The 72089-nt window shown below is 40.3% G+C and overlaps 1 protein-coding gene across 2 annotated transcripts; it reads right to left on the bottom strand.

The window, feature by feature from the left end:
• Positions 1-40995: 40995 nt before the first annotated feature.
• SHCBP1 (SHC binding and spindle associated 1) lies at positions 40996-70508 on the bottom strand. 2 transcript variants are annotated; one of them, XM_059152971.1, is made up of 13 exons: positions 70309-70508; positions 66926-67093; positions 66633-66748; positions 64745-64953; positions 59637-59729; positions 56431-56664; positions 56172-56340; positions 55752-55872; positions 52512-52643; positions 51754-51872; positions 44354-44440; positions 43827-43968; positions 40996-42212 (listed from the first exon to the last, which is right to left on the bottom strand). In XM_059152971.1, the coding sequence occupies exons 1-13, from the start codon at positions 70415-70417 to the stop codon at positions 41887-41889; spliced, it is 2025 nt and encodes a 674-aa protein (XP_059008954.1). In that variant the 5' UTR covers positions 70418-70508; the 3' UTR covers positions 40996-41886. The 2 variants fall into 2 exon arrangements, with proteins under 2 accessions (XP_059008954.1, XP_059008953.1); XM_059152970.1 differs by having other exon boundaries at positions 70249-70506.
• Between the last annotated feature and the right edge of the window lie 1581 nt (positions 70509-72089).

Genomic DNA, 72089 nt, shown 5'->3' with positions numbered 1-72089 from the left:
AAATATCTGACCTTTTTCATATTAGAGGCTTTCCTCAGATGTCTGCTGATCCCTAGCTCACAGCTCTATTTAAGGTCAGGACTTGAATGTCCTGATTGGAAGCTCAATCACGTGGTGAGACCTAGCAGCTGTGGGGCTTACTTGAGGAAGACAATACAATCATTTCACTAATGAACTTTTAATGTCAGTATCTCTGGAGAAGTGACTAAGAAAAAACCCTAAAGAATAGCCCTTAAAAGCCCTGCCCATAACATTACAGGCCCACAATCAGCATCCCGGAAGCTGAGTGGAAAAGCTAGTATAGAAACACTCAAAATTACCCCATTTTCACTACAGCACACCTGTGTTTATAGTGGCTGTATCCCCCAGGCCAGAGACCTTCTGTTTTATCTTATCCGAGAAAAAAATCTACCTCCCACCGAGGGTGGGAAGGCCAATCACCACCAGTATGAAGTAAAGGATTTCCCATTCTAACTGCTTCTAAAATAGATTGTCTGCTTATTCAAGCCTTGTCTTTACCTCCACCTCCACCAGTACCTAAAAGCAACAATTGCTGAACCTGTTTGTGGCTCTTCAGTGTAATTCAGGCTGCTTCTGCCCAGAGAAAGATGATTACTAAGCCAGCAGTCAAGAAAGCCAAATCAGTTACCACTTTGTGTGCTTTTCAAAATGTGTATGTTTTTGTTTCATTTCCCTTTTGTTTTTCTGAGTTTATATCTTTTTTTCCAAATCTTGTTACTTTTTGTTTACTCTCAAAACTTCACTAACATGCCAATTAATGCATATGTTCAATCAACCACCTCTACCTACAAACTAATTAACTTTCAACCACCTAAGAATTCTCAGCCCTGAGCTAACAGGGAGACTCATGAGACCAACAAAATATCCTCCCCATGGAACTGTGAATGGGATGAAAGGTCCTACAGTGTCCTGGTCTCTGCTGTGATGATCATGTTAGCTATTGTTGGGACTGGGCAGCCCCATTCCTTTTCTGCAGTTGCAGGGCAACCCAGGCCTCACCAGTCATAATGTCTCATTACCCAGGGCAGTGATTGGCCCAGAAGTGGACATGGGATTCAATCCAGACCCATCATAGTCCCTTCCTGAGTACAGTGTCAGGGAGAACAAGTGCAGCAGAATGAGAACCTCTAGGATGGAAGAATGCTCCCTTGGAGAAGCCAGGGGTGACTTTTTCCACCACATAGAAAACACCTATCTGTAGTGAGGGGAAAAAATCAAGCCTAGTTGATATGTGCGTGAGAGACAGAGAATCAGAGAATGAGCACAAGAGGGAAACAGTGACTGATGATAAAATTAAAAAAAAAAAACAGGAAGAGGAAGCAAAGAATTTCTGGAATAAGATAGAAGGAATGTTGTGACATAGACATGCAAACTAGAAACTGAGGTTTATAGGTGGGAAGCAGGGGGAGAAGTGTCAAATAAACTGAAGATACTAGAGCCCCAAGAACTGGCTCACAGGAGTGTCAGCAGCAATGAGGGAAGGAGAAATGAGAGGCCCAAGAAGGTGGAGTTCACAGAAGAGCCATAGAGCCAAAACAGAAAAAAGAAAAGCAAAATATGAGCCCACTGTAGGTGTCTTTACCCCAACATCGTTATCTCTATTACCAAATTTTTTTTTAAAAATCTGTCATGTGTCCATTGTAAGCCTAATTCGTCTTTCTCAGGACAAGATATGACCAAGAGATAGAAGATACCCTATGCTGGGCTCAGCTTTTCCAATCTGTCTCACCTCCTGACTTTCTAACAATGAAGTATATAAATAAACTATATCTGCCACGCAACAAAACCCTGCACACACACAGTGCACATGAATACACGTGTGTGCACACCCATACACGGAAATGAAACTTCCCAGCATGAAATAATACCCTGATATTCAAAATCACCAACTTTGCCTGTTGCCACAGTAACCGGCAGCATTAAGTCCCGCTGCTAAAATTTCAAGAGCAGATGACATGAAGTATTTATGTGTAATTGCACTGTATAAGGAGAAAGAGCTTTTCTTTCATATAAAATATGAGTGTAGCTCAGATGAGATGGGTGTTTATATCACATTGCTGTCAGGAAAATATAACCAAGTCTCTTCTGCCACCTTCACTCTCCACCCCAGTGCATGTTACTTCCACCAGAAAGTGGGTAGCAAGATAGCAAACAGGGATCAGTGTCCACAGGAAATCCCTGACCTGATTTGGGCTACAGTCATTCCAAAACCCTCAGGAGTTCAAGTCTCTCTATTTCCCTAATTATGGGGGGTTGGGGGGAAGAAATACTCTTTATCTCAACTCTTAGAAGCTTGTGTTCCTGCTGACCCCCGTGATTGGCTGGTTCCTGAACCACATCGTCATCATGGGTTGTCAGCATGAAAGGACCCATGAATGAGGTCAGAACCCTTCATTTTGCAGGTGGAGATTGACAGGGGTCATAACTGTATGTTTTTGGACAAGAAGAGTATATATAGTCAGTGGAGGTCCTCCCTTGCTGCTCCCAACCCAAGAGGGCCAGAGCTAGGTCACAATTGGGCTATATTGATTTTCCCCTCATCCAGGGGCTTTCTGTAGATATTCTCATGTCATTTTCAGACCATCTTCCTTCTGGAGACAAGGCTGTGCAGGTCCATATCTGACAATGGCCCCAGCCATCAAACACTGAGCATTGCTTCTGAGCCCGACAGCACAGGGCACCAAGTGAACTCTAAAAGAAGCCTCGGTCATTTGGCATTCAAATCTCACATTCAGGACCAGGTGAAAGAACCTCAGTCAATAAATAAGTTTCATGATTATTTCTTTAATCACATCTTTAATACGTTTTCTGAGAAAGGTAGAGGTTTTAAATGAGAATGTACTCATCCAAATAATTCTCATCTCCTTGAGGGAAGAAATAAATTCAGAAGGGTAGGTAATGTTTTATTCAAGGGGCTGTTCCCATATTGGACACAGAGCCCCCACAGATGCAGCCTTCCTACAGTGCCTATCGGATGGGGAGAAGATGGAATTGGTTGGATGAAAATCCTCTACCAGTAAAATAACAAATAGCATGGAGGACATGGGGAGTTAGAGAGGAGAAGGGAGTTGGGGGAAATTGGAAGGGGAGGTGAACTATGAGAGACTATGGACTCTGAAAAACAATCTGAGGGTTTTGAAGGGGCAGGGGGTGAGAGGTTGGGGTACCAGGTGGTGGGTATTATAGAGGGCACGGATTGCATGGAGCACTGGGTGTGGTGCAAAAATAATGAATAGTGTTATGCTGAAAATAAAAAATAAATTTAAAAAAATACACAATGAATGAGTGAATGAACGAATGAATGAATGAACAAATGAATGGCTTTAGAAAGGAGAGAAGGACTGAGGGATAGTCAGAGCCAGAAGATACTGAAGGAAACAGGCAGGCTGTGGTGGAGAGGTTTCCAGATCCAGGGAAAGCCCTAGAGAGAGCTAGCCTGCAATTTGCCCCCTGCCTCTGCCTTAGCACATTCTGTAGGAAACCCCTTCTGGGCCACACCACACAGCACCATCTCTACCTCCCTCAGCAGCTGAACCTTGATTCAGTGTGTCCCCTGTTACAATATCAGAAGGAAAAAAGAGAAAACAAATGAGAAATAAAATTATGATCATTTCTGCTGCCTTAATGAGACAGTCACATTCATTTTCTGTGTGCCTAAGAAGGTTATGGTTCACAGCTCAGTGACAAAGTCCTTTACTGTGTACCTGCAGGCCATCTTGCTGGGCCTGCATCTGTGTAGGTAAGAACTCCACAGTAAATGGAGGGCTCCCTTGTGGCACAGACCCCACCACTTCCAGTCCCTGACCCACGCCAGGCACTGCTGTCTTTGTCATAATAGCATCTCGTGTTTTGGATGGCATCTAGCCTCAAAATGTTCCCAGGCTCCGTTTCCCTTCCCAGGTGCACCAGCGTCTTCATGCACTGCTGGGTTTCTCTGAAGCTCCTTTCCATCCTTGTGGCCAGATCGTTTCTTATTTCTGCTGATAAACAAGGCAACAGGGCTTAATTAAAGAGTTCCCCCTTTGGAGGGCAGAGCGGCTGCCTTCACTTGATTAAAAGGTTTGCCAGCTGTTTCCTGTTCTGGACTCAGGCTGGCTTGAACGTTCAGGAAAGTCTGAAACTTGACTCACTGGGTAATTATTTCTCCTTATTAAAAATCTCCTTTCCGGGACCCCTGGGTGGCTCAGTTGGTTGGACGACTGCCTTCGGCTCAGGTCATGATCCCGGAGTCCCGGGATGGAGTCCCACATCGGGCTCTCAGCTCCATGGTGAGTCTGCTTCTCCCTCTGACTTTCTCTTCTCTCATGTTCTCTCTCACTGTCTCTCTCTCAAATAAATAAATAAAATCTTTAAAAAAAAAAAAAATCTCCTTTCCTCCTTGTGATCAATGTGCAATTCCCCATCACGGTGTTGAGCCATTCCTGACTCTTCCATTCATCTCCACTTCCATTTTGGCTTTATGATCTGATTCCGCCAGTTGAGCTGGAGCAATGAGCCCCCACCTTTGGAGTATGAGCCCTCCAGAGAGGCCTCTGAGCCTCTCTGTGATCTGGGAAAAGCCACTCGGTATGTTTTCCAGGGCTGTCCCTCCCCACCTACTCACAGCACCTCCAAGTTACCAACACTTGAAGGACATCCTCGCAACAGCAGCATCTGGAGCCAGTCCAACTCAGAAATGATGTAGTCAGGACAGTATGGTGTTTCTTTTCTCACTGTATCCTCCTCAGGTGTCTCCAGAGCACTGTCCTGACTGCACATTCCCTGACTTCATGCCCTCCCCACTTCTGCCCCTTCTGCACGGGTTTTCTGACATGTTGGGTTTGAGGGAAGACAAAGTGAGAAGACATCAGGAAGTTGTACCCCGAAGGCAGAGCCGAGACAGAAAGTGTTCAAAAAGGCAAGAAAAATATCCATAACCTTAGAAATGTCTAGGCCAGATAGTTTTCACATCTGTTTTGGAGAAAGCCAAGTCTACCCTGTCTCTGCTGGCATTCCTCAGCCCACTCCCTGCCCCTATTTTACTTTAGGACATAGCAGGCCAACAAAGAACAAAGCTGCATTTGAAGGAATGGGGTTTTAGTCACTCTCAACAATTTAGTGGATGATTACTCTGTATTAGATAAGGTTGTAGTGTTGAGACTAGAACGTCTGTCTGATACGAGTTTACGGTTTCAGTGGAGGATGCTCTAGGTGACTGAAGCAGAGGTCAGGTGGCTCGGGCATGTAGTCTGGCTTCAGGCAAAGCTCTCTGAGGAGGCTCCTCTTACCTGCCTGCTCCAACAGCCTCTACCCCCATCCTCCTGTGGAAATAACAATTTCAAGCTCAGGAAAGCTAGTTGTAACCCTTGAGGTCATTGCCAAAATCTAAGTAAAACCTCTAGTAAAGATTTTAATACTCAATAAACCAGATCTTCATCCCTAGCAGGCAAAAGGAAAAATTGGCTAGGTTAAAGACACAATTTCAACTTGTTCTTATTGCTACTGTTGTGTCTTGTTTCTGCTCTGCCAGATAAAGGAGAGGGAAGCTGCAATCTCTTGAAAAACATACAAGCAATAGTTTCCTGCAAGACAAAACCCCCAGGCATCTTCTGAGGTCATCAGTCACATTCTGACTCACATATATCTGCTGGGGTAGGAGCTTGCCAAAAAGATGTCCAGGTAATTTGGTGACATGTATCCAAAGCCTTAAAAAAACATACCTTTTCTTTGCTTCGTTCCTTAATTTCTTGCTTTAAATGTTCCTAGAAATGGAATTCAGCTTGCAGCAAGGTTCATTGCAGCACTATTTGTAAAAGTAAGAAGGTAACCACAACCTATACTGCCCAGCAGCAGGGAATTCTGACACACAATTCTGACACACACGTCTCCCTGTACACCATCCCACAAGGAGGCTGCATGACTGACAAGAAACCCAGAATGTGCTGTCAGGGGGAACAGCAGGAAACAAGTCTGCTCTGCTGTAATTGATTTTTATCTGGTCTTAGAAATCAAATAAGTCCAGTCAGTTAAACCCAAAAATGTTCAGAATGATTATCCCTAGAGGAGTCAGACTATAAGAGATTTTCATTTTCTCTGCAGTGTTTTCTAATTTTTTAAATACCACATGTTATTTGAGTGATTTTCTTAAGATTAATTTTAGAAAGATGACAAAATCGTTGCCCAGAGTAACCCTCTCTTCTAAGTGTACTTCCCACTCCAAAGTGGGCAGTAATTGGCTTGCCTGGTACCCAGTAGGTGGCCCACACAGTTGTGTCCAGTTTGCTGCCATTTATTCAGGGTGAGAGGTTACCAGGGGGTTAACTTGAGTCTATAACCACAGTGAAGTCCTTGGGAAGGAGCAGGGAAGCCTCTCAGAGTACAGGCAAATGTGACCATGAAGTTGCCCACCACTGCTGGACACTGCTGGCCAGAAGAACCGGCCATTCTATTCTGCTCCCCCCTCCATCAGGGCCCAACCCCAACACCCCAGGTGTCCAAGGATCTTACCCTCAGTCTATTTATCCAGAGCCCCCTGACCCATCAGACAGTGGACCGTCCTTGGTCCATGAGTGGGAAAAGGACTCTCTTGGGGTCTGCTGGGCCTGCTCCCTTCCACAGCCCTGTCATTGGCTGCTTCCTTCCCCCTCCCACTCCCAGCCCCTCCTTCCACCTCTCTTCTGTGAATTTCCCCTCCACCCCTTCCTGAGACTAGGCCTGGGAAAGGAGAAGGCAATTATTTTTGTTCAAGACTAGGCTTTCCCCCTTCTGCCACTGGTATACTTCCAAACCGAAAAATAAGCTTTACAAGATTCAATACTTACCTGCATATTTGCCATGTGCTTCCCTTTCCCCCTGCCCCGTCTCACTGGCCCTTGAGCCTACCTCCAGCACCCCCCCCACACTCACTGCATAGCTTTCATCAGAGACTCAGCCTCCCTGCAAACAGGCGCATAAACACATAATTGCATGGATCAGGTAACATCTTAAAAGGGTCCATAACACAGAAAGGTTGAGGCTCCCTCGCTTAGGTCATGCTTAATAGGAAGGACAAAAGGATCTGAACTCATCAGGCTTAAGAACGAAAAACCTGAAGGTAAAGAAACTTTGACTAAGTTCAACGTCCATCTTTGGAATCAAGGACAACCATGATTCACTTGTGAATGACAAGGTCACCCATAGGTGTGTTGTTGGGTCCAGAAAAGACAGATGCCCACACTTGCCCTGAATACATAGATGGGGACTGGGCTCTGTCCCAGTGGGTTAAATCTTAAACTTCCATGAAGCCTATCCCTATCAGCAAATGTATTTTTATTTAAGCTCCAATCTTATATTGTATATGCCCCTTTTCCCTGGCTCTGAGCTCCTTGAGAAGCATGGCCTGTGGTTTTTTCGTCTCTATCCTCAGGGCCCGATTCCAAAAGGTGGGCATTCCCTCTGTCTATTTAGGCACCTGGGCCCTCAGCATCCCTGACGCACCACCCTGCACCAGCCTCAGCAGCCCAGGTCCCCCACAACACTCGCATCTGCCATGGCATCTTGCAGCCCGGGGCCCTGCACTCAGCAGGCTAGCTTATGTGGCCCCATCTGTGCCTGACTCGCTCCCCGAGGGTGGCTCTGAAACCACCCCAGCCCTTCTTCCCAGCACAGATCTGGGGGCACTGGGTTGCCTATTTCCCTGATAGCCACGTGCCTTTCATCCTTCCTTGCAGTTATGCGCTCATTTTTTCTGCTGCCTCTGCACTTCTCATGCCAATCCTGAGACGTGGGCCATGCTCCTATCACTCCACCAATGTGGGCACCAGAACCACGGTGTTCCATGGCTTCGGGCATGACATCCGCAGTGCACAGCTGCATCTCTGTAAAACAAGACTTCCCTGCCCAAAGGATGTGGGGGCCCTTTCTATAATTCTCTTTCATCTCCCATTCTTTCAGAAGTTTCATTCTTGCCCATGAGGACTTTCCTCTCATCTATGGACATCAAAAGCTGGTTAGAAAGTTCTACTCAGTGCTGCCTGCATGTTAATGCTTCTAAAAGGTCTCATTCTGATTCCTCTTGTTGTGAAAGAAATGCCCGGGTGTCCTCCTTGCTCACATTAACGGTTGCAATCTGCCTGGCCATGCCTCGACCTCCCCAGACACCAAGTGTCTGTCCTACACCATAATTAAAATTTATTGCATTCTCAGCTTTGTCATCTGGACCTTTCCATGGGATAAGAAGCACAAAATTCTCAATTGTTTTTCTTCTAAATCGCTGTAAAATGGTGAATTATGGCAATTACAGTCAAACTTCAATTATTCGGATGCACTGGGGGAACATGACAATTTTGAATAAATGAAGAGACTTTATAAAAACGCAAGTTATGCATAAGGAGAGCGGTTAGATTTCAGAGCACCTCATTTCTGTCACAGGACACTCAACCTCATGCTGCAATAGAGAATCCAAGTAGCCCACCTTGTAGGAAGTCAGAAAGCACCCAGCATATCAGCCCTTTCATGGAGCGAGGTGAAAACATTCTGCAGGGAGATGGCCTCCATCTCTACCATGAGCAAACCCCATAGTTATGCCCAGATGAGCCACTGAATGGAAATCCTATCCATCAGAGCAGTCATTTTCCAGGAAGCAAATTTAAATGCATACTATTATTTCTCTCATGGGATATTCAAAGTGAAGGTTAACTTTCATTTACCAAAACCTTGGCATGTCTTGCCCAGAGCATCACACATTTTCTGCCTACACCTCATCTTCACTTGCGCGGATGCTTTTAAAGGCTTTTCTACTGGTGCCAAGAAGTACTAATAGGCTTTGCAAGCCAACAGAAGCCCAAGAAACTATATACTTTCAAATGTCTGTTTTCAAAATGTTTACTCTAAGGGAAATGGTAAGCTAAGTTCTCTAATTAGAACAAGTGTCTGCATGGCAAGTAAGATGGGTTGTGGGAGTAGAGGCACCACCAAGCAGAGAGGAAACCAAAGGCAAGAGGACATGTGACAGGCTCTAGGTGAACAAGGGGCAAGCCAACCCACATCTCTTTTAGTTCTTTAGGCATTTAATCAACTGTAAAAGCTGCTGCCTGCTGCCTCTACTCCCAGTGGTCTCTCTATTATCACTGAAATAATAATGACAAATTGGGAAAGGCATAGAGGACAGGCAAATGTGAAGCCAAGTGTTGCACATGGCAACAGGAGGTGACAGCCAACAGCCCTCAGACACCAGGAGAGCCAGAATGGTCTTAGGGGTGTCCTCTCCAGGGAAGCAAAATCAGCTGCCTGCACTTAACCCAGCAGGAAAGGGGGCTGAGCCAAGGAAGCAACAGGATAGTGACCAAAAAAGTCCAACCCCAAGGTGAATCAGCCATAGAAACAGACTTGTCTTGTTTCTGGTTGAGAAAGAACAAAGGCAAAGTCCTGGAATAATAGGGAAGGAATTTCAGGTTGGACAGGAACAGAGGCTTCCACCCTGGGGCTTCACTGGGACAATTAAGGGAAGCTGCCCAGTGCAGTCTGCTTTACCAGGATCACTTGTAGTTACTGCCACGGGATTGAGGATCCAGGCCTCAGCCCTCTGAAGCCGGCCACCAGGTCCCTGGCTTTGCGCTTGCAGATTCTTTCTAGCACCCAAATCCCAGAATTCTCTTTTGTCTCATGAGCTTATAGGTTATCCTGCAGAAAATGATGTCAGAAAAAGGCCCACCAAACTCTGGAACTCCCTGGGGCTCCAGCTTCTTAGGTCCTGAATATTTCACGTGTGCTTTTGTGATTTCATGCATTTCCATTGTTCCTAGAATTCCCCTCCCAGAACCTCTTCAGCGGGATCACTAACTCCTGCTCATCCTTCACTTCACAGACCACCTACACCTCACCTCCTCTTCCATCACATGAGAAGCATTGTGCGCTCTCTTTTATCTTCATGACATTTTTTCCTTCTATCTTTCAACCAATATTTATTGATCATCTACCAGTAAGACACAGAGATGGCTACTGGGGATTCAGCCATGATCAAGAAAAAAATAGTGCATCTAGAGGAGGAGGTCATTGATATTGACTAACGTGTATATTATTACAGCATTTGATATTTACATGTTAGGAAGGAAAAATACATTGAGCTATGAGGAAACTGGTATCCAAAGAACCGGAGGTGAGGCAGTTGGAATTAAAACACTACAAAATAATTACAGGAAAGCTTTTGCTCCGCGGCCCCAGCACCTCCTGACACTACGCAGCCGGGGGAGGAGTCAAGGCCCCCAGCCCCGCCCCAGTCGGAGCTCTCATCCTGGTGCCGCAGAAGAAGGCGTGGGCCTGGCCTTCTCCCGGCCATCCTCAGCTGAGGAGGGGCCCCTGAACCTTGGCTTTCTCTGCCCTTCCTCCCCAACGGTTCCACAATTCGTTTCTCATAATTAATTTGACAAGTGAGAAAACTGTTTTCGAAGTAAACAAAATAAATCAAAATGGTGCTAACTTCTCTCAGTAATGTCCTCCATCAATCACGGATGACTCAAGCTTTTTAAACAAAAAGAACAGAGCTTTAAACTAAACTGCTCTCCCAAGTCTGTACCATCAAGGTGTTGGAATTGATGTGTCATTAAAAAGAGGCTACAAGTACTCTGTATACCTAGAAGGAGGAGGGGAAAATGTCAATATTAAACACCATAATTGGGAGAGGGGCAAGACAGTAGAAGGGGGTAAATTCCTTACTGAATCAGGAAAAAAAAAAATTCTTTTAAATAAAAAAGTTAAACATTTTCATTTAATGCATTCATGCTATATAAGTCAGGTACCAACACAGGACAGGAATGCACAGGGGAAGCATTAATTCATCCCACCCCGGGGGAATGTGAGCAGAGCCCCCCTGCAACTGGATTCTCACTGGGCTCCAAACACCAGAGCTGAATTATTTGATGCAGAATGAAAACTCACAAAGATGAAGTGGGAAATGGACAATAGCAAGTGAAGTCCCCCAAGGGGACAAAACAATGCATCCAGAACCTTCCAAATCAGGAGTCGGGTGCTTGCCTCCAGCACCATGAGCAAAGTTTTGCAAAGCAAATTAAAAGTAAAGGTGGGCTCCCTAAACTGGCTATAATAATAAAAAATATGGACAGTAGCAGATGTTGGCAAGGATGTGGAGAAATTGGAACCCTCACACAATGCTGCTGGGAATGTAAAATGGTGGAACTGTTTTGGAAAACAGTTTGGCAGTTCCTTATCTCTGAACACAGAGATAAGGTATATATCTAAGAGAATTTAAAATAAAGGTTTATGTAAATGTTTATATAAAAACTTAAACATGATGGTGGCTCGGTTGGTTAAGCATAGACTCTTGATCTCAAGTCAAGTCTTGATCCCAGGGTCATGAGTTCAAGCCCTACTCTGAGCATGGATCCCTACTTCAAAAAGAAAAGAAAAACTTACACAAGAATGTTCATACCAACATTAATCCTCATAGCCAAATAGTGGAAACAAATCAAGTGTCCATCAACCAACAAACAGACAAATTAAATGTGGCATATCCATGCAATGGGATATTACTCAGCCATTAAAAAAAAAATACTGAAGGACCAATACTGCTACAATGTGGGTGAACCTTGAAAACATTATGCTCAGTGAAAGGAAGCAGATGCAAAAGACTACACATTGTATGGTTCCATTTATAGGAAAAGTCCAGAACAGGCAAATCCAGGATGCAGAAAGCATATTAATTATTAGCAGGGCTGGGGAAGGTGGGGTGGAGAGTGACTGCTCTCAGGTGGAGGGGTACCAAGGGTAACTTATTAATGGGTACAGGTTTTGTTTGGGGATGATGAACATCTTGGGATTAAATAGTCATGATGGATACACAACTTTGAGAATATACTAAAACCACTGAAATGTACACTTTGAGAGAGTGAATTTTATGATAGGTGAATTATATCTCAATAAAAAGAAAAAAGGATACACGCGGTAGGAGTGGGTAACCTACTTGGTGAATCTATTTTCTCATCAAATTAAATATAAACAATGCAGCAAACACAAATAAGAGATCTAGCTAATAAAGCAAGCCCAATTTAGCAACACTTTGAGGTAGTTTAAGGTTAACTAAGTGGTTTGAAAATGATAAACATGTATTACTTTTGAAGATGTTGTAGTATCAACATTTTATAAGTTCTATATGGTTTCCAGTAAGTTCCCACATTAGGAAGAGTATGGGCTGAATTGTATCTTCCAAAATTCTTCCATTGAAGTCCTAACCCCCATACCTGAGAATGTGACTGTACTTGAAAATAGAGTCTCTAAAATGAGATAATTAAAGTAAAATGAGGTCATATAGGAAGGCCTAATCCAATATGAGTAGTGTCCTTATGAGAAGTGATTAGGGCACAGACAGGCACAGAGGAAAGACCATGTGAAGAGAGAAGAGACAATCATCTGCAAGACAAAGAGAGAGATCTCAGAAGAAATCAATCTTGGCTATATTTGTATCTTGGACTTCCAGCCTCCAGAGATGTGAAAAAATAAATATTTGCTATTTAAGCCACCTGTTCTATGGCACTTTGTTATGGCAGTCCTAGTAAACCAACAGGAAGTATTCATGTATTAAATTCAGTATCTGACTCTCTTTAAATTATAATTATCATATGCTGAACCATATGATAGTGAACTGGCAAAGTGTGAAGTAAACACTACAAGGGTTTTTATCCTGCTTCCTTAAATCCTTAGTGTAACACTTAACTCTAAGAAAGGGGTTTTTTTCTCCAGACACATAAAACTGAAATTCTTTCTTAAAAAAATAAAATATTTTTTTCAAGCAGCTTGCAAATGCCACTGATGTATGGAAGGTAAACATTGGAAGATGGCTGTCCAGAATTCTACAAATGTGATGTCCACAGGCTATTCTGCCTGGCAACTCCGAGGAAATTAATTCTGTGAAATCACTGTAATAATTCATGGGACACTCCTCTGCCTCGTGACAGATGCTTAAAGCCAAGAGGTACGTAAGCAATAGCTCAATAACAAATCAAACTCAGAATTTTTGTCCTCCATGCAGCCCCAGAGAAGAAACTCCTTGGGGGCGGGGGCAGAGGCAGAGGAGGGGTAAAGCAATAAACAACTCTATACTTCTTTTGAAAATCCCACCATCCAGCACTTCACACAAGACTAGACAAAAAGGACCCAGTACATACTTTCACATTCACTGAAAGATGACAAACATCAAAATGGCTGCCATTGTCCACATCAAGGAATCTGAATATCCTTGAACATATTTACTGGCCACTTATAACAAAGACCTCTAAAATATCTCAATATTGCTTTTAACCTCTGTCAATCTGAGAGGTTGAAATTTTTAAATTTATGGACCTCATAGCAGGATAATTCATAATTGCCAAAAAATGGAAACAAACCAAATGGCCATCAACGGATGAATGGATAAACAAATTATGATGCACACATACAATAGAATATTATCCAGCCACAAAAAGAAATAAATTACTGATACATGCTACAACTTGGAAGAAGCTCAAAAATACTACGCAAAGTAAAAGAAGCCAAACACAAAAGATGACATGTTGCAGGATTCCAAAATAGGCAAATCCACAGAGACAGAAAGGAAAGGAAAGCAGAGAGTGATTATTTTATGGGTAAGTATTTTTCTCAGGGTAATGAAAAAGTTTGAAACTAGAAAGAACTGGTAGTTACACAGCATTGTGAAAGCACTAAATCTCGTAGAACTGTACACTTTAAAATGGTAATTGTATGTTACATGAACTTCACCTCAATTTGGAAAAAATTATACTCCCTCCAGTGTAGGAGGATACTTGCTCCCCTACACTGTCATCAATACCAGCATATAATCTCCCACAGCCTTTAATTTGGAGCACATAAGCAAAATCTTGGAGTTGTGCATCCCCTTTGATACACAATTTCTAGTTATTTGAATTTATTCTAAGGCTGTGGCTCTCAACTGAAGGCAATTTTTCCTCCTAGGGAACATTTGGCAATGTCTAGAGACATTTTTGGTTGTCACAACTGGAGAGATGCTACTAGCTGGCATCAAAGTGGGAAGAGACCAGGAATCTCGCTAAACATCCTACCATGCATAGGACACTCCCCTCAAGAGACTGTCCAAGCCAAAGTGGCAAGAGTGCCAAGGTTGAGAAATAAGTACACACTTGTGTATGCTGTCAAAAAGACGTCTATGCTGACCATTAATGTTTGGATAACTTGGGAGGTGGGGAGCTCATTATCTGCAAAGCACTCTGCTCCATTGTTGGATGCCTCAAGTTAAAAAGTAGGAATGGCCTCTTTGTGACAGATGTCCTGGGTCTTTATACCATCTTGTTCAGGGAATGGAACTGCCTCCTGTGTGTTGTGTATAACTATCATATCAGATTCTCCAGTTAGAAGGGAGGTTTGCGTTTGCTCCTTAGTGCCCTGGAAGCTTCTCCTGGATGGTGAGGGAGTCTAGAGATACTCTCCATGCACTTGACACAGGAAGCTTTGCAGTGGGAAGGAACTCAGGGGAGAGAAGGGGCCTCCTCAGGCTGACTGGTGAGCATTTGAGGGAGGGACAACAGAGTCTCTTTGGGACAACAGCCAGGATCTGTAGGGGCTCTTAGACCAGCACATTATTCCTCTGTGCCAGGCTCAGAGGGGAAGTCATTGATTTCCTGCTCTGCCAGCCTAGTTTCAGATCTATGCTGGCTGTCCCATCTTTGTTGGAATCTGAGGTAATGTGAGGTAAAGGAATCCACATCATGATAATCTACTAATAGTTTTCTAAGTACCTCTTCTAGGAAGAGGGCCTGGAATTCTATTATTCAGTTAACTAGAGGGGAAAATTGTTTTCAGGGGTGTAATTAATATGACTTTCAAGAACAGGAGTGATCCAGCTAAGATAATGAGTTGGTCTTAAGAACCCACCCCCTACACACACCTCCTACCCCCCAGTGTGTTAAGAGATTCGGGATATAAGAATAAAAATGAATTCAAGTCCAAAGGGTGCTAGGATAGCAATTTGTCCCTCTGTTCAGGTGACTTACTAGGAGTAGAAAGGCCTAAAGTCAACATCAAACTTAAGGTAAGACATTTCAGAGATTGAAAACTGATGGCCCACAAATGTATTTTTTTGTCTATAGAGTATCTTAAAATGTCTAATTAACAATCAAGAGAAAAAAAAATAGATCTTACATAAGAATCAAAATTTCCACTGTGCTCTAAAAACCTGGAAGATACAGCACCTAGGCCCCAAGTCTGGTGTGCTTGAAGTTGAGAGGATGTAGGTCCCTCCATCTGGCACCAGCTCCCCCGCCTCCCACTGTCTCTGAAACAGAAGAGGAGCTAGCCCTTGTGGGAACTGGAACTGAGTCCCACCAGGCAGATTTTACTTCAGCCAGGTTTACACTTTGATAGACATTGCTTTTTTATTTCTTCAAAGAAGAAGAATGGAGCACAGAAGTGATGCAGAGAAACTGAAACAAAACAAAAGAAACTGTTGTGTCAAATGAAAAATTGTTCCTGGGTTTCCTCTTTTGTTCCCAAGCTGAGAGTCAAAGAAAATTATGTTTGTTGTTATTGTTTTTAAGAGCCTTTAAGAGAGAAGTAGCTTCCTAGTAGTTTGGAAACAGCAAGCTAGTGGATTGCTTTTCCATTAACCTTTTGGTCATTGACAGACTGGGTTGTTTCTTCCCCCTAATGACACACACTCAGGGGCTTTAGCCAGTCAGTGCCAGCAGTGGGAGAATTACTGGGTAGACATAAAGAGTCTGTTGTTTATTTTACTCCAATGCAGAGAAACCCTCAATGATTGGGTCAGCAGTGGCCCACTAACGCTCCTGGCTGTGCTTGAACGTTACTGTTTGAGTTTCCCAAGTAGGTTTGGAGATGTCAAGATAAGCCCTTTCAGCCAGAGAGCTAGTGGATTTAGACCTTCAGAACAACCAGCAGTTCAGTGAAAGCATCCAACACATCCAATGAGCAGTCTTCAGAACTGAACTGTAAGCAATTATGAAAAATTGTTAGAAATGGAAGTAGTTTCATTATATTAAACTTCCTCTTAAAAACTTGAAATTTGGGGCGCCTGGGTGGCTCAGTGGTTTAAGCCAGTGGGATAAAGCCCCACATGGGGCTCTCTGCTCAGCGGGGAGCCTGCTTCCCCCTCTCTCTCTCTCTGCCTGCCTCCATGTCTACTTGTGATCTCTCTCTATCAAAATAAATAAATAAATAAAATCTTTTAAAAAAATTTTTTTAAATAAAAAATAAATAAAATTTTTTAAAAACTTGAAATTTAAGAGATGTTCACAGATATTCATCTATCCAAGATTTATTGAGTACATACTATGTGTCAGACCTGCTCTGGGAGCTGCAGGTTCATGAACACAGCTGAGACAGAAAGCAGGTCAACTTTACCCACAACTGACAGGTGACACAAAGGACTAAATGTGTAGTGTCATTTTGACTGGCCAACAATTATATTTCTTTTTTTTTTTAAGATTTTATTTATTTATTTGACAGAGAGAGACCAAGCAGGCAGAGAGAGAGAGGAAGAAGCAGGCTCCCTGCTAAGCAGAGAGCTCGATGCGGGACTCGATCCCAGGACCCTGAGATCATGACCTGAACCGAAGGCAGAGGCTTTAACCCACTGAGCCACCCAGGCGCCCCCAACAATTATATTTCTTAACAGCATACAGGAGCCTAATGTGTTCCTAAGTTAAAGTTATTTATGCAGTGTTCTACATCTTTTTGTTTGTTTGTTTGTTTGTTTGTTTTTAATGTAGACTTTATGCCCAGCATGGAGCCCAGCACAGGGCTTGAACTCACAACCCTGAGATCAAGACCTGAGCTGAGATCAAGAGCTGGATGCTTAAGGGATTGAGCCACTCATTTGCCCCTATATCATTGTTCTTATTTGTTGCTTAATATTCCAATATATAGATAAGTCATAGTTTATTTAGCTACTTTTGATAGACATTGAAGCTATTAACAAATTTTCCAAATTTTAACTATTATATAAAAATGTGATAGTGAACATGCTAAAGTGAACACCACACCTGTGCTCCTTCCAGATCCTAGCTGTTGTCCCAAAGAGACTCTGTTGTCCCTCCCTCAAATGCTTACCAGTCAGCCTGAAGAGGCCCCTTCTCTCCCCTGAGTTCCTCCCCATTGCAAAGCTTCCTGTGTCAAGTGCATGGAGACTATCTCCAGACTCCCTCACCATCCAGGAGAAGTTTCCAGGGCACTAAGGAGCAAACACAAACCTCCCTTCTAACTGGAGAATCTGATATGATAGTTATACACAACACACAGGAGGCAGTTCCATTCCCTGAACAAGATGGTATAAAGACCCATGACATCTGTCACAAAGAGGCCATTCCTATTTTTTAACTTGAGGCATCCAACAATGGAGCAGAGTGCTTTGCAGATAATGAGCTCCCCACCTCCCAAGTTATCCAAACATTAATGGTCAGCATAGACGTCTTTTTGACAGCATACATAAGTGGGAGGTTAGACCTCATGGCCACCTAACCGTTACTTTCAACAACAAAGCCTTACCCTGTACAGTGTTTGATGGAAATAGGGTCTGTGTGCCCATGCTAACTTTCTTTCAATTCTCACAAAAGCTCTGAGAAGTTTCAAATCCTTTTTACAAAGAAAGAAATGGAAGCTTAGGAGGCTTATTTAATAGGAAAGAGAGAAGACTTCTTAGAGGGTGAACTTCCAGCTGGGATCAGAAGTCTGGATGTTGGGGCAGAGCATGAGGGGCCCATTGGGAGAATAGTTAAGTTGACCCAAACTCACCTTTTCCATAGCACTTACGTTAGACCCAACCAAGTCCCCAACACTCCAACTGCTGCTCCAATCTTCTTTATGGAAGGAGACTTTGGGAAGCTTTATCCCAGAGAATAAGCTCCTTATATGATATCCAAAGACTTCAGAGCAAGATGCAAGGTATGATAGAAAAACCTGTAGAGACTGGGTGGTGGCCGGCCCAAAAGGTGAAAATAACCCACGACTGCTTAAAGAAGGCAAGTCCTGTCCTAAGACACCCAACAGCCTCCATTACTCCATCTCCACACATGCCTTGCCTGGCCTGGGAAGACTTTTAAGTTTGCAAGCTTTGCTGAGCTCTGTGGGGAGCAATTAAAGGAGGGATGCAACAGGTGAGATGAGGGAGGCCTGCACTAGAATTGGGGACAGAATAGATGGGATTTCAGACAGAAGGGGTTGGGAGTTAAAAGGCTAGGATGGCTGGAAGGTAGGTTCTCAAGGGACGGGAAATTTGGCTCTATCTTGCTAGTAACACTGCATTCTGGCAAAACTATCTATTCTCCTTTTTGTGTTTAGGTATCTGGTTTTCCCTTCATGTGATTGTTTGATCCATGGGCATCTCCATCAGCATCTCCTTCAGAGCTAGGAGAGAGGTCAAAGCTAAAGGCACATTTTGGAGTGTTCTGCATAGGGATGCTATTAGAGGTTGTATAGACAGATGTAACCAGTGAGAAGTAAGGTACAAGGAGGAAGAGAGCCAATGACTACAAGCAGCAGACATGGATTCTGAGTCTTTGACCCTCCTACCACATATATTTCCAGGAGATTCCTTTATGTTTGTTTACTAACACAAAGCAGTCTGAAAAGACAGAAACAGAGCAGTCCTAGAGATCCAAGAACAGAAACCTGGATTCAGCATGGCTCTTGGAATGAGCAAACTCCACTATTTTCATTCTTTAGTCACCCTGCTCAGGAACCGAATTCTTGGAAATTTGGGTATCTGTAGCAATCCACAGATGTATCTCTGGGAAGGTCTTCCCAAGATCACAGGGAAGAAGCCAGTGATATTCTAATTTTATAGAGGAAGATTAAGTGGTTGGGCCGAGACAACTTGGCAAGACCAGGAATAACATGGTCCTCAAGCTCCCCTAACTCGGAAACAGATGGAGAAGCATTGCTGCCTTCTGGCCTGAACCCTCAGGATATTCCCACAGGCTGATGTAGGGTGGTTGTTTTATAGTGCTAAGCCCTCTACCGTGGGAGTGTTGTGATTTCTTCCTACATAAAATATGATGTGCCTTTATACATAATAAAACACTCATTATTTTGCATCTTCATTTTACCTTGGTACAATTTAATTTTTTATTTCCAATGTCAATCTAGGACCACTTTGGGTCTTACAAGTCAGACACCTTTTAAAATTTGGGGGGAGGTGGGTAGAAGAAGGGAGAGAGGGAATATTAAGCAGTCTCCACAGACAGCACAGAGCCCCATGTGGGGCTCAGTCTCACAACCCTAAGATCATGACCTGAGCCGAAATCAAGAGTCGGACACCTAACAGACTGAGCCACCTAGGTGCCCTGCTATAGCTTTATCTTTAAAAGAATAATAATAATAGTAATGTTTGAACAGTGGCAAAAAATATATATATACCCAAGTTGTATGTGATAGCTTAAGCTTACATCACCTCTTGGCCAGGAAAGAACAAGAAACCAACAATGACCATCCCCCCAAAACCACATCCAGTGAGAAGAGGAGGAATAGTTTCTCTTAGCAAAATCAGGGTGCTTTCCCAGGTGACCTTAACGACCCAACCAAAGACAGCCACACTGATTCTGAGACAGGGTATTTCATGGCTTCGCATATAAAACTACTCATTCCAGAAAGCAGAGGATGATATGGAGCTGAGACTGCCTTCTCCTTCCCACCTTTCTTCTCAAATCCATGCAGAGGTGATGGGGAGATCAGATGTAGAGAGACACTTAGGGAATGAATGTGGGGTCATACTCAAAAGGTCAGTGCAATGTTCAAGCAACTTATTAGTGATTGCCAAGTAAACAAGCAAACAATGAACCTGGACTCAAAAATATTCTTGGAGAATTTGAAAATACATCCCTTGGAAATTGGAGATTTCAAAAAGTCTTCAGAGTCAGCACCCTGGCTGGCACCCCCACCCACCTGGTCGTGGCCCAGGTGGTAAGGGTGGTAAGGTTGCATTTGGACTGCCAAATGGGGCTTGAAAGAGTGGCTTCCTAGTCAACGAAAGTGGGAGGCTTACTGAGTTAATGTTTTCAAAAGCTTTCCTAGTGTTCTGATGGGAGCAGCTGTACCACGGGCAAACAGCTTTTCATCTCCCAAAACAGTCTCTCTTCCTACCCCCTCCAACCAGCTGGTTCTTCTAACTTTACCAAGACCATCGCCTCCAAGAGAAGAGGACAGGAGGCAGCTAGCTCACAGAAGGTTATGTATGAACCTCCCAAGATCTCTGATCCTTTGTTCCTTTTCCTGATGCACCTTGGCTAAATTTTGCCCAAACAGCATCATCAGTGGTACATGTGGCCCTGCTCCGAAGCTGTGCCATCTGAGAAGGCAGAGAAACCCTTCTTCTGGAAAATGAATGCAAATAGATTCTAATCAACAGGAAGAGCTCAATTAGAGCCAAGTTCAGCACACTTCAGAGGTATTGCTATTTTCTCCCTGGCTAACCCCACACAGCCCTTATGAAGCAGTCTCTGACCTTGGGAGGGTCTGGGCAACAAGAGCTCCTCCAGGCAACTCTGTAACCAGGCTGGCAAACTTCCACCCATCTTGGATGTCCTCTGCAAGCCAGAAAATGAGAAAGGCTCCCTGCTTAACTAAAGATGTTTGAGTGTAGAGCCACATTTCTCTTCTTGCATACCTACAGCAACTCTATCAGGGCTAGGGTAGAAAAGGACTCAGTGAAGACATGAGTATGGCCACTGATCTGTAGGGCCCTGGGCCCTAAGAGCCCAGGTAAACATAACCACCTGCAGAATGTCAGCTGTTCTGCCAAGCTGCTGGGAGCAGACTCCTGTTTAAGTGACCTCGATTAATGAAGGGTTAGAGCCTGACAGCTGGGGAGGTGAGGCAGGACATGAAATACAGCCTGAATGCCAGGCAACACATTTGGGGTTCAGATCTTGACACCCACTACTTGTTTAATCAACTGTGTGATCTTAGGGAGATTTTCATATATTTTTAAGATTTTATTTATTTTTTTGAGAGAGAGAGAATGAGAGACAGAGCACAAGAAGGGGGAGGTTCAGAGGGAGAAGCAGACTCCCCACTGAGCAAGGAGCCTGATGTGGGACTCCATCCTGGGACTCCAGGATCATGACTTGAGGCAAAGACAGTCAATTAACCAACTGAGCCACCCAGGCGCCCCTTGAGGAGATTTTTTAACAATCCTGCAGGTAGGTACCACTGTTATCCCAGTTTGTAAAGGAAACAATCCTCACATTATCTAAAGCATTAGCAAGAAAAGAGAGGAAAAGGGATCAGCACAGTACCAAGTACTTAGTAAGTTCTCATTAAGTGATAACTAGCAGTACCATGCTTTCTGCAATTCTTAGTTAACACTGGTATGCTAGGAAATGTCTGAAAAAGAGCTAGTGACCAGAAATTTTAGGAAAAGCTGCACACATCCTCCTCTGGGAGTCTGACAAGACACTTTTCTGAGGGACTTCTCCCAGTCTTTAAAATGTTAAAGGCAAGTGTAACTTTGAGAAATATTGAGTTAAATAAATTAACTTACATATTTGTTGTTACAAAGAATACCTGCAAACATCAAGATACAGAAATATTATGAAGATCAAATTGAGAAATGCTGAACTCATACATTCTCAGCTCATTCATCTCTCCCTTCAGTAATATCCTACATAAACACTCCCCCAGGCACTGGAGACCTTGGACAGCAAAGGTGCACAGGACCAGGGCAGGCAGCAGGCTGAGGGGTGTGTCCAGCTCACTGTTCAGATATTGAGTTTCTCTCTAGCTCATTTCCCTCCTTCCAGATGGGATCATTCCAGGCTGGAGGCCACTGTTCATTTATCCTGCATTTTGCTTTTGGACTTAGTAAGTTTTTAGTTTTGTTTTTAAATATCTAACCACATCTCTCTTTCTCTCTTTAATAAAAGACAAAGAGCATGGAAATTGGACTGAGACAATCAGGTTTTTCATTCCATCAATTTCATCTCTGCAACCTTTTTAAAAAAATAAATTGGGTCAGTTCGTTCACTCTCCCAATATCTGTAGACCCAGTGGAGAGACAGTTTTTTTATTATAAAATCTAAATTAGGAAAGCGCTTCCCTCCAGGAAGGAATTTTTCAATATATGGGAGCTGGGCAGTGTCACCCCCATGCAAGGAAGGCCCTAACTAGCAAAATGAGCTCCAGGACCCCCTGGAATGTCACTTGCACTGTTTCTTGTGCAAAAAGAGGCCTTAGCACCTGTCAGCTAGACTCAGCCACTTCCCAATTCATCATTCCATTCCTGTCTTTCTGAATCTCCATGCTGAGCCCAAAGTCTTGCTTCACCTCACCAGGGATTGTGGGGGTTCCCAGGGGTTTCAAAACAGATCCTTTGAGGGGCGCCTGGGGGGCCTTTGGCTCAGGTCATGGTCCCAAGTTCCTGGGATCGAGCCCCGCATCCGGCTCTCTGCTCAGCAGGGAGCCTGCTTCCCCCTCTCTCTCTGCCTGCCTCTCTGCCTACTTGTGATCTCTGTACGTCAAATAAATAAATAAAATCTTTTTTAAAAAAATCCTTAGAGGGCGCCTGGGTGGCTCAGTGGGTTAAGCCGCTGCCTTCGGCTCAGGTCATGATCTCAGGGTCCTGGGATCGAGTCCCGCATCGGGCTCTCTGCTCAGTGGGGAGCCTGCTTCCTACTCTCTCTGCCTGCCTCTCCGCCTACTTGTGATCTCTCTCTGTCAAATAAATAAATAAATAAAATCTTAAAAAAAAAAAAAATCCTTAGAAACTTGGGTTCACATCCTAAAGATGAAAAGTGGCAAAGCAGCAGCATTTCCAATCCCTAATGCCTTTTAAACTTTCACCCCTAGCAGAAAACTCAAATTTATGCCCTTAAGTGGCTTTCTTTTTTTATTAATTTTTTATTTCTTTTCACTGTACCAGAATTCATTACTTATGCATCACACCCATGCAATACATGCCCTGCATAATACCCACCACCAGATCCACCCAACCTAACACCCCTGCCCCTTCAAAACCCTCAGATTGTTTCTCAGAGTCCACAGTCTCTCATGAGGGGCTTTCTTAAGGATAAACTGGTGGGTGCCTGGGTGGCTCAGTGGGTTAAGCCTCTGCCTTCGGCTCAGGTCATGATCTCAGTGTCCTGGGATCAAGCCCCGCATTGGGCTCTCTGCTCAGCAGGGAGCCTGCTTCCTCCTCTCTCTCTGCCTGCTTCTCTGCCTACTTGTGATCTCTGTCAACTAAATAAAATCTTAAAAAAAAAAAAAAAGGGATAAACTGGTGACATGAGTTGAGACAGACTGTGGTGTGTAAAGAAGAAGTCTCAATTGGCTTGTCCACTATGTCCCCAGATGGTTGTATAAAGCATTGCATTATTTTCTTCCCAGACCCCAACCCACATTCTTTTTTTTTTTTTTTAAGATTTTATTTATTTGTTTGACAGAGAGAGATCACAAGTAGGCAGAGAGGCAGGCAGAGAGAGAAGCAGGCTCCCCGCTGAGCAGAGAGCCCAATGCGAGACTCGATCCCAGGACCCTGAGATCACGACCTGAACCGAAGGCAGAGGCTTAACCCACTGAGCCACCCAGGCGCCCCCCCAATCCACCTTCTTGTAGTCAGATCTGACCCAAGTTCAAGCCAATAAAAGGGGTTAAGATTTCAAGCTCTAGAGTCAGCCACTCTGGGCTTAACTTCTAGTTGTGTGAACCAAGGGAGGTAGCCTAAGATCACAGAGGCTCCTTGGCGCAGGTTCCCAGACAAAGAAGCTAACAACCATCCCCCCAGCCAACATGACAGTTCTTAGGTCAGTTCCTGAAACATTTATTTAGCCAACATTTATTGAGGACTGAGTATCATCATCATTAGTAACTAACTAAAGGGCACTTAGCTGTCCAAAAGAAGATGAGGTGAAAGAAATGGCTTAGAATCAATGGAGAAACTAACATCAAATTGCATGTTGCTTTTGGGTTGGAGATCCCCCACACAGATATTACCTCCCTTTATTTTGGTAAATTATTTCCATATTCTCATACCACAGGGAGGAAAAACTCCAGGGGGGATGTGAAAAGATTTTCCCAAGAACATGGTCAGGCAGCAGAAAATCCAGGATTGGAGGTCCAGATCCTCTGACCCAAATCCTCTGTTCCTCCCACTAAACTAAATTGTTTCCCATTAAAAACCGTGATCTCCATTCTTCATAATCTTCCCTGAGGGCCAACATTTTCACCAAGCTTCTCTGAAGGTAAGTTGGCTAATGAAGAATCACCTTGAGAAAGGCCAAAGGAATCTTGTACAAGTGACCTTCATCCTGACCCCATGTCCTGGCCCCCAAAACGATGCCATTCATCAGAGACAGTGAAGTAAGATATGCCCCCAAATCTTCCTGGTTCCTTTCCCATCTACCCTGCCCAGTGGGATAGGAGCTCTGGAGCAGGTTCAGGGGCCCATTTCTTAAGAAAACTGGTGATTTTTGCAAATGGGTTAATGAAAAAAGTCAATCTTCAAAAACAGAAAAAAAAAAAGAAACAGATATAATAATAACTTAAGATATAATATGCCTGTGTGATTTTTGAGATTAAAAGTGAAACATATCTTAGAAAGATTTACTTGATATTTGAGGCTCTCCAGTGCAATCACTATAGACTACACCCTTGTTACAGCTACACTTTCCAGCTTTTTGGCTCACCCGGAGACCATAGTGAAGCTCCAGAACTGTAGCGAACAGAGGTCTGCCAGGGAGGACCTCTGCTTAAATGGTAGAGGGAAGTGTTTCCAAAAGTCCACTAATTCTTCTCCTTGCCACCAAGAAAAACCCATGACCAAGTAAGCTTGGGAAATGTTGTTCACTGCCCCCGTCCCTCACGTCCACCCTTGGGAACTGACTGCACACGCTAGCATGTCAACCACGAGCCAGAGAGGTACACTGGAACCTTTCAAGCCCTGGTTCTCTACACTTATTTCCCCTAAGCCCTTTTCACAGGTAACACCTACAGAAATGGTATTCCTTGAAACTCCCTTTTTGAAATACTTTCATAGTGGTCAAGAGAAATTTCTTCACCTTTTCTGGGCCTGTTCTATAACCTGGCCAATACTACACTGGCAGGATTGCTGTGAGGATTAAAATGCTTAACACAGGACAGGGCACATGGGTAGTGCTCAATAAATAGCAGCCTTAAAGCAATTGTTTTTGAGAAATATATTCAATAAAGTGCATAGATCTTAAATCAATGCCTCAATGAATTCATATATATATATGTTCATTACCCAGGTCAACCACCCAGAACCTCTCCAACCATGAGGTCTTCCTCAAGCCCACTTCTAAATTGTTTTTTTTTAATTTATTTTTTATTTTCAGCATAACAGTATTCATTATTTTTGCACCACACCCAGTGCTCCATGCAATCCGTGCCCTCTATAATACCCACCACCTAGTACCCCGACCTCCCACCCCTCGCCCCTTCAAAACCCTCAGATTGTTTTTCAGGGTCCATAGTCTCTCATGGTTCACCTCCTCTTCCAATTTCCCTCAGCTCCCTTCTCCTCTCCATCTCCTTATGTCCTCCATGCTATTTGTTATGCTCCACAAATAAGTGAAACCATATGATAATTGACTCTCTCTGCTTGACTTCTTTCACTCAGCATCATCTCTTCCAGTCCCGTCCATGTTGCTACAAAAGTTGGGTATTCGTCCTTTCCTCAAGCCCACTTCTAAAGAGTCCCACAAAGGTAGTCAACCACTGTTCTATCATATAGATTAACTTTCTATAAATAGAATCATATAGATATTATTTTTTAACTTCTCTACATGGAATCACATAGACCCTGATATTTTTTTATGCCTGGCTTCTTTTACATATTACACCTGAGAAATTCACCCATGTCGTTGTTATGTAATGGTCTGGTCTATGAATATACCACAGGTGTACGCCTGTTCTCCTGTTGGTAGATACTTGGATTGTTTGCTGTTTGGAGCTAGTATGAACAATGCTGCTATGAAATAATTTCTTGTGTCTACATCCGGGATAAAAATGGCTGGATTATGGGAGGGGAAATAGAGGGATGTTGAGATATAGTAGTGAGGCTTTCCTTTTACCAACACCTAAAATGCCCCTTCGAGACACATTCCAGTCACTGCCAAACCTTAGCGACAGCAAGGTGACCAGCTTTCCTGGTCTTCTGGGGACAGAAGAACTTCTCAGGACATGAAAACTTTTCAGTGCAAAAACCAGAAAAGTCCCCAGAAAACCTGGCTGAGCGGGTCATCCTACCACCCAGTCTTTAGTGCCCTCTCCTCCTCTGTATGCCTTTAATTGATCATTCCCACACTTAATGTGACTTTTTTCTAGGTGCTTCTCCACTGACAAAAGCCCCTTGAAAGCAGGAGCTAGGTCTTACACATTCTTCATGTTCTGACAATAACCAGGAGAATGCCTTATATAGAGCACTCTCCCCATAAGTCACTGGGGACATTATTATGGGAAAGCACATCAGCAAAGCTCTATTATATAGTGACATTATTATGGGAAAGCACATCAGCAAAGCTGTATTATTCCCATTCCTCAAATGAGAACACATTCACATGGGTCATTCACGTGCTCACTGTCAGGTGATAGTAGTCAGGAAAAAGGAATTTTCACACAATTCTAGTTATTGGGTTCTGGAATCTCTGCAAACATGGCCACCAGGCAACAAAGCAACAGCTGTGGAGGAGTTAGATCAAGGATTAGCAGATCTGTTTCCAGGCTTGAATATTAACCAGACCCATCACTTCTACAGAACACAAAACACAGCGTTAAGAAATAATACAGCACCCACCCCACCACCTTTATCCTCTACACAGTATTAAGGTGCTATTCCCATTGCCTACCTTCCCTCATAGCAGTGATTAATCTTCCCAGCACATCAGAATCTCCTGGGGTGTTTTTAAAAATTATCTATCCCTGAACAGACGCTAGACCAGTTGATTCAGAATTCAGGGGGGGATGTGGGCACTTAAGGTTGGTTTTTTTTTTTTTTAAGCACACAAGGTCATTCCAAACCAAGTGCTGAGAAATGCATCTAATGCTCTAGCCTGGTGTCGTTTTATTAAGCTGGTATGGAAACAGAACTTAAAAGGGGCTGAAACAATGTCCCTACTTGTGTGGTCTCTAAAAATGTCTAGAGCAATAATGGGAGATTCAGACTCACATGAATTCATAACCAGCCCCATGAGTATGAATTTGAAATAATTCTGCCTTCATGTTCTAAGGAAATTAGCCTTAGAGACTCTTAAGCAAAAGTGCTGGATAGACATGAGATATTCAAACATTTCCACAATCTCTAAAATAGTATCTTCTGAGAGCCTCCTATATTCCTGCCATTTCTATAACCTTAAATCTTCAAAAGTTGCATGTGAAAAGAGAACAATCTCTTTCCTCAAGTGACTAGGTGCCCTAACACATACTACAGAAAACTACCTGTAAACCAACACTTCTATCTTGGGGGAAATTATTTAGCTTTACTATTGTCAATATTTGCTTTAATATTCTCAGTTCTTTCCATAGGACATTATGCAGTTAATTTCATAGTGTAAGCACATGTCTTGCGTTACCAGAAAAACTTTCCTGTATAGTGTCCTACAGAGCAGAATTCCACCCTTCCCCCACCATAGAATAACACCATCAGCAAATTAGTCATTACATTCCACAGAGCCAGGAAGAACCCTCCCCTGTCAATTGCTGAATCATCAATTACAGTCTGGACATACACACTTTACACTGATTAAAAAAAGAATTACAGCCGTTGATTCTGCTTTTGAAATTAAGGGACAACATCTATGTAATATGGAATTACAGAGACTTAGCTTAACAAAATGGTTATTTAAAAGAACAGAAAATTGGATTTAGAGGAAAACTCTGTGACCAAGACAATGTGACTTTCCAAAAACAGAGAGTATCAAATCTGTTAGCCTTTCTAAACCCATAAGATTGAAAGACCCTAGGGAACCATAAACTCTAACCCAATATCAATACTATGTTGAAAGGCCAAAATGTTAATTTCCTCCAGCACCAGAGAGGATTTGTCTCACTAGCAAATTTTAGATATAAACACCGAGTCAAAATAATTCTCCAGTGACTCTGAACATTTTACCACAACAGATTTGAAATGCATTTTAGAAGCAATGACAGGGAATTAAATAGATTTCTAGTGCTATAAAGCTTAATATTACTTTAGAAAGTGTTAAACTGTCTGCTCATCTTCCTTGCAGCTCATTTGGTATCTTGTAAGCACTGAAGAAAAGCTAAGTGCTGGAGCACTTTATTAATGTACCAAAAGCCACATCACTATTAGTATGCCTAACACCTTCAGAAAGTTTTTTAGAGATCTAAAATAAAACAGTATGTGAGTTCCTAAAAGCCTTGCTGAAAAATATCACCAGCTATCATCTAGAGAGCTGCCTTTAGCTCAAGGGCCAACTATAAATTAAGGATACTTGATTTTGCAGGAACATTCACAAGTAACTGCAAAGTATTATGCTTCCCATGAAAATAATGCATAGGATTTAATTAGTTTTTAATTGCTTGTTAAATTGGTCCTTTTATTCAAAATGTCCTTTAAAGAGCTACACATGATTATTTCTAATATTTCAGTAAGAAAGTTGTCGGCCCACTTGGCCTGAAAGTAGTAAAAGCTAAACTCCAGAAGTATGTACACCTGGTGAGCTCACACAGGCTTCTTAGGTAAGAGTTTGTTTGCCAACCATCCATGACCTCATCTATATAAATAAGTCTGAATGCAGAAAACTCTTAATTTTGGCAGGAAGCCCACCAAATTAGGGTTAGCTGAGATTCTGGAACATGTATGTGCTCAGCTGAAAGACTTAATGCCCTGTAATACCACCCTACCCACATTCCGCATTTATTAAACATTCCAAAAATGCTATTTTGGTCAAATACTAGTTAGTCTAATAAATATTTAAACATAAATAAGCTAGAGAAACTCAGAAATTTGAGCTGGTTAACAACTGGTTTTTAATAGAGTCCCTCACTCCCTTTGGCAATGGTTCCAACCAGGAAGATTCAAAAAGACTTCCAGCTTTAGTCAAGATTGAGTAACAAATATAAGATTTACCCCCCTGCCTTAGATAACTAGAAAACTGGACAAAATAAGTGAGACAATGGTTTTCCAGACATCAACCAACATAGGACAGTGTGTGATACCTGAGAAGGGAAAAAAAGGGAAGTTCTATAATTACTCTACTTTTGTGCCTAGCGGCAGTTTCCAGGCCTCAATACAGGGAAGGGAAACAGACCCCAGTTGATTCATGAAGGTAAGGAAACAGAAATCAGAGTGTAGGAGATACACAAAATTTTCCAGGGTGGAATACTGGAAGAGGGAGAGGCACAGAGAGCTCTGGAAACCTGCAGTGGGTCCCCTTGAGTATTGGTTGAGTACCAATCTGTATACGTGTGAGAACCACCCAAAGCTGGGGAAAGATCACCAGAAAGGAATAAATGAAAAAAAAAAATTGATTCATACCAGCTAGAGTGAAAGAGTGAAAAGATCTTACAATACATGGGGCACCAGATAGAATTCTGAAAGGGATAGGGGATGGAGCCACTAGAATAAAAGTTGCTTTGGTCCTGTCAAAACAAACTTTAAAAACAAGCACTAAAAAGATCCAACTGATTCTAAATAATGACATTCCAGAAAAATATCCCACACTACTTAGAGGAATAAAATGAATCACAGCAATAGCATAAAATTCATAATGTCCAGCACCCAATTAGAAATAATGAGACAGCAAAGAAACCAGAAAATATGATCCATAACCAAGAGAAAAATCAATCAATAGAAACAGACCCAGAAGCAGTAGAGATGATAAAGCTAATAAAAAAGGATATTAAAATAGCTTATAAATATGCTCTACATATTCAATAAAGTAAAATATGATTGTGATGAAAAGAGAAAGGGAATACATTAAAAAGAGTCCCCCCAGGGGCACCTGGGTGGCTCATTCAGTTAAGCATTTGCCTTTGGTTTGGATCATGATCTCAAGGCTCTGGGATCAAGCCCCACATGGGGTTCAACACTCAGTGGGGAGTCTATTTCCCCTTCTCCCTTTGCCCCTCCCCCAACTTGTCCACGTGCCCTCTGTCTCTCAAATAAATAAATAAAATCTTTAAAAAATGTCCTCCTAAAATACCACCTTGGTATAAAAGATATAATACCCAGGGTTCTTAGGTGGCTCAGTCTAAGTGACTGACTGTTGATATCAGCTCAGGTCATGATTTCAAGGTAGATGAAGCCCCACATGGGGCTCAGCACTCAGCAAGGAGTCTGCTTGAGATTCTCTCTCCCCCTCCCCTCTGCCCCTCCCACCCACTCAAATAAATAAATAATTTTTTAATTGCATAAAATTAGTAAACTTGAAGACACAGCAATAAAAAATTAAACACCAAAAAAGGATTGAAAAATAAATAAAGCATGGGACAAAATAAAACAGAGTAGCATGCATGTATTAAGAGTCAAGGAAAGAAATGAGAGACAGAAACCAAAGAACAAAAACAACAACAACAAAACAAAAAACCTCACACAATGAAGTACAATGAACTCCACACTGAATAAACATAAAGAAATACACACAAAATACAGGATAATGAATTGCTGACAACCAGTGATAAAAACTAAAACAGTCAGGAGAAAAAATACAGGACAGTAATCTACTTGTCAGAAACTATGTAAGCCAAATGGCAATGGAACAACATCTTCAAATACTGAAATAAACTATCAATTTCAAATTCTCTAAGCTGCAAAATTTATCTTTCAAAACTGAAGAGAAAATAATGACATTTTCACAAATGCTAGAAGAATTCACTGTCAGCAGACCTGTACTGAAAGAAATGACAAGTATTGAAGTATAATATGATACCAAATGAAAATTTGGATCTACAAATACCAGAAAAAATACCAGAAATGGTATATAACTTAACAAATATGAGACATTTTAAAAATCTTTTTGAAGAATAATATTTTAAAGCAAAAATAACAGCAAAATATTGAGGAGCTTGTAACATACATAAAATATTTGACAGCAATAACACAAAAGATGGAAGGGGGAATGAACCTTACATATAAGGTGACAAAATGTTATTTGAAGGGGGCTGTGAGAGATGAGTGATGGACATTAAGGTGGGCAAATGATATAACAAGCACTGGGTATTATATAAGACTGATGAATCACTGAACTCTACCTCTGAAAATAATGATACACTATATATTAATTAATTGAATTTAAACTTTTTAAAAAGGAAAAAAATAAAAATAAATATGTTTTAAATATTATTTGAAAGTAGTACATGTATATTTTAAAAACTAGGGCAGGGGTCAGCAAACTGAAGCCACAGGCCAAATCTAGGCTGCTACCTATTTTTGTATAGTTCACAACTAAGAATGGCTTTCACAATTCAGAGGGAGTAGAGGGTGGAAAAGAGATGCAAGACCATATATGTCATACAGAGCCTAAAATATTTACTATCTGTTTCTTTAGATAGAAAGTTGCTGAGCCCAGTCCTGAAGCAGGATTTCTCAGCCTTGGCACATTTGACATTGGGCCAAAATGCCATTCCACGATGTGAAGACAGTCTTGTGCATTGTAAGATGTTTAGTAGCATCCCTGGCCTTACCTAACAAATGACATTAACACCACTCCCAGCTGTGACAATAAAAATGTCTTCAGACAATGTTCTTCTGGGACTGGGGTAGGAGCCCAAACTTGTCTGTGGTTGATAACCATTGCCCTAGGGCACAACTTAAAAAAAAAAAAAAAAGTATAGCTAATAAGCCAATGGTAAAGATAAAAAGGATCCGTTTAAAAAATATCAATCCAAAAGAAGGCAGGAAAAAAGAAAATAGATTTTTCAGAGAAAACATAAAAAACTGGGGTGCCCGGGTGGCTCAGTGGTTAAGCATGCCTTCTACTCAAGTCATGAGCCCAGTGTCCTGGGATGAAGTTCCGCATTGCACTCCTCTGCTCAGCAGGGAGTCTGCTTCTCCTTCTCCCTCATCCCCCGCCCTTGCCCATGCTTGTTCTCTCTCACACTCTCTCTGTCAAATAAATAAATATTTAAAAATATAATATATATAATATAAATATTTTTTTTAAAGACATGAAAACTGTAGAGAGAGTCTCTCATGTCAAGCAGGAGCCCATGTCAAGCAATGACACAAGCAGTTAAGGTAGTGTAGCTAGGAGATACCTCTGGGACCAATGTCAGCTGACACCCCAGAACTCGTAATGAGCAGAACCAGAGGACTTCTGCAGAGACCCAAAACCAATTAAATCCCTTTAAAAAGCAGAGGGTTTTGGCAGCAAACTCAGACTCTTCAGACCTGACCCCACTATGTCTGACCACTTAAAAAAGGCAACTGCCAGATGGGTCTCTGAACAGAACCGAAGCCTTCCCTGCTTGAACATCAGAAGCAGTAAGTGCCAAGAGCTGACCCAGACCAGACCAAGGCCTCATCTTAGCAGCAGGCCCGCAGACCAACTTTGCGTTTGATTCGTTCACTTCCTGCGCCATTCTGTTTTCTTGTTTGTTGTGTGGCTTGTCTTCTGTACTGCTTGGTGTGCCATGTAAGAAGCCAAGTTTATCACATGGTGAATTATCATAGAGATTGGAATCCTGAACCTGCTTTATAGTTGTGAGCTAACTTTGCTTTAGTATTGAAGAAAACTGATGTAGTGGAAAGACAATTCATGTGTCGTCATCATAGTGTGCTCATAACAAAAACACAAACCATAAAAGAAAATCTGAATAAACTGGACTTGATCAAAATTTAAATTTCTGCTACTCAAGTTTTACTGTTAAGAAAATGAAAATCCAAGCCAAGATAAAAAGAAAATATTTGCAAAACATATATTTGATTAAAAACTTGTATCCAGAATTAAAAGCAAACAAAACTTACTACTCAATAGGACAAATAATCTGATTGGGGTGGGGGAGGGAATAGGCAAAAGAGTTGAATACACACTTCACCACAGATAAAGAAGTGGCCAATAAGCACGTTAAAAAGATGCTGAACATCATTAAAGTAAATGCAAATTGAAAACACGATGAGCTATCACAGCATACTCATTAGAATACTTAAATTTTTGTTTTTTGTTTTGTTTTGTTTTGTTTTGTTTTTTAGAATACTTAAAATGTTAAAGGTTATATCAAATATCAAATATTGGAAAGGATGTAAAACAACTAGAACTCTCATATACTGGTGGTAGAGAAACAAATGAGATAGCCACTTTAGAAATCAATTCGGGATTTTCTAACAAAGTAAAATGTGCACTTACTATACAATCTAGCAATCCCACTTGTAGGTGTTTACCCCTAGAAAAACCTTTGTTCAGACAAAAACTCTTACTCTGATAGTCTTAGCAACTCATCCATAATAACCAAATACTACAAACACTCATCAACTGGTGAATAAACAGACAATATCCACACAATGGAAAACTACTCAACAGTAAAAAGAAACAAACTAGTGACACATTAAAGAATACAGATGTATTTAAAGCACATTATGCTAAACTTGAGAAGATGGACACAAAAGATTACATATGAGTCATTCTTTTTATTATGTAACTCTATAAAAGGCAACAATGGGAACAGGAACAGAAAGCAGGTCAGTAATTTCTAAGGTGTAAGCACTGGGTGGGGATTGACTGCAAAGGAAAATAAGGGAAATTTTAGAAATAATAGAAATATTAACATCGTGGTTTTGGTAGTGGTTACACAAATACATACATTTGTCAAGACCCAGAGAATTATTCACTTAAAATTGATGATTTTTTGGTATCCAAAAAACTAATAAGAGCAGATTTAAAAACAAAACAAAACAAAACAAACAAACAAAAACTCAATAGCCAAGGTTTTGAAAAAATAAGAACAGAGTGGGAGTAAGACTACATTTTCCCCAAGTCACCTTAGTAGGAAACACCTTGCTATATAGAGGGTAACCAGGAAAGAGTTTTTCCAGCCACATTTGATTGAGTACACTTGGATCTAGGTAAGAGAATCTACATTTAGCTGGAGATTATTAGTCAGTAGTACTGAAGCCAGAGAGTCAGAAGTAGACAACAGGGGAACTTAGCAAGATTCTAGTAAGTGGGAAAAGGATGAACTATTCAATAGATAGTATGGAGAGAACTCATTAACCATTCAGCAAAAAAGAGTTCTGTATCATACCATACACAAAACCATATTATAGATACAGAAATGTAAATTTAAACAAGATTATAAAAGTACTAAAATATGAAATATTTTTATAATCTGGCGATAGGTAAGCTTTATGTAAACAAGTCACAAGACCCAGGTACCCCTGGGTGGCTCAGTCGTTAAGCGTCTAACCTCAGCTCAGGTCACAGTCCCACGTCGGCCTCCCTGCTCAGTGGGAAGCCTGCTTCTCCCTCTCCCAACCTCCCTGTTTGTGTTCCCTTTCTTGCTGTCTCTCTCCATGATTTTTTTCAATTCTTCTTTAATTTCCCGGTTGACCCATTCATTCTTTAGAAGGATGCTGTTTAGTCTCCATGTATTTGGGTTCTTTTCAAACTTCCTTTTGTGGTTGAGTTCTAGCTTTAGAGCATTGTGGTCTGAAAATATGCAGGGAATGATGCCAATCTTTTGATACCGGTTGAGTCCTGATTTAGGACCGAGGATGTGATCTATTCTGGAGAATGTTCCATGTGCACTAGAGAAGAATGTGTATTCTGTTGCTTTGGGATGAAATGTTCTGAATATATCTGTGATGTCCATCTGGTCCAGTGTGTCATTTAAGGCCTTTATTTCCTTGCTGATCTTTTGCTTCGATGATCTGTCCATTTCAGTGAGGGGAGTGTTAAAGTCCCCTACTATTATTGTATTATTGCTGATGTGTTTCTTTGATTTTGTTATTAATTGGTTTATATAGTTGGCTGCTCCCACGTTGGGGGCATAGATATTTAAAATTGTTAAATCTTCTTGTTGGACAGACCCTTTGAGTATGATATAGTGTCCTTCCTCATCTCTTATTATAGTCTTTGGCTTAAAATCTAATTGATCTGATATAAGGGTTGCCACTCCTGCTTTCTTCTGATGTCCATTAGCATGGTAAATTCTTTTCTACCCCCTCACTTTAAATCTGGAGGTGTCTTCAGGCTTAAAATGAGTTTCTTGGAGGCAACATATAGATGGGTTTTGTTTTTTTATCCATTCTGATATCCTGTGTCTTTTGACAGGGGCATTTAGCCCATTAACATTCAGGGTAACTATTGAGAGATATGAATTTAGTGCCATTGTATTGCCTGTAAGGTGACTGTTACTGTATATGGTCTCTGTTCCTTTCTGATCTACCACTTGCAGGCTCTCTCTTTGCTTAGAGGACCCCTTTCAATATTTCCTGTAGAGCTGGTTTGGTGTTTGCAAATTCTTTCAGTTTTTGTTTGTCCTGGAAGCTTTTAATCTCTCCTTCTATTTTCAATGATAGCCTAGCTGGATATAGTATTCTTGGCTGCATGTTTTTCTCGTTTAGTGCTCTGAAAATATCATGCCAGCTCTTTCTGGCCTGCCAGGTCTCTGTGGATAAGTCTGCTGCCAATCTAATATTTTTACCATTGTATGTTACAGACTTCTTTTCCTGGGCTGCTTTCAGGATTTTCTCTTTGATACTAAGACTTGTAAATTTTACTATTAGGTGACGGGGTGTGGGCCTATTCTTATTGATTTTGAGGGGCGTTCTCTGAACCTCCTGAATTTTGATGCTCGTTCCCTTTGCCATATTGGGGAAATTCTCCCCAATAATTCTCTCCAGTATACCTTCTGCCCCCCTCTCTCTTTCTTCTTCTTCTGGAATCCCAATTATTCTAATGTTGTTTCATCTTATGGTGTCACTTTTATCTCTCGAATTCTCCCCTCGTGGTCCAGTAGCTGTTTGTCCCTCTTTTGCTCAGCTTCTTTATTCTCTGTCATTTGGTCTTCTATATCACTAATTCTTTCTTTTGCCTCATTTATCCTAGCAGTGAGAGCCTCCATTTTTGATTGCACCTCATTAATAGCTTTTTTGATTTCAACTTGGTTAGATTTTAGTTCTTTTATTTCTCCAGAAAGGGCTTTTATATATCCCAAGAGGGTTTCTCTAATATCTTTCATGCCTTTTTCGAGCCCAGCTAGAACCTTTGTCATTCTAAACTCTAGATCTGACATATTACCAATGTCTGTATTGATTAGGTCCCTAGCCTTCGGTACTGCCTCTTGTTCTTTTTTTTTGTGTTGAATTTTTCCGTCTTGTCATTTTGTCCAGGTAAGAGTATATGAAGGAGCAAGTAAAATACTAAAAGGGTGGCAACAACCCCAGGAAAATATGCTTTAACCAAATTAGAAGAGATCCCAAATCGTGAGGGGGAAGAAAGGGGATAAAAAGAGGTTCAAAAAGGAAGAAAGAAAAAAAAAAGAAAAAAGAAAAGAATTTAAAAAAAAGAAAACAAATAAAGAAAAATATAAAAAAGAAAATATATATATATATATTAGATAAACTAGTTAAAAAACGTTAAAAAAAGAAAAAGGTAAAAGTTAAAATAAATTTTACCAGAAGGCGAGAAAAAAAACAAAAAATGAAAAAGAAAAAAATTAAATTAACTGCAAGACTAAAAAAAATCACAGGGAAAAAGCCATGAGTTCCGTGCTTGGCTTTCTCCTCCTCTGGAATTCTGCTGCTCTCCTTGGTATTGAAACCGCACTCCTTGGTAGGTGAACTTGGTCTCGGCTGGATTTCTTGTTGATCTTCTGGGGGAGGGGCCTGGTGTAGTGATTCTCAAGTGTCTGCCCCAGACAGAATTGCACCGCCCTTACCAGGGGCCGGGGTGAGTAATCCGCTAGGGTTTGCTTTCAGGAGCTTTTGTTCCCTGAGCGCTTTCCGTAGAGTTCCGGAGGACGGGGAATACAAATGGTGGCGTCCTGGTCTCTGGCCCGGAGGAGCCGAGAGCCCAGGGCCCCACTCCTCAGTGCGCCCTCAGAGAACAGCGCCCAGTTACTCCCGTCTGCCTGACCTCCGGCCGTGCTCCAAGCTCACCGAGCCTGTGACCGGTTCAAGGTTACACCGAGCTGTGAGCTTACTGTCGGCTCTGTCTCTGTAGCCGGCTTTCCCGTTCCAATACCCGCAAGCTCTGTGACACTCAGACACCCCCGATCCTTCTGTGACCCTGCGGGACCTGAGGCCACGCTGACCCCACGTGGGCTTCGCCCCAGTTTAACCTCTGGAGCGATGTCCCTCAGCGGAACAGACTTTTAAAAGTCCTGATTTTGTGCTCTGTTGCTCCGCCGCTTGCCGGGAGCCGGCCCCTCCCCCCGGGGTCTATCTTCCCGTCGCTTTGGATTTACTTCTCCGCCGGTCCTACCTTTCAGAAAGTGGTTGTTTTTCTGTTTCCAGAATTGCTGTTCTTCTTCTCTTCGATCTGCTGATCTGCCGATGGATTTTCAGGTGTTTGCAATCTTTAGATAAGCTATCTAGCTGATCTCCGGCTAGCTGATGTAGTCTCAGCCTGCTACTTCTCCGCCATCTTGACTCCTCCACCTATAAAACTCCTTTTAATCAATAACAAAGTCAAGCCACCCAATAGGACAACAGACAAAAGATAACAATAGGCAACTTTCTGAAAAACAGATATATGAAAATATAGTTAACGATAAAATAGTCATCAAATAAACACAAGTCTAAATGATTTTTTCAATCATGAGATAAGCAATATTTTTTAAGATTTTTTTAAAAGATTTTATTTATTTATTTGACAGAGAGAGATCAGAAGTAGGCAGAGAGGCAGGCAGAGAGAGAGAGGAGGAAGCAGGCTCCTTGCTGAGCAGAGAGCCCAATGCAGGGCTCTATCCCAGGACCCTGGAATCATGACCCAAGCTGAAGGCAGAGGCTTTAACCCACTGAGCCACCCAGGTGCCCCAAGATTTTTGTTTTTAAGTAATCTCTACACCCAAATGGGGCTTGAATTTACAGCCCCAAGATCAAGAGTTAAATACTCTACTAACTGAGCCAGCCCAGTGTCCCAAGCTATTTTTTTAATTGACAATATTAGCAGAATATGGCAAACTGTCACTCCCATATACTGTGGACCAGAGTATAAGGCAGTGCTCGTTTTCTTAGAGAACAGTCTGGCAATACCTACCAAAATTTAAATCCACAACCCACGACCCAAAAAGTCTTCATCCAATAATTTTTTTTTTAAGTTTCTATTCATTTGTCAGAGAGAGAGAGAGAGCACAAGCAGAGGGAGAAGCAGGCTTCCCGCTGAGCAAGGAGCCTTATGTGGGACTTAATCCCAGGACCCTGGGATCATGACCCAAGCTGAAGGCAGATGTTCCACTGACTGAGCCACCCAGGCCTTCCTTCATCCAATAATTTAACCACAGAAAATCTTAGAGATGTCACATGTTTTTGTGGAACAAGAACTAAGTTTATAAATAAAATAAATAAACTAAGTTTATAAAATAAAAATAAACTAAGTTTATTTTTTCATTTCTTGCATTTTTAGTATTCCTCGATGACATCCTTTGCCTAGGTGTGTCTTTTTGTAATAAAGAAAAACTGAAAACCTGAAAGCCCACAGGGGACAACATTAAATTATGCCTCATTCATCTCTGGTGAAACATCTGTTTTTGCCTCCAAAGCAGCCCTTCCATCTGCTTCTAGAAACAGAACCCTTTCCCTCTAGAAACTGCTCTTTCACCACCTAGAGAATGCATCAATCACAAAGCTCCACCCCTCTTAGAATGTGACTCGTTGAGAGCAGATGGCACCATCCATCAGGTTTCTAGTGTCTGGTCAAAGGACAAGCAATAATGGCAGAACCAACCATACCCTAGAAGGTCTCTCTCCCTTCTGGGACCATAAAAACGGGCTATAGGGCGCCATTTTTCCACCACATGAAAAAAGCCAACCTGAGGATGAAGCCAACACCAGGAATGGCAGAATTAAAGATGTAACCCCACAACCATGCCCAAAATCAGACCTCTTACTTCCAGCAAGCAACCGTCATCAGCCTGTCTGAATTGGATTTCTATCACTTATAAATGAAAGAATTCTGACAATGGAGTTTAACATAGTCAACAGAAAGACTGAGATGGATCTGTACATACATAGATTTCTATAATATGTTGAGAGAAAAACAGCAGAAGTTTTTCAAAGCATTGTATACTATGCCTTTTTTTATTGTTTTTAAAGGATATATATTTTTCTATTAATAGTGAGAACTGGGAAAAGAGAATGTTCACTTTAACACATGTAAGACTTTAAAGATAGGGGCACCTAGGTGGCTTAGTAGGTTAAACATCTGCTTGTTTATAACGCTTTAAAAAAAAAATTCCTGCTCAGCTGGGAGCCTGCCTCTCCCTCTCCCACTGCAGCTACCGCTTCTTGGCTCTCTTGCCCTCTCTCTCTGTGAAATAAGTAAATAAAATCATTTTTTTTAAAAAGACTTTAAAAATTTTGTACTTTGGGGTGCCTGGGTGGCTCAGTAGGTTAAAGCCTCTCTTCCACTCAGGTCATAATCCCAGGATCCTGGGATGGAGCCCCACATCAGGCTCTCTGCTCAGCAGGGAGCCTGCTTCCTCCTCTCTCTCTCTGCCTGCCTCTCTGCCTACTTGTGATCGCTGTCTGTCAAATAAAATCTTTAAAAAAAAAAAATTTGCATTAAGGCCTTATCATCAATTTCCATAAGGCCTATGGAATTTTTTCCCCAGAAAGTAATAGAAATAAAAACATCAAATTACAAAGCAACATAAGTGGGATTACTTCTAGGTCCTCGTGAAAGTTCTATTACATTTCTTCAACCTCCCTTTGAAGAGCCAAGTCTGATAACTGGGTATTTCTCCAATCTCCTGCAACTAAAATTTGCAGAAGTTCTAAAAAATTGGGATGGACACACTGGAAAATAAACGATCTTAGGCTGAATGAATGAAAACCTATTCATGGACATATCTGTGGCATAATAACAGAATAAGAAACCAAAGGAGATACTTCTAGAAAATTTCAAATACTCAAATCAAGGTACAGAACTTTGCTACCTGCCATAAATCCAAGGTTACACTAAGAGCAGACCACAAGGAGAGGACATATGGTAATTTAATCAACATTGAAGACAGTTCTTCCATGTCAGTATTTTCACCTCAAAAGTCAAATCCACATCCCTTCAGAGCTTGAGGGAAAAGGTACTCTATATAACTTAAATAAGAATGCATTAGGCCTACTCACTAATAACTTATCATGTGAATAAAAATGTAAGTTTAGGGACGCCTGGGTAGCTCAGTTCGTTAAACAGCTGCCTTCGGCTCAGGTCATGATCCCAGGGTCCTGGGATCGAGTCCCACATCGGGCTCCTTGCTCGGCAGGGAGCCTGCTTCTCCCTCTGCCTCTGCCTGCCTCTTTGTCTGCCTGTGCTAGCTCGCTCTCTCTCCCTCTGTCTCTGGCAAATAAATAAATAAAATCTTTAAAAAAAAAATGTAAGTTTAGATTTAACTAAAATAGAAATGAAATCTAAAAACTATCATGTTATAAAAAGGAATAAAGAAAGTATTAACTTCACTTATCTTGCTACTTGTCATTCTCTTGACATTCCAGCAAGTTACAATATATGAAATCTAAACTCCAAGATAACGTGGAAATTTGAATGGAAAACCAATCTGATTCTTTTTTAAAGTTGAATAAGTGGTTTTTAAATCAGTATTTGACTCAAGTTGATGCAGAAATAATTAGCATTACCTCTGCAACAGGATTTAAAAAGAGTAAAAGAAAAATGCAAAATACCCAACATAAATTCTTCCACATTTAGTAGCATCTGAAAAATAAAAATAATGTATATAAATATAAGAAATAACCATACTGAAGAAAAATTTAATACTCCTGAAACACTAAAAAGATTAAAAAAAAAAATTGTGTGCATTCCAAAGGACCACATATGCTACATAGCACTATGGACCAAAAAGCTTCTGGAAAAATACAACAACATTCAATTTATTATTTCATCATTTTAATTTTAATAAGTAATCATATTAATGTCCCATATACTTTTTAAAAATATAAATATTTTTCAAAAGCTGTGTTTTACAATACAACATTCAAGAACACAGAACTCAAGAACACAGAGCTGATATAGATTGTAAAAGTAATCACTGTGTGTAAGACATTAGAAATTTGATCAAAATACTGTTATGGCAAAAGAAAAACACCTTCTTTTTAATCATTCATATTCAGCAACAGTGAAAATGCTCTACATACGCATTGGCTCTGAATAACACATCTCCTATGTTTCAGACCTGCCATGCTATCTATTACTGTTTTGATGATTACACAGTTCAACATAAAAATGCATCCCACTCAGATTCTCAATAATAAGTCTGATTATGCAGATAACATCCCAATCATAAAAGCTTTTATTTTAAGACAAGTATTATGCAAATGCGGCATGGAAATCAGACTTGCTATAATTTGGAAAAAAAGACAAGTGTAAGAACACTGCACATTTGACACTTACTGCATTTCTGGGCACTCATCTTGCATCCCCTGACTTTCTTCCTCATCTTTGAAGTGCTAGGTTAAAAAGCATATTTACACTAGAAAGTTACTGATAGGCTTAATAATATGACAGAATGATGTGTTTGAAAGCAAGACTTTCTAGATAATAAATCTTTAAGTATTTTCTATATTATATGTTTTCATGACCCTCCTTATATAGAGGGAATATTTCATGTGCAACACCTGCAGATAGAAATAGATGTACATTTCATTCAAACCCAATCAAATTTATCAAATATAAAATATAGACATGAAGCAAACTATGATAGCAGCAGTGATTTTCGGGGCAGCATGTACAAAATCCAATATTTTGCTATCTATTTACATCATGGTGGTCAGAAAAGAAATGTGCCAAAACTCCCTTTCCCATTCCACTTGAACTGGTTCCCCACAATTGAAACAAACATCTCCTGTGACATTAAGTTGTCATCAGCTTGCGTGATCCCCAGTTCACTCAACCTCTTCTTCTTCATCTGGCCCTTCTGTGTGGAGGCAGCAACTAGTTCATTTACAATTTCACAGTTGCCTTCGACTTGCTCAGAAAGGCTGGATCTTGCATAAAGCTCCATTTTGCCAGTTGCACACTGAATCAGCTCTTCTAGATCCACCCTTTCCGCTGTGCCTGCCTCCTCACTTGTTGGAATTTTAAGTGCTCTATCTTCTAAAGAAACAAACAGATTGTAACAAATAAAGTTAAATGTACAAAAGAACACAATAAAAAAAAAAAAAATATATATATATATATATGCAGAAATATATATATATATATATATATATATTTCTGCATTCTATTAGAGCTTTCAAGTTTTTTTCTGCCAAGGATTCCTGCTATCATCCAACTGGATTCTATAAGCTCTTTGCCATAAGTATCTCAATGAACAGCTGTCTTACCCTTTGTACCAAGGCTTTCTGACTCTCATACAGGACTACCAATTTTGAATTCTTTTCTCTTTATATCCTAGATTCTCATTCACTCAACAGACCTTGTCTGGGTATTTACCACCCACAATGCATGGTGTTAGGAGCCAAATGCAAAGATTAGTAAGACAGTGCCACTCTTCCTAAAGGAACTCCCACTCCAGCAGCTAACGCCAGCATCTTCAGCGTTTATTGAGAAGCAGAATTCTAGATGTCCTGATGTCCAAACCCCAGTGTTACTCTCATGATTGTTAAATGGCAAAATGGTTTTGCAAATGTAATTAAGGTTACTAATCAGCTGATTTTAAGACGGTAATTCAGGTGTCCCTAACCTAACCATATGGACTCTAAAAGGAGGGTTTTCTCCGGCTAGATGAAGAAGAGGAAAGCAGGAAGAAATTCAAAACCTGAGGGAGATTTGAAGCACGAGCAAAATTTGCTTTGAGGGAGAGTCTCTTAAGGAAGGTTGCTGAGACAGAGAGGTTATTGGGCAAGCACCTGAGAGCAGCCTCCATAGAAGCTGAGAACAATCCCCGGCCAGTAGAAAAAAATGGAGACCTCACTCCTACAACCTCGAGGAAATGGATTCTGCCAACGATATGAATGAGCTCAGAAGCAGATCTTCCCCCCAGAGCTCTCAGATAAAAGCCCATTCACCTCAATTTCACCCTTGTGAGACCCTAAGTACCTAATGCACCCAAGCCCACCTGGACTTCTGACCCGCAGAACTGTGGGAAGAAAAAGAACTCACAGAGAACTGGAGTGGGTCCTAAAGGCTGACAAGGACTACTTTCCTCCCCCCATGCCAGTGCTTAATCCTTCTGACTGAGATTTCATAGTAATCTGGGTCATGGCTTGAAAGTCATGAATTTCCTACTGAATTAGCTCAGCTTTGTTGCCAAGAAAAACAGTTGACAGGGAGGCATTATTCTGCCAATAAAAAAATAGAGATAAACTCCATGATCCCCTCCAGGAAATGCAGGCTTCAAGCTGGCACACGTGCCTCTCTACCTCCATCATTAACAAATGCCGGCGGGAGCTACTGCTGCTGTCATGTGCCCAGCTTTATTCTAGAAATGTACAGAAAGCCAAGCATGATAAGGGAACTGGGCAACCAAAGAAACCACACACCAGGGTTTTGAATGAATAGGTGAACTAGTTGACCTTGAAAGTTTCTTCACCCTGAAAGTCTATAATGTAATGGCTCCCCTAAGCTTCTCTATCTCCATGTCCAAGCATATGCAAGTTATCTTTGTTAAGGAGGAGAAGAAGACTAAGATCCTCAATCAAAGTTTAGTGCTGAAATAAAATAAACTAGATCTGGTTTTATTTTAAAAAATCACTAAGTATAGCATACCTTCAGTTTCATCTTGGACATTTTCCTGCAGGTCAGAGAAGATTGTAGGTTTCACCAAGACAACACCATAACCTTCATTATTATGTATGACATTATTCACCATGGATATTTTGGGAATGTCATAATGCTCATCTAAGAAGTCCTGTGATATTGAAAACAAATGTTTTAAGGAACTGTCATATTCAACACACCTGATTTTAAAAATCTTCTCACTTTTTTTGAGCTATTCTAAAAATAAAGGCGAAAGCTACACTTATTAATAAGTGGTAACACAGCCTGTGAGGTCTGAGTGACACAGCATTCTTCTGTCATTTCTACAGATCTATAGACATCAAAGTATTCTCACAAAAGACTCTCAGTAACCACCTAGCCACATCAAGATAATTATTAAGATATATATACTGTTTGTGCTTTTCAAAAACGGAAAACAATAGAACTCAACATGGGAATTTAATGAAACATAATTATTTCTTAAATGAAACCATTCCAGCTCTTTAGAAAGAGGGTGTTTTAGCAGGTACACTCACCTTAATGAGTATCCCTTCCTTGCAGTGATGGATTTCATTGTCACTCAAGGTGCACTTACTTCCAGGATATATTTCTATACCAGCACCCTACAAGTTACATTTTAAGGTATCACAATCAGTTTTTTAAAGGCAGGACTACAAGAGAAGGTTTATCACAATCACTTCTTAAAACTGAACATGGTGTAAATATAAAGTGTTTTACAGAAAGCTTATTAGATATTTCTAATCAACATTTCCATTTGTTCCATTTCCAGAAAGTTGTCTATCATTTATCACTTTCAAAAACCATACACAGAAACACACACAAAACACTGGCTAAGATTATCAACACCTGATTACTGTCCCACTCCCTTTCATTCTGGACAAGTCAGTTTTCTGATTCTGCCAAAGAAAAAGAACAAATTATTCAACAATTTTGCACTTATTTAACGTGAACATCCTCTCTGAGATAGTCAATTAGTTGGAGAACAGTATGAGTCTAGTAAAATATTGTAATGTAAGGTTAGAAAAAAGACCCGATATTTTTAAAAACACATCAGTTTTTAAATATCCCAATGTAACTTAAAAATCACTTCTATGAGCTAAACAATTAATGGACTCCACTACTACACACATTAAAATTAGCAGCTAATTCAAGAGTCTCATTTATACAAAGTAACCAGAAAGATCCATGCATGGCCCAGTTCTTTCACACTGTCCCTTGGGACCACATGGTACCAATTAAGAAGTTAATAGTAACAGGAAGAATTTATTTCCTGAAGTTATACTAAGCACTTTGGGAAGTAAAAATCATTTATTCAAACCTCTTCTATAGTTATTTAAGAAATAATTTTTTGGAATAATTTCATACACAATATCAGACATGAAGAAGTGTTGCTATTAACCATTTATAATGCATCTATTGCATGTATATTGAGTTATTTTTCTAAGAGTAATATATGCCAAGAGAAAACATTTATTATTAATTCCTCCTTTGGAGATACAAGAACATATATGCCCACATGGCCCACTTCACACCAGTCTAATTCTCTAGTAGGTAAAAGATCTGCAAATTGGGCTTTCTTCCCCAAACTTGAGGATGAAGAAGTTGGCAATCCATTAACACCAGACTCAGACCAGAAAAGCCCCCTGAAAAGCTTGCTCTCTCCAGCCAAAGGACCAGGCAGCCTAGACAGACAGAAAACTTTCAGACAGTTAAAGCAATATGCCAGCCAAACAGCACAGGTAAAAACAGTGGCCCAGCCCCATGCATGCTGGCAAATGCCAAGAGGAGAGAATAGACTTCCACCTTCTCAAAGCTGGTGCCTGCTGGCACCCCAACTCTCCCAATGTTTGGTGTCAGAGAAGGCCAAGCAAGAAGCCAGGATTTGCATCCCACCAGCCAGTAACAAGGCCCTACCAGCATCAGTGGAGACTACACACTGCCATCCAACAGTAACAAAGTGCCGCTCCCCCTCCCCACTAGAGTGATATCAGAGCACACCATGTAGAAAGTCTGGACTTCCACCATTGCCCAGTGATAACAAGGTTACTGCTGTGGGGCACAGTGTCAGCGGACACCATGTGAGAAACCAGAATTTCCACCCCCTCCCAGCAGTATCAGCTCCCGCATTCAAACTGGGTATCAGTGAGGCTAAATGGAGAACCTGGACTTACACGTTCCTCCACCTGGCAGTAACAAGGCACTAACCTCCACTCCACCCCTTCCTATAGTGTCCAAAGCTAAAACAGAAGATCCAGGTTCTCATAATACAGTATAAGATGTCCAGGTTTCAACTAAAAATCACTTGCCATACCAAAAGTTAAGAAGATGTCAAACTGAGTAAGATGGTCAATAGATGCCAAAACCAAGATGTCCAGAGATGTTAGAATCAGCTGACAATGATTTTAAAGCAGCCATGCTAAAAAATGCTTAATGAGCAATTATGAACATACTTAAAACAAATGAAAAATGAAAGGCACATACAGAAATAGAAAGCCTCAGGGACGCCTGGGTGGCTCAGTTGGTTAAGCAGCTGCCTTCGGCTCAGGTCATGATCCCAGCATCTTGGGATCGAGTCCCACATCGGGCTCCTTGCTCGGCAGGGAGCCTACTTCTCCCTCTGCCTCTGCCTGCCATTCTGTCTGCCTGTGCTTGCTCTCTCCCCGCCTCTCTCTCTGATAAATAAATAAAATCTTAAAAAAAAAACAAACAAAAAAAAAACTAACCTTTAAAAAAAAAAAAAAGAAAAGAAATAGAAAGCCTCAGCAAATAAACAGAAGATATAAAGGACCAAATGGAAATTTCCAGAACTCAAAAATAACTGAAATTAAAAGCTCCACGGATGGGAGCTTCCCTGGCAGAAAGGAAAAGACAGAGCAAAGAATCAGTGAACTGGGAAGATAGAACAACAGAAATTACCCAATCTGAACAACAGAGAGAAAATGCACGGAAAAGGAAAAGTGAATAGAGCCTTAGGGACCTGTGGGACCATAACAAACTACCAATATCAAGAATGAATTGAGATAGCAGCACTGACCCTGCAGAAATCAAAAGATTAAAGGAATACTACAAACAACTCGAAATATGTTAATTTGACAACTTAACGGAAGAGCTGTCACCTGCCTCCCCAGGCTGGTGTGAGGCCTAATGTGCTGGGTGGGAGGTGGTACATATAATACCTGTTACACCAGCAGCCACTGCCGCCACTGCCACCAAACAGGAAAGCCCTTCATTCACCCACTGACCTGATGCCCACTCATAGGAGCCCTGTAACCCATGAACATATCTGTTACTTTGCCTCATACAAAATAGGTCATTTTAACAGCCCTCTAACTACTAAGGAAACTGAATTCATAATTTTAAAACTGCAATAAAGAAATCTTCAGGTCCAGATGGTTTCACTGGAAAAATCTACCAAACATTTAAAGAATTAATGCAAGCTAGTGCCAAATTTGTTTTATGAAGCTAATATCCTGATACCAAAACTTGACAAAGTGCAAATAAAGAAAACTTCAATATCCCTCATGAATACAGATGTAAAAACTCCTCACAAAATATTAGCAAATATAATACACCAATATATAAAAAAAATACACACTATGACTAAGTTGTGTTTATCCTAGGGATGCAAAACTGGCTCAAAATTTGAAAAATCAATGTAATCCACCGTTTTCTTTCATCCAAAAAGAAATATCATGTAATCATATGAAATAATGCAGAAAAAGCATCTGACAAATGTCAATATACATTCATTATATAAATTCTTACAAAACAGAAACAGAGAACTTCTTCAACTTGATAAAGAATATCTACAGAGCACCTGGGTGGCTCAGTCAGTTAAGCGTCTGCCTTTGGCTTGGGTCAGTATCTCAGGGTTCTGTGATCAAGTCCCATGTTGGGCTCCCAGCTCAGCAAGGAGTCTGCTTCTCCCTCTCCTTCTACCTCTCCCAGTGCTTGTGTTGTCTATCTCTCTCTCTAATGAAAAAAATCTTAAAAAAAAAAAAAAAAAAAAGAATATCTACAAAAAGCCTACTGTTACCCTTATACTTATTGGTGTAATATTGAATACATTCTCCCTAATATCAAGAACAAGGTAAGGATATCCACCCTGACCACTCTTATTCAACATAGTGCTAGAAGTTCTAGTCAGTGCCATAAAGCAAAAAAAGGAAACAAAACCATACATATCAGAAAGGAAGAAATAAAACTGTCTCTATTTGCAGATGTCTACGTTGAAAATCCCAAGGAATCTACAAAAACAAACCTAGGACTAAGAAAAGTCAGGAAGGTCACAGGATATAAGACAAGTCAATTATATTTCTATATAGAAATGAACACGTGGAATTGAAATTAAAAACATGAGATGATTCACAATCACCAAAAAAAATATAACTATTTATATATAAATCTAACAAAACACATACAAGACTTGTATACTGAAAATTATGGAAATGCTGGTGGAAATTTTAAACATAAAAAAAGATGTCCATCCTACCCAAATTGATACAGAGGTTTATTAGAATTCATATCACAATCGCAGCTAGATTTTTTTTTTTAAATATTTTATTTATTTATTTGACAGAGAGAGATCACAAGAAGGCAGAGAGGCAGAGAGAGAGAGGAGGAAGCAGGCTCCCTGCTGAGCAGAGAGCCTGATGCGGGACTCAATCCCAGGATCCTGAGATCATGACCTGAGCCGAAGGCAGCGGCTTAACCCACTGAGCCACCCAGGCGCCCTAGATTTTTTTTTTTAGATAGAGACAATATTTTTCTAAAACTTTCAGGGCACCTGGCTGGCTCAGTGGGTTAAAGGTTAAAGCCTCTGCCTTCAGCTCAGGTCATGATTCCAGGATCCTGGGATTGAGCCCTGCGTTGGGATCTCTGCTCAGTGGGGAGCCTGCTTCCTCCTCTCTCTCTGCCTACTTGTGACCTCTGTCTGTCAAATAAATAAATAAAGTCTTTTTTAAAAAAATCTTTTTTCTAAAACTTTCACTGAAATCCAAAGCAACTAAAATACCTGAAACAATTTTGGAAAAGACAAATAAAGTGGGAGGAATGACTCAATCAGATTTTAAGACTTTACAATAGCAGGTATTGGTGGAGGGACAACTACACAGATCAGCAGAACAGAACAGGGACCACAAAAATGAGCCCACACAAATTTCCCAGATGATTTTTGACAAAGGTGCAAACCGATTTATTGGAGGAAGGACAACCTTTTCAAGAAATGATGTGGTTACAATTGGACATCTATGGGCAAATAAATAAATCTTAACCTAAAACTCACATTTATACCAAAATTTACTCAAAAATGGATCATGACCTTAAGTGTAAAATGTAAACTATAAAATTTTTAGGAAAAAAAATAAGAGAAAATCTTTGAGATCTAAGGCTGGGCAAAGAGTTCTTACACTTAACACCAAAAGCACTAGCCATAAATGGAAAAAGTGATATCTTATGCTTCATCAAAATTTAAGACTTTGCTCTATAAAAGCCCATGTGAAGAAAATGAAAAGACAAGCTATAGACTAGCATAAAAATCTACAGGGGTACCTACCTGGGTGGCTTAGTTGGATAAGCATTCAACCCTTGATTTTGGCTTAGGTCATGATCTGAGGGCCATGGCATCAAGCCCCAAGTAGGGTTCTGAGCTGGACATGGTGCCATGGCTGGACTTGAGATTCTCTCCCTCTCCTTCTGCCCCTCCCGCCCTGCCTATTCACAGATGTGTGTGCATGTTCTTTCTCTCTCTCTCAAAAAAAAAAAAAAATCTGCAATCCAAATACCCATTAGAGTACTAGTATCTAATATAAAAAGAACTCTCTGGGCACTGGGTGGCTCAGTGGGTTAAAGCCTCTGCTTTTGGCTCAGGTTGTGATCCCAGGGTCCAGGGATCGAGCCCTGCGTTGGCCTCTCTACTCATCGGGGAGCCTGCTTCCCCCTCTCCTCTCTGCCTGCCTCTTTGCCTACTTGTGATTTCTCTCTGTCAAATAAATAACTAAAATCTTTAAAATAAAAAAAAAAAGACCTCTCAAAACTCCAGTTAAAAAGAACAAACAATCCAGTTAGAAAGTGGGAAGAAAAAAAAAAAAAAAAGAAAGTGGGAAGAAGTCACAAACAGACATTTCACTGAAGAGAAGGATGGCAAGTAAGCATATGAAAAAATGTTTCACATAACTAACCACTAGGTAAATGCAAATTAAAACCGTACACCTATAAGGGCGCCTGGGTGGCTTAGTTGGTTAAGCGGCTGCCCTCAGCTCAGGTCACAATCCCAAGGTGCTGGGATTGAGCCCCACATCGGGCTCCCTGCTCAGCAGAGAGCCTGCTTCTCCTTCTCCCTCTGCCTGCTGCTCTGCCCACTTGTGCTCATTCATTCTCTCTGTCAACTAAATTAAATCTTTAAAAAATAAATAAAATTAAATAAAATTTAAAAACCATACACTTATCAGAATGGCTAAAAATACCAAATGATGGTGAGGATATGGAGCAACTGTATCACCCAAACATCACTGATGGGAATGTAAAATGATATAAGTACTCAGGAAAAGTCTGGCCATGTCTTTAAAAAAAAAAAGTAAACATGCAGCTACCATGTGTCCTACAACTGCACTCCTGGGCATTTACTCCAGAGAAATAAAGTATTCACATAGTAACCTGTATGCAAATGTTTACTGCAGCTTTATTTACAATAGCCAAAACCTGGAAACAACCCAGATACCCTTCAACAGGTGAACAGTTAAATAAACTGCAAGAACCATATGCTGGGGAGTGCCTGGGTGGCTCAGTGGGTTAAGCCTCTGCCTTCAGCTCAGGTCATGATCTCGAGGTCCTGGGAATCGAGCCCCGCATCAGGCTCTCTGCTCAGCGGGGAGCCTGCTTCCCCTTCTCTCTCTCTCTGCCTGTCTCTCTGCCTAGTTGTGATCTTTGTCGTCAATGGATAAAATCTTAAAAAAAAAAAAAAAAAAAAAAAAGAACCATATGCTGGAATACTACTCAGCAATAAAAAAAAAAAGAATAAACAATTGGTACCTACAACTTGGATCAAGTTCCAGAGAATTGTACTGAGTGAAAAAAGCCAATCCCAGAAGGTCATGATTTACAGTTACATAACATTCTTGAAATGGTGAAATAATAGAAATGGAGAAGAGAATGATTAAAGAAGTCTAAAGGAGAAGCAAGTGGATGCCAGTCCCAAAAGGTAATATGCAGGATCCTTAGAGTGATGGGAATACTCCACTTGACTGAATAGACGTTATCCTGCTGTGCGACTGTACTACAGTTTTGCAAGATGTTAAAATAACAGAATATACCTGATCATAGTCAAAAGGCCAAGAAGCAATAGTAGAAACAGAATACAATGCAGGGATTTCTCTGTATTACTTCTTACAACATTTTATCTCAGCAATTCTCTCAAAATAAAAAGTCTGATTAAAAAAAGCAAAAGCAGGGCGCCTGAGTGGCTAAGTGGGTTAAGCCACTGCCTTCAGCTCAGGTCATGATCTCAGGGTCCTGGGATCGAGTGCTGCATCAGGCTCTCTGCTCTACAGGGAGCCTGCTTCCTCCTCTCCCTCCCTCTGCCTGCCTGTCTGCCTACTTGTGATCTCTGTCTGTCAAATAAATAAATAAAATCTTTAAAAAAATAAAAAATAAATAAAATAAAAAGCAAAAGCAACTAAACTTCAATTGCTATAAAATCATTTATAAAGTTAACAAATGTGAAGGGTCTAAAATTCTGTTAGCACAGAATAACTGGGATTTCCTATTTTTCTTCCTTATACAACTGAACCTGGCTGATTTAATACCTAAAACTGTCTGAACCTCTGAAGAAAGAGAACGGGAGTATGCATTTACATCTTGGTCCCACATTTTGTTTACATATTTAGAACTTAAACCTAAACTGCTTCCCCAATCCTACCTTGGCACCATATAAATCCGAGTTCTTCATTAAAAATTCTGCTGATGTTCGCACTGTGACTCCTGTGGTTTCACACTGCAGCACACAATTTTCCAACGTGGTCTTACCACGGTGAATGACTAGGATGAAAACATGCAGTCAAATGCTTTAAGTAATGTGTGTTTTCCAATATTAGAAATGGTCTAGAGGTGACATGAGGTGGTCTAAATATTTCTCTAGCTACCATTTAAACTTTGATACTAGAATTACGAACTCATATTTTATAAAATAATGACTAAAATTTAAAAGCAACATTCTTAAAAATGATTGATCTCAGAAATGCAAAATCAAGTTAAAAAGCACTTTTCACTACCAAAAAAAGTATCAGAAAGTAACTTTCATGAGTATCTTGGAAGGGAAAAGAAAAGGAGACCCAACTTAAGATTCTAGAAAACCAGTACCAGCACAATGTGAATAGAACTGCACTGAGTCTAGGGCTAAATCGAATACAAAGAACACAGACCACAATATTGGAATGTTTAAAAGGGGGAAAAAAAAAGATCACAAGGAAATCAATATTAAACTAACAAATTTTTAAGAATAGGCTGAACTATTTTTTACTTGAGAGTAACTTCCTAAGTCATCATGTTATGTACATAAATAATTAATCAGCCTTTTACATACTCAAAAGTGGTTTGTTAAACTGCATCTTCTAGAAAAAGTAAAGTTTTCTTTTAAAACCTGGAACAAAATAATACAGGAAATATTCAGATACTTACTCAAGATTCCTTCTACAGCATCATGCTGGATAAATTTTATGCCTGAGATTTTAATATCTACACCTGTACAATCCACAAAAGTATCTCCTTTGCCCCTCTTTTCTATCACAATATCATCTGGTAGACCATACCCTAAGGAAGAGAACAGAGCATTTAAGATGAGTGAGGGGAAATGTCTACACTAAAATTGCTACAATAGATTTCTCTATTTCAAATGGCTCCAAATAATATGAGACCAGTCAACCAAGTTGCATTAAATAAAATCTAATCATCTCCCTACATTTCTTGTTTAATTTAAACTAGGGTATATAATTTTTAATAATAACAATTCCTCAATTTGCCCCCATATCAGGAAGACTACCCTATCAACCATCTCAGACCAGCTCAGCACTAAATTCACCTACAAAACTGCTATATAAAAATAAATAATCCTAAATATAGCTGGTTCAAAAGCTTTAAAGCACTTAACCCTTATAAATTTTTTCCCAAATCTGAAATTCTATTATTCTAATATAAATTAGGTTTAAAAAAAACCTAAGCATTTCTCAAGATTTTCTAATTTTAGTGTTCTTTTTTCCTTTATTTTTTCTTATTTTTAAATTGTGTATGGTGACTAACAGAACACAATAATTTTAGTATTCTCTTAAACAGACCGACTTCCAATCTAATAAACTTAAAACCATTTTAATTATTGAAGAAATAGGTCTACCTTGTGAACCAATAAAAAACACTGGATCTCTACAAATCCCAAACTAATAATACAGGCCAGACCTCTGAAAGGGCTTACAAAAAACTGAAGTATCAGAAAACCAGAGAAGTTGCCTGACTTTTATCATAAAACAAAAGCACATAAACAAAGCTGTAAGAAATAACTCTCATTGTCTAAGATGAGCCTTTACTTGAGTAAATGAAAGCAGTCACCACATCAAAAGACACAGACAAGATTTCAGGGACACTGGAGAAGAATCCTAGAGTACTCCATACTTGGGAATGCTGCCAATGGTAGACTGGATGATTGGATTTTGAGTATCTTTTTTTCCTGATTCTTTTTGTCTGTAGTTGGAACATTTTCTATAATAACCATTGTTTTTATTTTTATCACAACAAAATAAAAAATAGTAAAATAATTGTCATATTGAGAAAAAACAGACTATTGCATAAACATACTACATATTCTGAGTAGGGTTTTTAAGATTTTATTTATTTATTTAACTGACAGCGAGAGAGAGAGAGAATGGTAACACAAGTGGGGGAGTGGGAGAGGAAGAAGTAGGCTTCCTGCTTCGATGCTTTGCTGGGTCCCAGGACCCTAGGATCATGACCCCAGCCAAAGGCAGATGCTTAATGACTGAGCCACCCAGGCACCCTATTCTTAGTAGTTTTAAAACATAAAACCATCACTTAAGTGAAGGTATGTTCTAAACAAGAAAGAAAAACACTATATATAAGCCTATATATAAACCCTACTATAAGTACTAGTAACACCCTAAACACAGTAGGTATTCAATTATATATCTCCTGTGATAAGTGTTAGCTATAGATCAGAAAAGATATCAGATAACCTTTAATCTTACTCATGAACAAGTACTCCATAAATTCACACAAGAGATATCATAGGATTTCCCAAATTCTCAGAAATACCCTCTGTCAGTAAATCTACTAAACTTTACACTCAACTATCAGAATTCTATATGGTTATTTATTACACTTTGACAATTTCATTATTAATACCCTCACCAATCTCGGAAGAACTCTTATCCACCATAAAATCTATAATATCAATGTTATTTTCACTATGCCAAAAAATAAAGTGTTTTTATTGCAGTGATTTATCCTGCAGATGTGTTATTTATACACACACATCTATTATATATCAAATATTGGAGAGGAGAAAGAACAAAAATTACATACATAAAACAAAAAAGGGGGTGAGGTGATGTACTAGTGAACAGCAGGAAATTAAACTCCTAGCCTTGTTTCCATTAAGAAGTTTTGACAAGATAAAGATAAAGAACATAGCTTAAGTAGTTTGTGAACAGCTGCACAAGTCCCAAAATGATAAATGATTTTTTGCATTACAAGCTTTATTGCTAACTTGAAGCTCTTTTGGTAAATAGTTGAACAGGTGCATCTAAATTTGACACGTTATGGAAATACACAGGACCAAGATGAACAATTGTAAAGTAACCTAAATTTAGGAATCTCTCTAAATGTACAATACGATGATGCCTGCTAAAAAGTTATTTTTAATAGAATCTTTCAACATAAATGTTCTCAAAAGTACACTTTGGTCAAGATACGGAAGCGTAGAATTTGACATTCAGCAAACTTTTAATTTTCTTTCCCTCTGGAGAGAGAGCACAAGAGCACAAGTTGGAGAAGGGCAGAGGGAGAGGAGAGAAGCAGACTCCCCGCAGAACGTGAAGCCCATAGCTGGGTTTGATCCCAAGACCCTGAGATCATGACCTGAGCCAAAACCAAGATTCAAATGTTCAACTGACTGAACCACCTTTAAAAGCCCCTCAGCAAGCTTTTAGAGATTTAATAAGGGCACCTGGGTGGCTCAGTTGGGCATCTGCCTTCAGTTCAGGTCATTGTCCCAGAGTCCCAGGATGGAATCCCAGAATGGAGTTCCTGCTGGGCAGGGATTCTTTTTCCCTATCTGCCCCTCCTCCTGATGGTGCTCACTCTCTCTCACAGTCTCTCTCAAATAAATAAATCTTTGAAAAATAAAATTAAAAGTAATTTAAAATAAAAATAAAGAGTAAGATAAAAGATTTTTGGTCCACTTTCAAGTTGGACCTATACCTATGCAAAAATATGTTAAATTTAAAAACAAAAAACCATGCATCAACATATCCATAACATATAAGAAATAAGAGTAAGCAGTCAATAAAAATACTAAACTTTTAAAAAATATTGCTAGGAAAAATTTTTATTCTAGAAATGATATTTCCTCTCCATGAACCACCTACAATCTGGAAAATATGTTTCTTCCTAATGGTCTTTTTTTCTCTATATGCTTATTTTCCCAACACATACAAATAATCATACCTCAAGTTGCTCAAACATTGAGTCAATCCCCCATATACTTTGAAAACTCTTAATATTTTAGGGAAACTCATTTGAAATCAAGTGGATTAAATCATATTCTCGAAGCTTCAGCAAGCTCCAAGTGACTTACTGTTTTCTTAAGCATATCATGCAAAAGAGTTTGGTTGCATGATATTCCAGACTCACCTTCCAGCTCAATGGAATCAGCAATGGAGAATGTACCATGTACCGTGTAATGGCCAGGACAAACAATCACAGTATCACCTTCATAGCAGGCATTTATAGCAGACAACGGATCACTATGGAACTAGAAAACAAAAACAGATTGCAAATATACACCCCCAAAATGGCAACCTACATATCACTCTAGGTACCCTCATGCTTCACTTTATAAAGGGAGCCAAAACTACATACTTAAGTATCTCCTCATGATCAACACATGCTTGGTAAGTTCCTAATGCTGATGACAGATAGGGCTCTCACTACTACCCATTTCACCAAAGAATAGTTCTAGTAAGCTCCTGTAAATGCTTTGTAGAATTCAGGAAAACCTTGGAGTGAATTCAAAGAAAAAAAAGCCACCTCAGGCAAAAAAACTCCTTTTACCTGAATTTCTGTTTCCTCCTTACAAGGCTCCTGACAAAGCCTGTCCCTGAGCAGAGACTGCAGCAGACCAGTCATCATGGTGGAGGAGACCACATGCATCACCTTCTGACCATTTGGACGAATGCCCTTTGCTTGGATATTCGAATTCTTCTGATAACCGAACACATATCTTAGAGAAACCAACAGACCCGTCAGTTCTTAGTAAGACAGCTGGTTAGAAAAGATGCCAACTAACTAGGAATAACAAAGACACACATACCTCAACAAAGGATTCTCAATGAGTTTTAGCTTTTGTTTCAGCTGTTCAATCTCTGAATATAATTTTAACCCTTCAACCATGGAGATGTTTTCCTGCTCGGAATCAGAGTTACAATTTGACAAACTGCTTCTCAGATTTAAAAATGTCTGGTAACTCTCCTCACATTGGGACAACAGATTGCGGTAATCAACAACAAGTCCTGAAGGAACTCGGTCTTCAAGGATATCATAATGCCTGAAAGTTTAAAAGCAAATTAAAATCCACTGTCTTTCTGACACATTTTCCTATCATTAAAACAGCCCATTTAGTCCTCAAAGACCAGGAAGAAATAAAGCATTTTATCATACATAACTCAGGTACATGTAAAGTCTTTCTGAATAGCACTCTATTATAAATGGAAGCTATTTAAAGTTTTAAGGACCACTTCGTTAAAGTCACTAATGTTTCTTGCTTTGGGGAGTTGCTGGGTTTTGTCCTTAGATTTGTGCTTTAGAAACACTGAGAGTTCATGTTTTATCATTTGTATCATTATTTAATAAAAAATTATGTTCTCATATATTAGACTCAAAATCTTAATAAGCAGATGTCAGGCAACAATCTGGGAGTATGGGGCAGGGTGGGGAGGGAAGTATCCTAATAGTATTCATAATAATTTTGAAGATTACCATATTTATAGGATCAAAAATTTAAAATGATTTAAGCATTGGCTTTAGTCCTTCCTCACATTTAAAGCACTACAACACAAAATTATGCTGAATATTCCCTCAAGAAGATTATTACAGTATGTTTCAAAAATGTAAGGCTTTGAGAGTTGCAGAAAAAAATATATAAAGCTGCCATTACTAAACTAGAAAGTGATTAAAACAAAATAACCTTGTATTGGACAACCTTATTGGCACTTAAAATTTATTATTAGTTTATATACCTTCTCAAACATATAGATAGAACAAAAAGTATTTCTAGATGGAATATAATAATTTATTAACGTAGTACAATCACGTTAACAGATGTGAAATTAATGGATTTGAAAATAAACTGCAATATTCTTGTCATTACCTATAGTTTTAAATAATTGCTTCATTTCTCGTTAAAAGTTTACTGACTAGCTATGCCTGAGGCCAGAGTTTTTCAACCTTGACTGCATATTAGAATCACTGGAGAGCTTTTAAAAATACAAATGCTTAGGTCCCCATTCAGACCAATTAAATTGATCTCTAGAAGTAGAGAGGGTTTTTTTTTAAGTTCCTTGGGGATTCTAATGCGCAGTCAAGGCTGAAAACTATTGCCTTAGATGATGTTTTTTCAACTTAGTCATGCTCTAAATAAGATGGGGGGAAAAAACAGAACTACATCCTTAACAAATTTACATGAAATTACAGTTAACATTCAAACAGTATTTAAAATGAATAAAAAATAATTTTTTTCCACTTTTCAACTAAATGAATTAGGTGAAGCTTGAAAAGCATGGATTTTGTCTGCTTTGGTTAATCCATACTCATTTAAAGATATTCTAGAAATCCACTCTGCAAACAAAAAATTGGGAACCAAACCACTGACTGCTTGATCAAGTCTATTAAGTTATGAAGATTAAGACTCAAATTTTAAAATAAGTTTCTTAGCACTTCCAATATCCATGCCAATCAGCTTATTTCTCTTCATTAAAGTGATACTTTGTGGTCTAAAAGCAATGAACCAACACCTGTGTCTCAGACACAGCTTTGAAGCACAGCGTTTTGAATTAAAAAGGAAAAACATATACCTCACAGTGCAAAATCAAGACAATATGGTTTGATTCCCTTTAAATCCTGCCTGTTGATAACAGTACACCTATCTTTGCCCAGGGACCTTTTATAAAGAGTCTGCCTACATTTGATAACATTCCAGTTTCCCTACCAAGTACCATAGTTTCTTCTCCAAAACTGAAAACAATTCCTCCCTTATGCTTTCCCATCTGCCAGTGATGTACAAAGTATGTATATAAATCATTTCTTGTTGTTTAAACATGTAAAGCTGTCAAATCAGAATACATTCCTTTCCAAGATCAATTTGCTAGATACACAATACTCACCTACGATTACATTTCACTTCAGTCAAAACCAATCATTGCTTTCTAAGGCCAAGTATACCAAAACTAGAAAATATTGAAATCCTGGCATTTTATTGAATACACTATGGGAAAATAGGAAATGCACAATGGAAAAATTGGAAAGGCTAAATAAAAATTATACATAATTCTAATGGTAGAACCATTAACCAGACTTTTCACATTTCTTTTTTTTTTTTTTTTACTTCTTATTTACTATATAAACCAAGAGAAACTTACTAAATCTAACTGGGTTCCACAAAAATGTAATGGGTTACTGCCTTATCTTATGTAACCAAATCATCTTTCACACAGGAAAAAAAAAATTACCTTCTACAAAATCTTTTTGAGTGCCAGTTCTAATTTTATTCTTATAGCAGCACTGCCCTTAAATTACCACTTATGAATACAAGAAAAATTACCTAGTCTTAGAGTACCACCTAGTGGAAATGTGAATGCCACATTTAACAAAATCAGTGTAAAACAATTACTTGGGTTGCACCATTAAGCTAGGGGGTTTTTTGTAACGTAAGCATTTTTCCCTATTAAAATATGACAAATTAGAAAAAGAATGTGTTTCACTATTTAGGATATTTTTATGCACCACCAATATTAACTGTTTCATATTTTCATCCATTTGTCAAATAGGATTCAAGGACAAGAACTTGACAAAACACCCTGAAATAATTCTGTTAGTTTAACCTAGTATGTTTTACTATAGGAATTTAGAATAAAGCCAAATATTTTTTAAAGTTCTCTTTTAAAAAATTAAAACAAAAGAAGCCTTCTATAATTCAACTAATTTCACTATTTTTCAAACAACTGTCTTTGAATTTAACACAGAGAGGTTTTTTTTTTTTTAACACCTCAGCTCAACTGAGTTTTATTTTATAAAAGTTAGCCCTTTAACTTCAGTGTCCCTGAACTCTGCTGTTACTCACTTTATAAACTAAAAGTAGGTTTCTCTGCACTTGCACAAGTTTCATTTAATAACTTTTTAATGGGTTATACTATTTGTATGGTGGCCTGTTCGGTGTGTGGGCCCCTAAAGTATATATACACCAGATGGTTAAAATTAAACCAGGGCAGCTATTTTTCCAACACGTACAGGTCACTAACTTACAATCTCAATCGAGGTTCAACACATCGGACAAAATAATCATACTCATCCTCCTCTTCTTCATCCCAGCTCCTCCAAATGTTTTGATAGAAAAACCTGAAATACAAATTCAAATCATTCAAATTTAATCACTGGCTCGGTGTTAGGGTTCTGGAGGTGTGCAAGCTAGACTAAATCGAAACAAATGTATCAGCTACAATGGAGAAAGCTGCATAAATGCTAGATTTCAGTCATGAGTCATAAAACTTCTATGGATTGGCCAAAGAAATTTTTCTGTAATACTGGTTCCATTATGATCTTTAATTAGAACTATTTATTGGGGTGCCTGGGTGGCTCAGTTTGTGGAATATCTGCCTTCAGCTCAGATCATGATCCTGGAATCCTAGGATAGAGCCCCAGGTTAACTGAGTGGGGCATCTGCTTCTCCCTCTCTCTCTATCCCTCCCCCCACCAGCTCATGTTCTAAATAAATAAAATCAAAAAAAGAGAAAAGTTTTATTGACCATCTATAATTGGGTGGATGGTAGTGCCATTTGTTAAGACAGAAAAGACTTGGAGAGAAACAGGTTTAGGTTAAAAACAGAGTTGTTTTCTCCATGTTTGAATTGAGATGCCTATCTGACCTCCAAGTGGATGATGTCAAGAGTAAAGATGAATATAACAAACCCAGAGCCCGAGGGAAAGGTCAGGGCTAAAGATATAAATCTGGGAGTTGTCAACTTATTGATGGCATTAAAGCAACAGATGAGATCATCTAGGGAAATAATATAAGGCAGCAGTTCTCAAAGCCAGCTACCTGTTAGAGCCGTCTTGGAAGCTTTTAAAAATTGGTTCTCAAACCTATTCTAGACCAATAAATCAGAATCTTTGGGGGAGTGTGGGAGGTAGATATAGAATCTAATTTTTTTAAACCTATCCAAGTAATCAACAAATTTTTATTATGGAAAATTTCAAACATATACAAGAGCAAACAGTACCATGAATACCATGATACTATGATGAAGCTGCATCACCCAGCTTCAACAATGATCCACGCATAGGCAATCTTATTTCATCTCTACCTTACCTACTCACTTCTTTGCTCCCCACACCCACCATGCCGACACTGGATTACTTTAAAGCAAATGTCAAACATGTAATATCGTTCACAAATTTTAGTATGTAGCTCTAAAATAAATCTTTATATCAAGAAAAAGTTAAAATTCTTTAATATCCAAACATCCAGTTAGTGTTGAATTTTCCCTGTTTGTCTCTTCTGCTATTGTTGCTATTGTTGTTTTATCATTGGCTTGTTCAAATAAGGATCCAAACAAGGGTCAGCCACTGCGCTTAACTAAATCACTTTTATTCTATAAATTATCCTCTCCTCCTTTTCTCCTTGCAATTTATTTAAGTTTTCCACACTCTAAATGTTATTGATTCCATCTTCATGGGGTCATCTAACATGTTCTTCTGTTTCTTTCACTTCTGGTAAACAGAAAGATCTAAAGACTTGATCAGCTTTAGGAAAGTTTGTTTGTTTGTTTGTTGTGGCAAGGATACTTAAAAGGAGACACAATGTACTTCCATTAGGAAGTATATGACACCTGGCCATCTCTTCTGATGATGAGGTTAAGAAACCAGTGGATTCAGTTTTGTCAGCCTGATCCATCCACTATAAAGTTCCCTATGAGTTTTCAACCAATGGTTGTAGCAGCCAATCATGATCATTGCCTAGAAACTTTATTTATTACAGGTTGTAAATATTGATATTCTGATCCTATCATTCTTTCCTCATGTATTAGTTGGAATACTCTTATAAAAAACAATTCCCAAGTGATTCTAATGTGCTTCCAAGGCTGATTAAATAGAGGGAAGGGTAGCTAGCCTAGGATGGATCCCTGGGTAACTCCAACATTTTAAAGTTTTGAGCAAGAGCCAAGATGACTAAGAAGATGGGAGGAGAGTGTGTTAAGAAGATGGGAGTGACCAAGTAACTAGAATGTGACCAAGAGGGAAAGCAAGATGAGATCAGAGAAGAGATGATGGGGAAGGAGAACAAGGAGGACTTTGATGACCTCAAGCACAGCTTCAGTGATGCTGTGGGGCAGAAGCATTACTGAAATGCCACGAAGTGCAGACTGAGACTACACAAAACTCTGCCAGGAAGTTCTGCTGTGAAAAGGAGCAGTGAAAATGAAGCCATCTCTTAATCTTTATAGATTAGACTGCTAGTCTCTTCAGCCTCTAGAGTCATCTTTTTATGTTGTTGTTTGGCTTTTTTTCTTTCTTTCTTTCTTTTTTAAGAAGGAGAGAGAGTGAACAAGAGCAGGGGAAAGAAGGAGGAGACTGCCAGCCAATCAGAGGGCCCGATGCAGGGGTCCATATCAGGACCCTGGCCTTGGACCAAAGGCAGAGGCTTAAAAGACTGTGCCCCCTCTAGAGTCATCTTAAAGAAAAAGAAAAAAAAAAAAGGAACCTGAGCATGCCTTTACTCAGTAAAAAAAAACCTGCTGGTTCCTACCCCCAGAATGAAGTTCAAAATCCTGAGTGTGGAGGTATTCCATGGGTTCACAATCTGGCTCTAGAGCACCTCTCTTAACTTCAGACCTCTTTTATGCAAACTCCCATTTCAGAAGCTCTTTCAAGCCTCCATGTGACATGCTGGCAGGCTGTCCACCTTCTCCACCTGGTGATCTTATACTTACATTTTAAGACCCCCTCAAGTAGTAAGCTCACCAGTACTGTACTGGACATTCATACATCATTCACATCTGCACCTCCTCTGGTGTTTATTCTCTCAAGAGAGAAACCTTGACTTCTGCCATATCCACTCATCATCTCCGCATCCCCCAGCTCTACTCTACCACCAGGTCCCAGCCATCCAACCTTCTCAGGAAGCCTCCATGTGTCCTCTCCATACCCCATTCTAGTCCACTCTCTTGTCCCTAACCTGGGCTTCCTAGTCCATCTCCCTGCATTTGTTTTCCAAAATACAAAGTTGATCTTATTCACCTTTGAATAAAAACATTTTGATGCTTCCCCAGTGCTCTTAAAGACAAAAATGACTAACCTGCTGGCAAAGCCCTACATCTTCTAACTCTTAACAACCTCTAAGCTGGTTTCCTAAGCCTCCTCCATTACTGTCTGTTCCAGCCACACTGGCCTTTCAGCACCTTAAATTCATTCAGCTCGCGAACCTGTTCCCTCCCTACCTCTGCCACAGCCCCTTTCACCTAGCCAATATTTCAGATCCAAGTCCAAATGCCATCTCCTCAAGAGACAACCATGTAATTGCCACCTAACCTAGCCTTAGGACCTACCTCTTCACTGCACTCCTTGCAGTTTCCAATCACATATGCACTTCTGTGTGATTAGGATTCATCTCCCACCTCTAGATTGACAGTCCCTGATGATGGTGATTGTATCAGCTTCATGCTTCAGTCACATCTACCCCTCAACTCAGGACTCAGCACTTGAATATTCATTGAGTAAACAAATGAGAACCTGCATAATTTGAACTTTTCTGGGCATTAACCAGAATCTGAGCCCTCAAAATGAAGAATAAATTTGCCAGGCTCACCTTCAAATAATACCATTACTAATTCTAAATACTAGTCTTTCTACCAATTTCAATACCCCTAGAGATTAGCTCCCTGATTCTTAATTTCCTAAACTCATCAATTATCCCTTTACCTTCAAATGCTTCAATTGAAAGATTTTTTTCAAGTGAGATAAACATAAGAGAATTAATTATATTGGTTCTGGACAGAGGCCAATTCTTTAGATTTATATTGCTAGGCCTAATGCTGAATATATAGGGTTAAAATTTCTTGGGTACAATTAGAAATTTTCCAGAACATCTTGGAAGCAGGGCCTGAGATACCCTGCTTCTTTGTAAAGCATTCAAATTAAGCTCAGCAAAACCAGGTTAACTCACTAATGGTACAAAAACTGAAAACTACAAGACACTAAGCCACACTAGTTCATAGAGAGTACTCTAGGAAATCTCCCAGTTCCCAGAGAAATAGAAGTCCATTTTTAAATAGATAAAAGTCAGCCTTCCTTAGTGAATATACTTATAACACAGAAGATCCAAAAGAAGTACCTGTACCAGGAAATACATGACAAAAGATCTATCTGATGATCGTTATCAAAGGGGAGGTGATGGGGGAATGGGTGAAATAGATGATGAGAGCTAAGGAGTGCTCCCTTGATGGACACAGGGTAATGTATGGAACTGCTGAATCACTATATTGTATACCTGGAACTAATATAACACTGTATATTACCTATACTGTAATTAAAATTTTTTTTTAAAAAAAAGGGTATACTGTTTAATCCAGGTAGGAGCTTTCCTCCTCACTGAAAGGACAAGATGAGCACATGTTCAAGTGGAAATCAAGTATGCCAAAAAAGGTTGAAAGGCATGAACATATCCCCTAAGGATACTGGAAATGACCTGAGAAGAAACCTTCTTTGGCCAGATACATTCTTGAGAAACAGGGGCGCCTTGGTGGCTCTGTGGGTTAAAGCTTCTGTCTTCAGCTCAGGCCCTGATCTCAGGATCCTGGGATTGAGCCCCCCATCTGGCTTTCTGCTCAGTGGGGAGCCTGCTTCCTCCTCTCTCTCTGCCTACTTGTGATCTCTACCTGGCAAATAAATTTTTTTTTAAATCTTGAAAAAAATATATATATGTCTTGTCAGTGCATAAGACATGGTGTACCACCTCCTTCACTTTCTCTTCTTTCCTCATATTCAAGTACATCAACCATAAGCCTTAGCATCCAGAACTTTTAAGGGTTTCTAAACATATGCAAATCAAACAAAGAATCTCCTATCTTTTGTTAACATTTGGGGATACTGAATGAAAGCCACACAGGAATTCTTTGTATTTTTTTTTTCAACTTTTCTGTAAGTCTGAAATTATCTCAAATGAAAATTTAAAATGCTTTTTAAATCTTTTTAATTTAAAAAAGATCCCCCTATCTTTGAATATTTTAAAATACTGCCATGACCAAATTTACAGTATGAGTTTTAAATCTGGGTATATAACACAAACTAGAATTACTGCATTTCATCCATAGTTTCTGACGACAAGGTTATTTTTATCAACTCTCCTCTCTTCCTACCTGACATGCTCAATTGCAAGGGCTGTCTGGTCAAATATTCCAGAATCATCAAACACCACCCACAGCTCCTGCAGGGGCAACCGATGTTCCTTCAGATCGAGGAGCTCATTCATACATTCCAAGGTAAAAGAGCTCACTTGAGATTCACAGAGGTATGGGTCTGCAAGCCTCACCACTGCCTTCAAGGCTGCAAAGTCCACATCTGTGACCTGAAATTTAAAATAATGTGACTTACATGGAAATCAAAATTAAGATACATACAAAACACTACTAATAGCCTGATTTTATTATGCAGGTAATGGGAACAGGGAGCCTTCCTCCATAATATAGAAAATAAACAAGAAAGGCCTGGCTCTTACCCAAATGGAGCTTACACTGTAATTGAGACAAACAAACAAGATGGTGATGAGCATGTGACAAAGTATAACAAACAGGGGTAGTGGTCTGGTTTTGCTGGGATGGTCAGAGTCACTTCTTAGCTGTGATGTACAGGATGAAAGGGAAGCAGCCATCTGAAGAGCAGGAAGGTAAAAAAGGCCCTGTGGCAGAGAAAAGCTTGGCTGCTGGAGCAGTAGAGAGGCAGTATTTTTTGCTGGAACAGAAGGAAAGAAATGGGCGGGGGAGGGGCACCAGGCGATGAGGGGAGAGAAAAGGGCAAAGAGAGGAAGACAGAAATGGCATTAGAAGGAGCTTGGATTTCGTATTCTCTAGACAATGAAAAACCACAAAGCCAACACCATGGCTTTGGTAAATGCAACGCATTAGAGATTTTAAGCAGAAGAATGATACATTTCTCTCTCTCTCTCTCTTTTTTTTTTTTTTTGACACATTTCTCTTTTAAAACAATGACTTTGGGGTTGCCTGGGTGGCTCAGTGGGTTAAGCCTCTGCCTTTGGCTCAGGTCAGGATCTCAGAGTCCTGGGATCGAGTCCCACATGGGGCTCTCTGCTCAGCGGAGAGCTTGCTTCCCCCTCTCTCTCCCTGCCTCTCTGCCTGCTTGTGATCTCTCTCTCTGTGTCAAATAAATAAATAAAATCTTAAGAAAAAAAAAAATGACTTTGACAACTTTGGGAGAGTGGATCAGGGTGGAGGTTGAGGGTTGGACATGTATGGAGGACACGACCAATGACAACACTATTATAACCAAATTAATAGGCCTTTCCTGCCACCAAACATATTAACATAATACAAAACTTAAGTCACCAGAAACAGCTGCAACCCACTGCCTCATCCATAATCACTGCAGTAAATGATGTCATTTTCTCAAAGAGCTGCAGCAACAACTTGTATTCTCACTCCCTGGTTTAACATTTTAGGTTAACAGGGTTTTCTGTGGTCCAGTTAACAAACACTGAGAAAAATTCACAGCTGTAATTAGAGTGCAAATTTAGTGTAAAAGGCCCAGTCAGTTGAAAAATAAGATCATTTTTACTTTTGACAATGGGATACATTATCAAGAGATTAACCACATATCTACAAATTTGTTAGGCAAAAAATAGGCCAGTTTTAAAATGCCTGTTTGGTTTGAGCTACTTAATGGGCTACAACTAAGAAGGTAAAAAATTAATTGAAACTCCGCTGACTTCATAATGAGGTCTCTTTATTTTTTAAATGGTCTCAAATACCTCCTCCACTTCATAGGTTTATAATCCATTCTCCTTGTCAAAGGACACTGGAACTTTAACCACCTCAATTCCCGAGTAGCTCCTCCTTGGCTGCCTTTAAAATTTGCGGAACACTTCATACACCGTGACAATTAGATGTGAAAAACATGCTATTTTCAATCAGCTCATAAACTTTAATTAAAAATAAGCACTTTGGCTCTAACAGTCTGAAGGAAAGTGCTTTAAGCTAGAGACAAATGTCTTAACAACAGAATTAAATTTACCTCAACCAGCACCTCAAACACATTAGTGTGCCAGACTGCCCGCCATCCAGATGGTTCAAGGACCTTCTCCAAGAACTCAGCTGTGAATTCTCTTACTTCAGAGGCCTTGCAGTCAGCTACAAACAAATTAAACACAATAAGAATTGAGACTGCATAAAGCAGAGAAAAGTTAGTAAATCCATTTTCTCAGAACTAACTGGCAATCTGGAGACAGAAATCTACTTGTAAACTGAAAACATTAAAAGCAGCAAAACAAAAAACAAACAAACAGCAACAACAACAAACCTACTCACCTAAAATGTAATCTTGATAAGCTCTGAATCGCTCATAGAACAAAAGTTGACTTGTCTGGAATATTTCTGGAAAATGAGTCTTTCCTTCAAGCACAAAACTTGGTAAACTAGAACCTGGCTTATCATGATTGCTGCAATCACTGCATGAATCTTCATCTGGAAACAGAGCTAAAAGAACAAAAATAAGCAGGTTTAACCATCCTAGACACTTCCAGTGCTTACAGACTTCTCAGAAATTCTAAACAAAATACAAATAAGGATTTGGATGTGATGCTTTATTTACCTTTATCACCATCAAAAGAAATCAGTTTTCCAAACTTGAAAATATCTCAAAATCCAAGTTCTACTTTGAAACAATAAGAACTTAAAATCTTTCATAGGTTAAGTCTTTGTTGTTCTGTGAAGTTTTTCAGGAAGGCAGAGAAAAAAAGGTTTTTCGATTCACTGGCAATCACTAAAAATCTCCTTCAAAGGATAAAGTTATGATTCTTACTATAGCTACCAACTTCCAATGGTCAAATAGCTTACAGTTATTTTTTTCCCCAAAACAATTCCATAAAGTCGCATTAAAGTTAGGAGCTAGTTTCCTATATTCCTTCACAAATGAGCTGAAGCAGCCCTTCATTTTCTGCAATATCAGTCTGTCAATGGTCCCTCAATAAACAGGGATGAGAGATGCTTAATAATGCATAAGGTTTACTTCGCTAAAGGTACTTTACTAAAAGTTCCTCCTCACCAATTTCAGTGACTGTGTCTAAAGAAAGGATTAGAAAATGCTAATCACATTAGGTTTGGGCTGTATGTAATTATGTTTCATAAGGCATGATTTGATCAGTGGCATATCTAATTCTGTATAATATGATGTTTTTAATAGACAAAACAACTACTAAATAAACAATGCTGAGGGTAACATTTAAGCTGGCAAAATAGTTTCCACAGGTTGTTTCAGGGAGAATATCTGAGACTGTTATTAACAGCAATCTTTCTCTCAACCACACCCCAGCCCACTGCCCGCTGCTCCTCATATTTTTTCCTTCCTTCGAATCTTTGCCTCTATTCAGGCTACCAGAACTACTTGATCCCACAAATGACCCATAGTGTACTCAAGTCTACTGCTCACATGCCAAAGCACATGAGCCTCAGAAAACATCAATACCTCACTGCTGTGTGGCAATCTCTCTGTGCCTCAGCTTCCTCTCCTATAAAGTGAAGATGAAGATAGCATGCCTGTTTCAATTCATTAATTCAATAAATTATCTGTCAATCACTTACCCATCAAATAGTATATATAAATGTTTATTAGAGGAATAATGCCTTCCCATTGGGATAGTTTTTATCAAAAACAATAAGAAGGGGTGCCTGGGTGGCTCAGTGGATTAAAACCTCTGCCTTCGGCTCCGGTCATGATCTCAGGGTCCTGGGATCGAGCCCCACATCGGGCTCTCTGCTCAGCAGGGAGCCTGCTTCCTCCTCTCTCTCTGCCTGCCTCTCTGCCTACTTGTGATCTCTGTCAAATAAATAAAATCTTAAAAAAAAAATAAGAAAAGCTATCAAGGAAACAAGTGTTGGTGAGGATGTGGATAAATAGGAACTCTTATACACTGCTGTAGGCAACAAAAATGGTACAGGGCTATGGAGAACAAACAGTATAGTGGTCCCTCAAAAATTTAAAAATAGAATTACCAGAAGACCCAGTAATTCCACTTCTGAGTATATATCCAGAAGAACTGAAAGCAGGATCTCCAAAACATATTTCTACGCCCATGTTCATAAAAGCATTATTCGCAAGGGCTAAAAGGTGGGAGCGACCCAAGCGTCCATCAATGGTTGAATGGATAAGCAAAAGGTGATATCTCTATACAAAGGAATATTTTTCAGCCTTATAAAGGAAGGAAATGCTGACACCTGCTACACCATGGATGAACCCTGAGGACATGATGCTAAATGAAATAAGCCAGTCACGGGAAGACAAATACTGTATGAATTCACTGACATGAGGTACTCACCGTACTCAAAGTCATAGAGACAGAAAGTACAATGCTGGTAGCCAGGAGCTGAGAGAGGGGAGGATGGGGAGTTATTGTCTAATGGGTACAGAGTTTCAATTTACAAGAAGACGAGTTATGCGGATGGAAGGTGGTGATAGCTGCACAACAGTGTGAATATATTAAACATCACTGAAGGGGCACCTGGGTGGCTCCGTGGGGTAAAGCCTCTGCCTTCGGCTCAGGTCATGATCCCAGAGTCCTGGGATCGAGTCCCGCATCGGGCTCTCTGCTCAGCAGGGAGCCTGCTTCCTCCTCTTTCTCTGCCTGCCTCTCTGCCTACTTGTGATCTCTGTCAAATAAATAAATAAAATTTTTTTAAAAATCACTGAACTATACAGTTAAAAATGATTAAGATGGTATAAGATGGTAAACTTTATGTGTATTTTTACACAATATAAAAAAGCAAAGACTACCTGACTTCGCCACAATTCTTTACAGCCACTTTGAAAGTACCACTTTTCACACATTATTTCCATTCATCTTCCCCATTCTGTAGGACCACTGGCTCTGTTTTCCACATAGGAAAACTGAGGCCAAGTGATTTTTGCCGGTTCACAAGAGGGATCAGCAGTGGAATTAAATCACAGGTATGTTTTCTCCCTTTGCCAGGACTCTTTCCACTACATAACCCAACTGAAAATGTTAAAGGAAAAGTCTGAACAGCTTAAAACATCAGGAAAGAAAATCCTAACGTTCTCTCCATAAAGAGGTACACAGCACTGAAAATTGCACTTGGGCTCTATTTTTAGACTCTGCCGCACCCTGGCTCCCTTCACTTTGGGCGTGTCAGCTGCCGTCAGTGCTCGGGGCCGCTACCGAGGCCAAGAGTTTACTATCTTCTCTTCGGGGAAAGGATTCATGAGCTCCTCTGAGATTGAGATGAAAAAGAGGAGACGTCTCTCCACAGATGAACGCAAAAAATAAATAAATAAATAAATAAATAAATAATAATAAAATAAAATAAATAAAAACGATCCGGAAGCCCACCCAGACATCCCTGCTGGGAATTCCTGAGCGGGCCCAACCCCTTTCAGTGTCAAGGAAGCTGAAGCCCGATGGGGCGAGGAGAAGGGGAGAGGCCCAGGGTACCTCCCGACCTTGACGTTCTGAGGAGGGGTCGGGACCTCTCACAGTCACCGCCGCCACCCTGGCCAGCCGCTCCGGAAGGCCTGTGAGACCCAGGCGCCCTCGGAGGGTCCCGACTGCCCCAAGCCACCGCGGACACGGTCGGCTGCTAGGAGGCAGCTCCTCCGGCCTGACAAGACGGGTGCTCACCTTTCTCCAGAGGCGCCGGCTCCTCCTCGACCGCCCAGTCCTGACAAGACGGGTGCTCACCTTTCTCCAGAGGCGCCGGCTCCTGCTCGACCGCCCAGCCCGTGCGCTCCTGCTGCGCTGTCATGGCCTGCGACCCCAGCCCGTCACCCGCCAGCGATCCGTCCGCCATTTCAAATTTCCGCGGGCAGCCGCCTACCTCGGGAACAAAGTGACGCAGACGCTCCTGACTGGATGGTGGGCCGAGGCGCTCAGGCCAATTAAAGGAAAGCGTACGTTGCCCCATTTCCGAACGAGCTCCGCCCTCTCCCGCCGCCTCTCACGGGTAACAGCGCCTTTGCGCCACCTACTGGCCGGACGAACCGCTGCTGTTCTCGCCCAAGTTCTTGGTTTTTTTGTTTGCTGTGATTAACATGGACAAAATTGAACTTGGAACAGAATCTGGGATGACTTCTGAAACACTACCAACCCATGCCTGGAAATGGGTGTTAGCATTAGAGGCACTGAACTGGGGATCAAAAAACAGTATTAAGAGTTGTTTCTGGGCGCCTGGGTGGCTCAGTGGGTTAAGCCGCTGCCTTCAGCTCAGGTCATGATCTCAGGGTTCTGGGATCGAGTCCCGCATCGGGCTCTCTGCTCAGCAGGGAGCCGGCTTCCTCTTCTCTCTCTCTGCCTGCCTCTCTGCCTACTTGTGATCTCTCTCTGTCAAATAAATAAATAAAATCTTTAAAAAAAATTTTTTTTAAAAAAGACTTGTTTCCACCATTACTAGTGTAGTGGTATTACCTTGAGCAAGTCCTTCACCTGTCAGAAACTCATCTTCCGTTGTAATAGTGTATTTACCTAAGGGGCTGTGAATTTTTCATCACTACAAGTAAGACTCAGTCTTTCTCAACATCCCCCCGCCTCTCCCTCATTTGCTGTGTATGCACACACAATATTTTCAAAGAATGTCAAATCAAATTTAGTAAGTAAAAGTATGGTTTATGCATAATTATTAATCAAAGGCAACTGTAATCTCCAATGATAACTGATAACATGTATTGAGTATTGTGTGCAAGACACCCTCCCGCATGCTTTACTTATACTATCTTTTTTTTTTCTAGTTTTACTGAGAAATAACTGACCTACATCATCCTTTAAGTTTAAGGCATTCAGTGTGACAATTTGATTTACATATATTGTGAAATGATTACCACAGTAGGTCCAGCTCATATCCATCTTCAAAGATAGATACAATAAAAATAAAAGAAAGAAGAAAGGAAAAAAAATTTTTCTCTTTGTGATGAGAGGATTTAGTCTCTTAACCTCTATAGATAAAACAGCACTGTTAGCTATAATCATCATGTTGTATTTTGCATACCTGCATTATTTTATTCAATCTTCAAAAAAATCCAGTGAGAGAGGAAATATTATTATTCTCATTTTACGTTTGAGGAAACTGAGTTACCAAGAAGTGAACTAACTTGCCCAATCTAACCCAACACAGCCAAGATTACAAACCAGCAGAACTCCAGAAACCACCCCTTTATGCTTCAGCAAGACCATGACCCATCAGAGCTGAGATGGGCGGGTGATGGCAAGAGGTTACCAGAACACTCTGTGGGCTGAGTCCCACAGAAGGACAAGAGCCTGGTTGTGACAGTTGGGCTGCACCGTGTTGTCATAGGGAAAATGTATCCACTTACTGGCTAGGAGGAAGACCTCGGGCTAATGTCCCTCAGATGCCTTGTGACTGAAATGAAATGGAGCCAGGGGAGGCATCTGTGGAAACCTGCACTTAATTCCACTAGCTTTTCCAGGAAATACGATTTCTTTGACTCTTGTGTACAGTGTCTGACCTT

This window comes from Mustela lutreola, chromosome 16, assembly GCF_030435805.1.
Source record: "Mustela lutreola isolate mMusLut2 chromosome 16, mMusLut2.pri, whole genome shotgun sequence".
Taxonomy (NCBI): Eukaryota; Metazoa; Chordata; class Mammalia; order Carnivora; family Mustelidae; genus Mustela; species Mustela lutreola.
The sequence above is the reverse complement of the archived record's forward strand: the minus strand, read 5'-3'. Positions and strand labels throughout refer to the sequence as shown.

Coding starts and splice junctions, on each gene's coding strand:
- SHCBP1 (XM_059152970.1), bottom strand. CDS start 70,417: ATGGCGGACGGATCGCTGGCGGGTGACGGGCTGGGGTCGCAGGCCATG. Junction 56,341..56,430: donor ATTGAGAATCCTTTGTTGAG/GTATGTGTGTCT, acceptor GGTTTCTCTAAG/ATATGTGTTCGGTTATCAGA. Junction 43,969..44,353: donor AGGAAGGGATACTCATTAAG/GTGAGTGTACCT, acceptor TCAATATCACAG/GACTTCTTAGATGAGCATTA.